This window comes from Temnothorax nylanderi, unplaced genomic scaffold (genome assembly GCF_030848795.1).
Source record: "Temnothorax nylanderi isolate EJ_2023f unplaced genomic scaffold, tnyl_v1.0 TNYL_tig0659_pilon, whole genome shotgun sequence".
NCBI classification, from domain to species: domain Eukaryota; kingdom Metazoa; phylum Arthropoda; class Insecta; order Hymenoptera; family Formicidae; genus Temnothorax; species Temnothorax nylanderi.
Genome location: NW_027249721.1, coordinates 1 through 72089, shown reverse-complemented (window position 1 = coordinate 72089; position 72089 = coordinate 1). Strand labels below are relative to the sequence as shown.

General features: G+C 36.2%; 2 protein-coding genes, 3 long non-coding RNA genes and 1 other non-coding gene across 8 annotated transcripts in view; 2 read left to right on the top strand and 4 right to left on the bottom strand.

The window, feature by feature from the left end:
• The window catches only part of Ss (aryl hydrocarbon receptor spineless), a 31507-nt gene extending 10444 nt beyond the window's left edge, over nucleotides 1–21063 (top strand). The window contains exons 2-8 of one of the 2 annotated variants that reach the window (XR_011721634.1): nucleotides 12699–12908; nucleotides 15083–15377; nucleotides 15686–15827; nucleotides 15899–16366; nucleotides 16523–17578; nucleotides 18938–19233; nucleotides 19771–21063. Coding sequence is in view for 1 of the 2 variants with exons in the window: in XM_071723868.1 (XP_071579969.1) it covers nucleotides 12771–12908; nucleotides 15083–15377; nucleotides 15686–15827; nucleotides 15899–16366; nucleotides 16523–17495; nucleotides 18938–19192 (2271 nt within the window). In the remaining variant the exon portion in view is untranslated. The remainder of the gene's footprint in view (nucleotides 1–12698; nucleotides 12909–15082; nucleotides 15378–15685; nucleotides 15828–15898; nucleotides 16367–16522; nucleotides 17579–18937; nucleotides 19234–19770) is intronic. The other variant, XM_071723868.1, reaches the window with a different exon arrangement.
• On the bottom strand, nucleotides 10974–11045 carry Trnam-cau (transfer RNA methionine (anticodon CAU)). The gene has a single exon. It is a non-coding gene; the product is annotated as a tRNA-Met (tRNA).
• Nucleotides 21064–27865: 6802 nt separating the features above from the next.
• Nucleotides 27866–31113, bottom strand: LOC139784675 (uncharacterized). Its single transcript, XR_011721630.1, has 3 exons — nucleotides 30764–31113; nucleotides 30493–30666; nucleotides 27866–30411 (listed from the first exon to the last, which is right to left on the bottom strand). It is a non-coding gene; the product is annotated as an uncharacterized lncRNA (long non-coding RNA).
• A 3552-nt stretch (nucleotides 31114–34665) lies between these two features.
• On the bottom strand, nucleotides 34666–37551 carry LOC139784677 (uncharacterized). The gene is made up of 3 exons (XR_011721633.1): nucleotides 37219–37551; nucleotides 36793–37020; nucleotides 34666–36327 (listed from the first exon to the last, which is right to left on the bottom strand). It is a non-coding gene; the product is annotated as an uncharacterized lncRNA (long non-coding RNA).
• A 3689-nt stretch (nucleotides 37552–41240) lies between these two features.
• LOC139784676 (uncharacterized) lies at nucleotides 41241–43335 on the top strand. 2 transcript variants are annotated; one of them, XR_011721632.1, is made up of 7 exons: nucleotides 41241–41418; nucleotides 41565–41764; nucleotides 41848–42213; nucleotides 42281–42427; nucleotides 42733–42941; nucleotides 43012–43171; nucleotides 43248–43335. It is a non-coding gene; the product is annotated as an uncharacterized lncRNA (long non-coding RNA). The 2 variants fall into 2 exon arrangements; XR_011721631.1 differs by having other exon boundaries at nucleotides 41242–41764.
• A 25949-nt stretch (nucleotides 43336–69284) lies between these two features.
• Nucleotides 69285–71958, bottom strand: LOC139784673 (fatty acid synthase-like). Its single transcript, XM_071723867.1, has 4 exons — nucleotides 71498–71958; nucleotides 71112–71365; nucleotides 70247–70498; nucleotides 69285–70151 (listed from the first exon to the last, which is right to left on the bottom strand). Exons 2-4 carry the CDS (start codon nucleotides 71349–71351, stop codon nucleotides 70056–70058), a joined length of 588 nt encoding a protein of 195 aa, XP_071579968.1. The 5' UTR covers nucleotides 71352–71365; nucleotides 71498–71958; the 3' UTR covers nucleotides 69285–70055.
• Between the last annotated feature and the right edge of the window lie 131 nt (nucleotides 71959–72089).

Here is a 72089-nt window from a genome sequence, read left to right as displayed (position 1 = left end):
AATTATGTGGCACATTTTGACAATTAATAGTCGCTAATGAAGACACAATCGGGCTGCCCCGGAGCACTTTCGCCTTTCACCCCGTTTCTTGGCCCGAGAGGAATAACGTAAGGAAGGATCACAAAGAATCGCAAGAGGGTTCCGAGAGTGGGAGGGGCGGGGAGGGGCCTGAATCGGTCAAACACCGCAGCTTCATAATTCTCTGGTGTAATTGAGAGCTCAACTTCGAGGCCGCGATATTCCATCGCGTACCTATGTTACAGTGTGTCTGTCTGGGTAAGTGTGCGAGTGTTTGAAATTTATTGTTTATGCGCGCATCTCTCTCTCTCTTTCTCCCTCTTCTCTCCCTCTTCTTCTCTTCTTTTCAAATATTTTGTACTGCAATAGCTTTTTTATTTAATATTTATTACAAAGATGTCTAAATTTACTATCTCTTTGTGTAACTATTAGAAAAAGAAGTGGATCTTGGACTCTGAAACGTTTTATCATCTTTTTTCATAGAAGCATCTGACAAAAGTAAATAAAAGTACTTATTTTCTCATATAGCTCACAATACGATATGGAGTCTATGGAGATCCTTTTCCATGTGTGAAGTTTCTTATCTTCACTTGGACAATAGTTGATCTTTAACCCATGTTGAGACGTTAAACGTTATATATTTTTATCTATATAGGTACATATATTTTTTCATAGATTATTACAACCACTTAAGTAGGTCGAAATATTGTCTTTTAATTGATAATTTCCAATTCGATTGATAATTCATATTACCAAGGTGTCTACACATTCCGTTACAATACAGATCAACAGCAAGGAAGAGACGGCAGCAATTATGCGAATTATAATCCAATAGATCCGTGTCGAAACACGCAAATTGCGTCAGTTTTCGCGCTGACGAGATGTCGACGTCGGGATGCCGCAAAATACGATCGTATCGCAACGGAGGAGTATAGTCGAGACCAGTCGCGGGGTCGGACGAGAATTATTAACGCGCGATCACGGATTAATTATTATTACCCGGCTGATTTGTTTCAATTTGTAGCAGGACCCTTTGATCGCGACCGAATCGTGTTTCCGTCGCGGCTCCGCCCGGTGTCCGCACCGGACCGGATTTATTTCGTTGGGGAACGGCCCGGCCGTGGCCCTGCGTCACGGTACCGGTGCTCGGACGTACCACCGGTGGGGCACCCGCGACGGTACCCTCGGTACCTGCCTCCGCTGTGACACTGAAATATCGCGAGAACGATTTTCAAGTTCGACGGGCGAGCGAGCGAGCGCGGCCCTCCTCGTGACGCGGCGCGCCGCTCGTTTGTCACGGCGCGCAAGGATACGGCACGTACGATCGATAACACGAGGCCTCCGTGTGACATCATCTTCCTCCTTCTTCTCCTTTCTCTCTCTTCCTCTCACCTCGCAAAACCAAAATCTCGCCATGCCCGCGAACCCGGGCCTTACGAGAGACGAGCTTTTTATCACTTTTTTAAATGCCTAATGTCTGACTATTTAATTCTTCTCTTGATTTACGCGTTGAATCTAATTTGTTTAACTCTATCTTTTAGCTCATTGTTTGGTATTAATTCTTTCTTATTGTTAAGATATTGATACCATACGATGTAATATTATCATGCTTACTCCAAGATAAAAACGTGAATTGTTTTACATTTTTATATTTTGTTGGATATTTCTCTGTAGAAATATGATTTTGCCCTCATATGTAATTTTCAAAACAACTTTACATTTGGTTATATTTCTCTGCGAGAGAAAAAAATTATCAGAGAGCTGGTTTCCTTGGGTAAATAAAAAAATATCACACACACGCACACACAAAAGCTGCATTCCCATATGCAGTCATTAAATGTATCGTTACAGATATTCAAGATTTAATTCTTGATATTTTTAAAAGCCCAACTATATCAAAGCGGATATTATAACTATACAACAAGATTAATTAATCAAATATAATTTCGATATACGTGAGTGCTATCATAATTCTTCATAGTCCTCTCTTGCGTCACAGATACGCAAGAGTATGCACTTCAGATTGCGTCGTCGGAAAAAGACGGTTGCAGAATCTCGCGAGAACCAAACGAGAAATAGCTGAAGACAACTCTCTATCCGCTGCTGTTGCTACACGTTAACCGTTTTCCATATCTGTGTAGATATACGGAGAGCACGTAGAAGAGTATCCGCTAACTTATTACGTCATTAGCTTTGAATTTTATCCCCGGAGCAATTTGAAGGTAGAAATGTGAAAATATAAACGCTCCTTCGACTCTCGTCCATTACTGCTTTACGGAAATGCGAAACAAACGACAGCGAAGGGGTTTCCGCTCTGCGAAACACAAAAACCTGCCCATCTGCATGGTATTTGCTGAAAAATGCAAATGGCACGTTGATAATTAAGGATGCGGAATATGTCGTAGTGTGACACTGTTTTTAAGCCTGCAATATCACGCCGTGCTCTACTAACGTTCGAGCACCCAGAGAGTATTCATCGACCGCAATTAAATTTCACAGAAGTAACTGTGTTTTATTACTCGTTTCACTATAATCTATAATCGTCATACGTTTTACAAATATCGGATTATATAATTTTCCACATTATGGAAATAATTTCCGTTTTTCTATATCGCGCATTGTTGCGACATTTTTGCCTCATGATCGTGTTTGAATTCCGTTCCGTAGAGTGAAACACGCTCGATTTATAATAAACACGATGCTCTTGATCGATATTCCTCACGATAAAAAAATATATATAATAAAAAATATAATATGGAAACCTCGAACGCGACAGGAATTCATAAATCGATTGATACACGCATCTCGTGCCGCTCGTACATCATCTGTCATGTGTTAACCGTTAACGCATTGGTGTATCCCGGTGTCCTTACTTTCCACGTATCTACACTGACGTTTACATGCTTTTCTAGATTTTAATTAAGTTATACAATATTTCTTGTGCTAATCTTATGAAACACAGTGATCGTGATACATATTCTTATTCGAAAAATCTCCATCTCTGCTAAAAATGACAGAATACACTTTAGTGGTGGAAAACAAATAGCAATAAGAATTAAATCGGCATCAAAACTTTTCGCATTTAATCCTTGCTTGGTTTACATTAGGAGAACTTTAGGCTTTTAAACATTTTGAAGATTAGAAATGTTCGATTTGTGCAAAAGAAAGTGTATTCAAGAAAACATTCGTTCGTGAATTAATTCTCTCTTTTACGAGCGACATAAGTTTTTCTAGAAATATTATAGAAAAATCTTTTTTCAAAAAATTAGGTGTTTTAGGAATCATCTTTATTCATTCTTCATATTATTTACATCTCATTCTTTATATAATTTTATATCTTATTCAATATAAAATACTTTTCACGGTAGCGTTTCGCTTCGGAAGTCCATCTCGGTCTCAAAATCGTGTCACCGAGGCAACGCGATGCGACGGTCACAGGTTTGCGAAATAGGAGCCGACGAGAGGGTTCAAGGGACGGTAAGAAAAACGAAAATGATCTGAGCGGCCCGTGATGGAAAGAGCGACGGAGAGGCCCTGCGATGAGCGAGTTCTGCGGCGAACGTAGCTGGCGTGCGAGAGGGAGAGGGAGAGGGAGCGCGGGGGTGTTGTGAGAGTAGAAAAAGAAAATAGAGCGAAGGAAGGCGAGGCCGGCGCATTCTTCGCAGGAATGTAAATCAAGTCTCTCTCTTTGGCCGACGGAGAGAGCCCAGGCCGCGCCGATGCCGGCGGGGGTGCGCTAGCGTCCACCACTAAATAATTACAAGCTCTTAATTAACGACGAGGGCCGATCGTAAAGCCATCCGTGACCGCGCACGAGCGCGCGGAGCCCCTCTCTCCGCTCTGCCCCCCCCTCTCTCTCTCTCTCTCTCTCGTCCGCGGACGCATGTTTCGAGATTATTTAAACGAGCAATGGTAACAAACGTTATACGGACGGACCTTACCGGATCGTGGCCGCCGTCGCGCCGCCGCCGCGCCGTCCGTCGGTGACTGGCCTCTCTCGGGTGTGCCCGGTAAGCACGGAAAAAAAGCTGGAAAAAGAGATAAACGATGCCCGGGCGCGCAGTGAAAGAAAAGAAGAGACAAAGAAAGAGAGAGAGAGAGAGAGAGAGACAACGGATCAGCGGAGAAGCTGTCTCGCGCGCGGATGACATCGAGTTGGTACTGTAATTAATTAATTCGCCCAGGAACATGTGAAAATGCGAAATGAGTTTGCATAAATGCACAGACGATGCAAACGATCGTACGAATGCACATTAGTTCACGTTAGGGACGCGGCAAGAAATTTTTGCTGAATATATATATCTATATAAAAAATATGTAAAATAAAACATTCGAAATAATTGAATAAATGAAATAAAATATAAAAAATATATAAAACAATCGAATAAATCTATGAAGTGTATAAACTCAAAAGCGGAATTTATAGAAATAAATATTAGAATTACGTCATTTACGTAAGTATATATTATTACTGAACTAATGAAAAATATATTTTAAAATTTGCATATTTATTTCAAATCGTATTAAACTGATATTGTAAATTGTCTAGATCTGGTACGAATAAATAGCTCAAATATTTGCATAACGATGTTATTGTGTGGATACTGTTGAAGGCCATTTCCTGTCGGAATGTCTATGGATTCATAAAATGGAATGTATTTTTATTAGAATGGATATTCGATTGGCTATTAACCAATATTACCGATGCAAATTTATACGCCTTCGGAATCCAAGGTCGGGCATTTGCGCCGAACATCGCGAATGCTCTAAAGGCAGGAAAGAACGATTACTCTAAGCATCCCAAATATCGCAGTTATTTAAGGAACAACAAGCGATTAAGAAAAAAATGCAATTACAAAGCTACGCGTTTTGTATGTTATTAGCGCTATTAAGGTAGATGAATAATTCCTAATGTAGGAAGGCAATTCATCTCGCTTCAAACCAGCGGTAGATTTCCATAGACTTTAATTGCCGTAGGCCGGAGCTTTAATTAGCGCAATCTCGAGCTAATTACGCAATAAAATTGCATACGAGATGCAGCAATATTGCTGCATCAGATCGTCTGTCACCGAATTGAAAAACATGCGCTTGTCATTGTCACGTTTATAGCAAATTCCAAACTCACTTGTCCACTCATCTCGTTCATATTAATATTGCGATATGTGTAACTTTTAATACATAATGTTGACTGTTATATTTAAATGTCCACTTTGAAAATCTGTCGCATCTCTTAATGATAATATATAAGCTCGCCATTATCTGTGTAAACTCAGAGATAATGACACGCGTATATACCTTAATTTAGGTTGTGTAATTAAAATGCTTCGTAATTATTTCGCATTACATATCGCACGCGAATATTATACGATGAAAAATTCAATATTAACAGCACGTTACGCAATGCGTTAGCTACGATCATATCAGGCCTTATTATATTGTCACAGGTAATTAAATCCTGGATGAGAAGCGCCAGACGCTTTCGTCTTTTTTTTTTTCTAAAGCTTCCGCGATAAAGGTATTAAATTTGCCCGTTGTATCGCGATCAAGTACGTTCATTTAAAACGTAGACAATGGCGGCGCGTATAGTCGGCGCAACGATGCTATATAATTTACACGCTCGATACCTGCAACTCAGAGTAATACTGATTCGGTTGCACACGATTAACTCAACTAACAATAAGTCGATCGGAAGGATATCTGTAATTATTTCGCTAATATCGCGAAGCTAATGTTGTATCCGTCGCAGAATTGAATAACTTTTTGCGTGCTCTATGTGCTGCGTTCCCTGATAAATTCGAATAGGTAAGATAAAGGAGAAAAGAGTTGCCGCGATCAAGCTGGGTGTTGAAACACATTTGGAGGATACGCATATTGCGATATTGACGTGCTGAAATTCTTCATGGTAGATACTCAGTGTACCCATTCTTTGAACAAGTAAAATATTTCGAAAAAAGAAATGATTGTTAAAATTTATTAAATGGCGAAGAAGAAACTGTTATTTTTTTATTAGCACTAATCATCATAATGACATCAGTCAAAAAATATGTATAATATATTAGCAAGAGGCGTACATCCTATCCATAGTAATTAAATATAGTAATTACGTGCCTAAAAAACGAGAAGCGCCCTACACGCTGAAACGCCCTTGAATGTACGAGCAATCGCATTAACGTATCACACGTGTAAATTACGTCCGTCTCCGTCGCGCGGAGAGGAAGTTACGGCGAAGGACTAGCAGCTGATATTGTTCGGGAATGTTTAATATGTATCGATAACGGGTGGGCTTTTGCAATTCGCTGAAACGCGCTTCCAAGAAAACGTAATGGCATTAACGGCCGAGAGGGCGAGGAGGGGGGGGGGATGGAATTACATTGATTATTCGTGTGATACGAATCAGAGAGTTTCTTGGGGCCGTCCTCCGACGTTTGTCAGCGACGGTTGACACACAGTCCGGTTATAATTTGCGTAAGAAGCACGGGCACGTGAGCGTGCAATTATATCCTCGTCAAGTCGACCCTGGAGGTTGGCGGGGGGAGGCGGGAGGGGGGGAGGTGGCGGGCGCGGCGGCGGAGGGCGCTCCGTATCGACCGGCGATTAAAATATAATTTGTGATTAGGCCACTTAACGAGAGCGATCGCCCAGATTGGAGGCCTATTATGCGTTGGTACGTGACGACAAACTATTACGACGTAAGATGTAATTGCGGGCCGTTTATAAAGCGGCCGCGGTGGCGTTAAGGGCAATTTACACTTCGGCTTGCCCTCTATCGATCGACGATTTTAAGAGCTGGACTCGTATATTACCGCGGAATCGCTTCGAGATATTACAGTAGGCGTTACGTTGCGCGGCGTTATTTGCCAACGTTCTCGTTTATGCGCGGCGTCGCATCGGGAGATGCAATTGTTGAATTGTCGAAGTATTTGGCGAAACGTGCTATTAGAATCAAATGTAACAGCGCTCGGCCGACGATGCATACTGTGTGGTTAAAGGGTTAAAAATACACCGCCTGACCTCGACCACGTTATGCAAAACAACGTATCCCAGAAAACTCTACGCTCCGCGCGCTATCCTTCTCTCTGTACTAAATGGGCGGTGTATAATAACAGCAATCAATGGACAATGGCACAATAAATAACGAATTGGTTATTCATTCCAATTATAATAAGTAGCACACGGATAAACGTAAAGAATTTATTCAGTCGCAATGAGATTTGATTCGATTACGTTTGCGTGTGACGGGAAATGCATTTCTGTATATATATTCTTCAGCAACATTGAAGTATAAATTATTTGTAGAACAAAGCTTTCGTCAATCTGTCTCCCCTTTCTCACAAATTTCTTAAATATTATTAAATATATCTTGATATCTGAATATTAATCAAAAAATTTACTCATTGAAGTTGAACGATTGAAATAGTAAAATCTCTTTGTCTGCTTGCGTTCTTGAAGTTTAATTCATCAATCAGAAACTTTTGGCTTTTTATCTTAAAATAATATATAAATATTTTTATCTTAAAAAAAATTTCAAGATAAAAATATTCTACAAGCAACAACAACTTGCTTTATTTTAATTTCTATTCTATAAAACAATTTATCTATGTATCAAGCTTCTGTCTAATGATTATAATTATTTATTCTGTTTATTTTAATAAGGCTAGAGAACTGTTCACAGCAATCTTAATTAATATTATGTGCCCATTAAAAATTGCCCATAAAAATTTCTAAAAATATTTGAATATCTGTAATTACATGTCATAAAAAAGGTAGATCATTTCTTTAATAATTAGCGAGTATTATTCGTTCGAAAAGATTATAAGTTCTGTCTATTGATAAAATTCTGCCGTGCGCAATCGCGAGATAAACAAGCGCGTTCTAACGGCCGCGGCGCGCAGAAAATAATCGACCGCGTCGTACGCATCAATGAGAATTACAAGTGGGGTTTATTCTCGTCGTTCCCGCGATATACATATGCGTGCGGGAATGAAGGGGCACCAGGACGAAGGTGGAATACACGGCTGGTGCAATTACACGTCCACTGTGTGTTCGGGGTACGAGGTACGAACGGCGATTACCACGGAAATCGTGTGTAATCTTTAATTAAAATTAGAGCGGCTCTCGCAATCGCAGCGGGGTTGCGACTAGAGAGGGAGGTGGAGGAAGAAGAAAAGGAGGAAAAAGAAGGAGAAGAAGAAGAAGGAAAACGGTCCGCGCTCGAATTCATTGGCTCCCACGGCGAGCCAGGACTCGTCTCATCTCCTCGCAGGGGACTCCTATCTCTCCCCAGCTTACCTGCGGGTTTCGTCGGGAATTTCTTCTCCCCCTCTCCCCCTCATCATATTTATTGGGATTCGGAGTTTTACGATCGGCGTGAATGCACCGGGAAACGTCTCGCGATGAAATTGCGCTCTCGCTGTCGATATCGAACGTTCTTAGGCGCCCGTATCTTGACGATTATGATCCACCGTGTATACGAGACATTACGAGATATGTAACTTGCGCTTGCGACGCGAATGTTGTCGTACTTACTCGGGACTCAAGTCAGAGCGCGCGAGTTGTTAATGAATTTAATAAACTTGCGGATAGGGTGATGATATTAATATTATATTATCTCGTAATTAAATCGCGATGAAAGGCATGCCAAATGGTCGACTGTGTCATAATTTTCGATATAAAACAGCCGAGCTTCTCAACGGTAGGAATAAATGTTGGGAATATAAATATGTATTCTGTAAGTCTTTTCTATTCGTGTTGCTTTGAAGCACCGTCCATGTCGTAATTTTCTGAATACCTTTGCGAATTAAAATCATGACAGCGCATTCATTGTAACAATTAAATTACAATTATTACATTATTGCGGTAATTTTAATGACATTGCATAAACCCATCAAGTTGATACATCGCCCATTACAGTGATATATTACGGACACAGCAGATCCCAGATCCATAGTAATTTTCTGCATATCGACCCAAGAGGTATAAACTGAACTGCAACCGAGCGTCGGGGATGACACGTGGGGGCAAAAACAGGAAGAGGCCTCATCCTCGGACGTGGGATGTAAGTACTCGGCAAAACCGAGCGGCATTATTTCAGAAAATATCTGATCGGCCGTGACGTCGCGTACCGCGACACTGGCTCGCATACGGCACATGTAGCTACACGTGTCCGACGCACTTTATCGCGCATAATTAATCCGGGACTAGTCTCCGGCGAGAGCAATGAGTCCGCGCACGGAAGAAGTACAATTTTCTACGCCACGTAGCTCCACGCGGCTCACGAAGAACTGTAATAGAAATTGATAGGACGCTCGTTCGATGTGTTGTGCTGCTGTCCCGTCGCTCGTCAGAGTACCGCCCTTACTAATTTTAAGACGAAAAGTATAACATAATATTCGGACAGTAATGTAAATATTAGTACATTATAGTTATTAGGAAGATAGTGCTTATGTTTGTATTAAATTTTATATATAAAATTTAATACAAAAATTTAATACAAATTTTATATATAAAATTTAATACAAACATAATTTAATACAAATTTAATGCACATATATTTTATACATTAAATTTATTATAAATATTAAATTATAAAAATGTCATTTATTACACATATTAAATTAGAAAAATTTCATTTACTGCGAGCAATAAATTATAAAAATTATGAATGTATTATAAACTAGGCACCCTCTATTTGTCTTTCTCCAAAGAATATGAATACAAAATGTATACAAGACGCATCGCGTTCGCTGCGAAGAGCATCTTACATGACGTATAGATATAGGTGTTCAAGGATATACTTACTTCGCGTCACTGGACCTCGTAACAGGACTGACAATGAAGCGATCCTGGCCAGGTCGAGGTGGTGTAATGCGCATGACTTTTAATCCGATAATCGACGCTGTGCACACGCATCCAAACCTCTGGCCGAGTTCTGCTCTAGGCCGTGAGTTCTCCAACAGATCGAATTGACTCTCTCTCCATCGGCCATTACCTGGTCACGGCTGTCAGCTTGGGTGCTCGCACTCGCCGGCGAATAATATAATAAATCACGCGGGTAGAGAGTACGATACGAGAGAGGCGACTTCCCTCGGCTACCAGAGCTACGTTTCTAACGCCGGACCCGCGTTGTATCTCTCCCGTGTACATGACCAGCGGGTGTATTATACCTCTACCTACGTACGTTCGTGCCTAGGTATATCAGCGGCGCCACGATCTCACGACTTCCATGTTTAGCCACGCTCCCCGTCGCGTTTGTTGCTGTTGCTGCTGCTGGTCATAAGCGAGAAGTTGCGAGACAGTAACAACGACGACAACGATGCGAAAGAGAGAGAAAGAGAGCATTGATCGTGCCTGCCACTTCTCATGTTTTTCCACTTGAAATTGTTATGTAATTCTGTGTGACGGCATTGATCGCCAATGTCGCGCGAAGCGCCCGGTCGCGACCCGAGGATCCTAGAGATACTATTACTACGGTTTGGTGCTTTATAGAGCTTTTACGATGTTTTAACAATCTTCTCTCCATGCTCTCTTTGAAACATCTAGGTTTTATTTATTGAAAATTTTATTAAAGATAATTATTACCAAAATATGTTGTTGAGTGAAAAAAGAGTGATCAAATTATTTTGTTGAATTAGATACAAAAGATTTTCAGTTCGTAATTAACAATCTAATGAATTTCTAAATTAAAAAATTTTCAGCAAGTTGACGTTTTTGATGATATTTAGCCGATACACTATCAGTTTATTCTCTCAACACAACAGGCGGAAATTCTGTAGAAATCGCAGAATTAAAATTTACATCACGATATATGATAACAAGTAATGCTCTTCTTACGCCTGCAAAAATCGTTAAATTACATTCTACAATAATATTTTTATGAATATATTTATCTACAAACTATATATATTTTTGGCTTAAATTTATTAAAAAAAAAAAAAAAAAAAAAAAAAAAAAAATTCTAGCAGAGCGTGGTTTCGATCCACGGACCTCTGGGTTATGGGCCCAGCACGCTTCCACTGCGCCACTCTGCTAATACGGTTGAACACCCTTAAAACTTATAGTTCCACGTTTATTGTAGTTAAATTCTATTAGAAATGCAATTTATAGTTGTGCCACTGCTATTATTGCAGAACCACCTTAACATATATATTATCTTGCTTTAAAAAAATTAAAATGTACCATATAAAAAATACAGAAATTACATTTATATGTGATACAATTAATACATACAAAATATTAATTAAATTTGCACGTTTTTAAGTAACATTTTTTACATTACCTGTAATATTTTTATATACATGTTTTTTAAATACTTTTATATATTTATATGCATAAATTCTCTTTTTTAAATTTATAAAATTTTAAAAAATTAATATTTAAGACAGCATGTCTCTGAAGACATACAAATCTTTTTGCAACACTTTGGTCTTACAATTTCTTGAATTGCAATAAATTTCAAGCTAATTAAATTCCAGCCGTTTTTTTGCCTTGAAAATGATTATTTTAAATAAAAATTTTTAATACAATTTTCTATTATCTATTTATTTTTATCATTACTTATATAAGTTTTTTTTAAATTCATAAAATTTCTAAATTCAATGTTTAAAAGAATATATAATCTCCGAAGATGTCGCAAATTTTCTAAACCTTGTGACTCTTTGGTCTTTCAATTTTCTGGACTGCAATTATTCCAAGCTGATTAAAATCGTTTCCTCTGTCTCGAAAGTGATCATTTTGATACGGAAACGGGTCGATATATTTCGCAAATATAAACAACGCGGAAACCGGTCTTGGCTTACTTGGAGTTTAGACAAGTCTGATCGTCATGTAGCAATCTTTCTACGCACCGTGGTCCTCCGTGGTACAAAGGCAACGTAAACGAGATTGCGACGAGGATTGACGCGAGGAAAACGGTAGTCGAAGAGTTAATCGTAAATAATGGCCCGGAGTTCGCGCACGTTCGTGACACACGATAGAATGTATGCACGAATTCTTAGATTGGATAAACGCGAATGTCAGGTGCCCGCGAGGCAAGGAACGCGAGCACTATTATTAACTCGTTTTATAGCCAGTATCTAAACTGCGAATAAACGAGCATTAATTATGTATGGACGCACTAAAATCTGTATTGCGCATGTCGCGGATAAGCGAATCTCACGTTTTGTTTTTATTATTTTCGACGTCGGCCACAAATCTTCGTGATATATGTATCACCCATTCGGTTTCGCAGACGTGTTTCGTTGATAAAAAAAATTACGTAATATTTGATAATTTAGTAAACCACATGTGCGTAATCACATGATGTGAATCTATTTTTACGTTTCGTACAATTGGATTTCCTTCAGAAACGTAAAAGTACAAATTACAGTGGGTAAAATCACACAAAGTGAATATAATAAAAGTTACAAAAATATTCTAAAGATAAAATAAATTAAGATGAATAAAAAAAATTAATTATGGTATTCAGAATTTATTCATTTTTATTATATTTTCAGTGTACGAAAAATATTAAGAGATAAAAGAGAAATTTATTGAAAAGAGGAAAAAATGTTAATTAAATTGAAAAGAGATATGACTTAGAAAGCAAAGCACTGCAAACATAAAGCGTGCACTGACTAAATATTGAAGAACAGACAATGATAAGTAAATCCGCTAACAAAATCTGTCTCCTTCCTTTTTTCTAGTCTGACATCGTCCACCAGAGTGTATACGAACTGGTGCACAGTGAAGACCGGGAGGAATTGCAACGGCAATTAATGTGGAATTCTTTCCTGCCTGCCGAAAGTGCAAGCCTGCCGTTGCACGACGCACTCTCGTCCCAGCATTGTCATCTGCTCGAACGTAGCTTCACGGTTCGCTTCCGTTGTCTTCTCGACAATACATCCGGTTTTCTGGTACGTATATGCTGCTTTATGCCGCATCGCTTGTACTTTTGCGTATCTTACATTTTTAACCGCACCAACGCACACAATTCAGAGCGATGAAAACGGATTTTCGAGATATGCTCAACATATAATATTTATTAGAAATCATCCTGATATTTTTTCATTAAAATTGATTTATTATAAATTTAATGGGCTGTCAGTTTTTTAATTTTGATTTTTAAATTAAGTAGCTTCATGTTTAAAATTGAAGTCGAATATTTAATTAAACTGACTTTTAAATAACTTTAAAAACTTGAAATTAGAAACGAATATCTTAATTTTTTTCAAGAGTAAAAAATTATTTAAAATTTATTAATGACCATGAATACCATATCAATATGTAATTTAAACAATTTATTCGACATGAATTTATTTCTTAAGGTATATTTGCGTTTGTTTGGGAACCGAGAGGTTCTAATCCTATTATATCTCGGGCACTCTTTCGTGAAAGCACGTAAACGATCTCGAAATCTTTGCGGCAAATGCGCCACGTAATTACAACAAATGGCATGCGCGCTGGCTGCCACAGGCAAGGACCAAGCCAGGTAGGAGCCATCAGGACGACGTTCCTTCACGGTTCACAAAAGCGACGTGCCGGCATACAAAACAGTAATTAATAATTTCACTGTCGTAAAGGGAAGAGGAGCGAACTCTCCTCTCCGTTCCATAACACCGCCACTGCTCTCCCGATCTCTCGCGTAATTGCTTTTTTTCCCCGTCCATCTCCTCTTCCAGATCCTCTCTCCCGGGTTGTTTCCTACTTACCCTCTCGACCTGCCATCGAGCTGAAACCGCGTAGGCATGTGTTAAATTGTTGTGCACGAAGTATCGGTTTCAACAACCTCTTCGTAATTTTCGCGGGACATCGGACGCACGTCAATACAATCGAATTACATTATAATTTTTATATATAATAACACTATAGGTGTGTGTCGCCAGCTTAAACGTGTGTTTTATCGAGTATCAACAACTTTCACTAAAGCGACACAAATGCCGCTCGGTTTGTATGAAATGTGGCGCGCCGGATTGGCTCTCGTTCTCTCGCAACGATCATTCCCGGCGAAGCACCCGGTGCTCGACAGATTTCCTGAATATTCCCGGATGAATTTCGAACAGCGCTTACGTCAACGGCCTTAAATCTAGGCCGTGGGGCCGATATTCCCCGCGTAAAAGCTGGACGTGTATAATCATAGGCCCAGCCAATGAACCGTGACAGCGCGCGGCGAAGATTGAAACGATAATTCGTCCGGACGGCCGAGCTGTCCATCGTTGGTACCGTTGTCCCGACGGCGTTCAAGAAAAGGTATAAATCAAGGGCCAAACAAAACCAGGTTCTCCCCGGACGAGACGGGAGGGAGGGAAGAAGGAGAGGACGGAGACGAGGGAAAAGGAAGGGAAGGTCGGGCAGCCGGAGTACGAAGACGCGGCAAAACACTAATTATCTTACGGCAAACACACCGCGGACGCGCGCAGGTATACCTCGGTGTCGAACGCGGCCGGACGGCGGTATTATCCTGGGTAAAGGACGCGGGGCGCGCGCGCGAGAGAGAGCGAAAGGAGCGAGTTCCGCGCCGCGCCGAGTTCTCGCGAAAGTTCGACAAAAACGGCGCCGCTTTGACGTTTATGAAAATGAAACTGTAATCGTAAAAGAGTTTACGGCGCGTGGAGGCGCACCGCCACCACCACCTCCTCCACGGGACCTGCCCTTGGCGGCATCCTTCGCGACGGGACGGGACGTACCGTCGATCTAGCTACCGTGTGCTTCTGCCGTTTTTTGCGACCGCTCCATCTACGTGAGATCCTCTCCTGTTAGAAGAGCGCCACGGGCGCCTTCGATCTGTCACTTGCGGATGTTGCGTTCTATAATGAAGCTACGAGCACTCCAAGAATATACATATAATAAAATATTATACGTAATACTCTCTAAAAGTTGAAGAATGAAATATCGCTTAAAACGAGTGAAATGCAATGGATATCTATAACGAGCATTGTTATACGAATTAAAAATTGAAGAAACTAAAATGACTCATGATTCACCTCGATTAATATTTCTGCACCAAACAATCACGGTTTTTTGTGCAACAAATTTTAGTTGTACGATACTTTTTGTTATCACTTTAGACACTACGGATTATTTATTGCAGCGTCTCGACATCAGGGGCCGAGTTAAAGTACTTCACGGCCAGAACCGGAAGACGGAAGAGCCACCGCTGGCCCTATTCGCCCTGTGCACACCATTCGGGCCGCCATCGCTCCTGGAGGTGCCGCAGAAGGAAGTGATGTTTAAGAGCAAACACAAGCTGGATCTCGCGCTCGTGACGATGGATCAAAAAGGAAAGATGCTTCTAGGGTATTCCGATGCGGAAATAACGAATCTTGGTGGCTACGATCTAGTCCATTATGACGACCTGGCCTACGTTGCCAGCGCACATCAAGAATGTAAGTCCATTTTTATATTTACCGCGGCCAAAATAACTTTATCCAGAGAACAGCAGAAAATAAAAATCTGCTCTTGAATAAATATTTCCTTTTGTTCTTAATTAATAATAATTATAAATTATGCGAAATGTAACTAAAAGCGAATTAATATTAGATATTACCTGCAATTATTTTATACAATATTTTGATGATGTTAAAATTTCATTGATAGCAAAGCTGATTTTGCCGAAGCGACATCGAATTATCCTACGAAATTAGATATTAGCAAATATTGGTACAATTTTAATCTCTTTTTTTTCTTCTTTTAGTATTAAAAACCGGTGCATCAGGCATGATAGCCTATAGATTTCAAACGAAGGACGGCGGATGGCAGTGGTTGCAGACTAGCTCCAGGCTGGTCTACAAAAACTCGAAACCAGATTTCGTGCTGAGTACTCATCGACCTCTCATGTAAGTTTCAGCGTTATGTTCGGTTACGCCGAGACGAGCGAGGGCAGCGATACAATTAATTCACATTTCAGGGAAGAGGAAGGTAGAGACCTGCTCGGTAAACGTACGATGGACTTTAAAGTGAGCTATCTGGACGCCGGATTGACCAACAGCTACTTCTCGGACAGCGATACCCTGACGGGGTCGGTCATGACGCCGACGTTACCGGCGCAACCGGCGCCCCAGAGAGTGAACAGGCGATATAAGACGCAGTTGCGGGACTTCCTCACAACGTGCACACGCAAGCGCACCAAACTCTCCGCTCAGTCGTCAGTCTCGCCACCGGTGACTCCCACAGTCGCGTCCGTGGATTATCTCGCGGCGGATACCAGCACGGCGGCCGCGGTCGCTGCGGCGTACAGTAATTTGAACACCATGTACCCGACACCGTATCCGCCCACAGCGGTGGCGGCGAGCACCGATCCATCCCTGACGACTTACATCGGTCACACGGGCAACTATCATCAAACCCTCTATTCAGCGAGCGCGTTAGATAACAGGTGAGGTGACTGAGAATATATAATCCTAAACATTTCGAGATTTAAACTAAACCACTTCAAACAATCGCTATATGAAAACGCAAATGTATAATGAAAAAGATGATACACATCGACAAAGAACTTTACATTGCAGCTAAATCTTTTTTTTTTACATAGGTATCTCACAGCTGCGACGGAGAACCTGTTCCAATACAGGCCGTTGGGCTCATATTATCCGGAGTATCACACCGGCACCGCGTATAATGGCTTCATCGACGTGTCGTTGCCTACGTACGAGACCCATCAGCTGACCAGTAAGACGGAGGAGAAGCTCTACTGCCAGCAACTCGGTAGCGGCGAGTCGCCCAAATACAGCTACGTGGAGACGAGACACCCCGGAAGCGTCAGCGGTTCACCCTACGCCGCCAGTCCTGTGGCGAGCGTGTCCACGATGCATCCAACGACAACCGATATGAATGCGGTGCGCGCCGGGAGCAGACACTCTCTGGAGGGTGGCGCGTCGTCCAGCAATTCCGCCGGGAGCTCGCCGGTGACCGGCGCGGCCAACGGTATGCTGACGCCGAAGATCGAGGACGTGAAACCCGAGGTGTACAGCAACGCCGAGGCGCCGCGACAAACCGTGTTGATGTGGGGCGCGCCGCCGTCACGCACACCGCCCAGAAACAACGGCAGCTACAGTCCCCCGACGCCGCATTCGACCCACTCGTCCACGCACTCGACCAACACCACCGGCGATCCGCTCAAGTCGCTCGCGGAGATGAACTCCATGAACGGGGACTGCAAATGGCGACAAACCTCCCCGACGGATCAACAAGTGACTGCGCCGAGTCCGCCAAGAAACAACAAAACGCAACAATCTCAACAACAGCAGCAACAACAGCAGCAGCAGCAGCAGCAGCAGCAGCAACAGCAACAGCAACATCATCATCAGCAACAGCAGCAGCAGCAGCAGCAGCAGCAGCAACAGCAACAACAGCAGCAACAGCAGCATCAGCAACAATACCCTGTCACGACGTCGCAATATCAAGCAGCCGCAGTTGCCGCTGCGGCAGCTGCCGCCGCCGCCAGCACGATTGGTTACACACACTCTCATCCGGGCCATGGCGGACACGGGGAAGCGGGCTCCGAGGTATGGCAAGGAGTGCAACACCATCACTACCAGTACTATCCCTACCACCATCACCACCCCGCACCACCAAGGCACACGCCCCAGTGAGTGTCACTGCTGCCTCACAGATTTTATTATAATTTTTCGTCGTTATTTACAGTAAGGTGATCAAACTCCCGAAGAAATAAATATATCATTGCTTGCGCTCTTTAAACTTGCAACTGTACAATACCGATCTTGGCTCTTTGAGAACACTATTGATTTTTATTATTTTATCTTTGCTTATTGAATCGGATCGATGTAATCTTTAAATCACAGTTTTTGCTATATTTATATTTTAAATACAAAAATGGATTAAAATAGTAAACTTTTTAAGAAAATGAAACAAATATTGAGCACTCTTTTAAGGCGAATTTAGCAAATCGGAGGATTGATCATCTTAAACTTAAAGATTGAATGTGAGATGCTGTTGCTATATACGAGTGGTTTCAATGCTAAAATAATTTATATTTATGGAAAAATTAAATTCCATACAAAACTTTTCACTTTTATACCATGTATAAACAGAACGTTATATAAATTGGATTTAATATTATTTTTTGAGATACTTTTTTAAATATTATATTTGAATCTTGAAACGATTAATAATTAGTATTGTTTATTGCATACAAAATCTGTTATTTGCAGATTGATCGTAATACAAAAGCATTATCGCATTGAAAAATAAAATCACAATTGCAAAATAAACAGATTGACATACTTCGGCTCGAAGAGGTTTGAATACTTGATAATTTTAAGTACTCGCACATCTCTATCAATTAAACAGTTTATAATATAAAAATATATTTGAATTTTTATGCGAATATTTACACTTATGGATATAAATTTTCTATGATTTATGCTTGTTTATTTAGTACATTGTGATAAAGCAAATGCATGCATAATTAAAAATTTATTTTTGCATCATTTTAATTTTAATAATTATAATAAAGTTTACTACCACTATTGTAAGAATCATAAGAGTTTAATAACGTTGAGCTCCGGCAATATGATGGTTACTCTAAAACTCTAAACGATTGTTCGACAACGTCATCAATCAAAGAATAAGCCAAACACGCAAGTGTTACGTAAAAAAAAAAAAACAACAATAGTCTTTACATGATTAGGAAATCGCATCCGATTCAATCTTGTTTTCCAAGAAAAGTACGTTTAAGAAATAAATAAGACGTAATTGGACGGTCGATCGTTTTATAAGTAAACTACTTGATGTTGGATCGCAAATCAAACTTTTGCAATTGTCCAATATTTTTAATTCGAGTCGAGTTATTAAGAAAGTTTTTGCAATAACATTAAAAAGCAGATTTCTGGCCAATTTCTTGCTCAATGCGTTGTACCAGATCTGTAGCGGGAGAAGCCCAATTTAGTACACGTAAGATAACGGGGAGACGTCCATTTGGTTGCAGCACGCCACCGTCAGCTGCGGGAACGGGGACGGGGGTGGCGGCAGGCATGGGCATGGGCACCGGGGTGGACAACAGCACCAGCAACAACAACAGCAACGTCTTGTACCACCCTCCGCACCACCACCACCACCACCACCACGTGGGATCATCGGCGGCAGTGGGAATGGGGCCAACTGTCCCACAGATTCCAAACCGGACGCCGGGAGTCCTCTGCTGTCCATCTCTGAGGTGACTAACACCCTGCTCAACCAATAGTCCCTTGGTCACTTCGGCGTCGCTTTACGTCAGCGATGAAGGTAGGCTTGACCGACGCTAAATGAATGCTACATAGCATTACCGAGGTAAATTGAGTAATTTGCGAGAGAACGAACTGTCCAACAAATAAGTTTAAGTTTATGTACGATTTATATAAACATAATTTTTTTAGGCTTCGTTGTCGGACAGCTCATCATCTTGACAAAGTACTCAATTATAATAGAGTACGGAATTATTTTATTATCTTAATAAATTTAAAGTAGTTTAATTATTAGAAGTTATGTTTTGCCAAAATATTAAACTGATTATTTTATCAATAAATTTAATAAATTTGTGTAAAATTAATAATACACTATTGATATATATTTTCTTCTAAAATCTTAATTCTTCTCTTCCTCAAACGAATATAAAATTATTTTTGCATATATACATTTTATAATTTATTAAACTAATTGTAATAGTAATTAATGTAATTAATTGTAGCAAAATAACATTTTATGTAACATTATATAGAATAAAAATCAATAATTATGGTGCGAGCTCTTAAACCACGTTCTGTATTTTTTTTACTTTTGCAGGTATCTCTGAAGAGATGTCTTCATTGAAGCGGATCCCAAAATGTGTCACTGTACCATACAGATAATGTCGATTAAAAGGAAATAAGAATTTACGTGTAGTACTGTAACATACTCATTGCAAAGCTAATAACCAATTTAGTATTACATAACTTTTATTAATTTATCCATACCGAGATATATGTTAAGTGGATGTTCTTCAGGATTCACAGTTTGAGTCTGCATGTGACACTGATCGCAAGCTTGTATGCGTGAGGGGCAGCGATTACGAGACGTTTTGCGATTTTATTTATGCGCCGCTACTGGACGCAACGATTGCATGACGAGTAGCAATACCACCGTATTGTAGAACGGATACAAATAGAGAAATCTAACAAATCTCGAAACTATACTATTTTTTTTATATTTTCAAAGATTGGTTATCGAGAACAGATGTCCAACTATTTATTTCAATTTAACTAGTCCTTTTGGAAGAATATAAGAAAAAATCTAATTTATTATAATGTAAGAAATAATTCTCGTCACATTATATGAAATAAAATTCAGCAATATAAAAGCAAAATTACACCCTATGAAAAGATAAAGATTGAGAACGAATTATATATATATATATATATATGTAGGGTGTTCTAGGTCAGGTCAGTGAAACTTCAGGGTCTTACAGAAAATTGAATTGGGAATAAAAAAGTTCCTATAAACATAAGTTTGGAAACGCTTCCTTAAAAAATTTACTTAAAAAAAGGGATAATACAAAGGTTACATTAATGCGAAGGACAACAATTTTATTAAAAATAGTAGAAAAATAACACAGGCCGACAAAATTTTGCGAAACTCCAAAACCTGAGACCAGACTATACTTTCCCAAAGGTTTTCGGTCTGCTGAATCCGAATCCGCCAGCGGAATTGCTCCATCACATCAGGTTTTCGAGATATCCTAACCTGAAAGTGCAAAAAACACAGTTTTTCGCTATATTCGGGGTTATATTAAACCGCGAATTAATTTTTCTCCAAAAAACTCGTTACGGCATCTGAAAGTACTACTCTTCGCCTTCAAAATGCTTTTTGAATTTTTCAGATATCTTATTTCTTCTCGGAGATATCGTCCGTTGAAATTTTTTAGTTTGGCGTTTTCGTTACAACCTCCCTAACCTCGAAAAAAGTCTAAGATTTTCGAATTCGCCTTTTTTTTGGTCAATTAGGCAGACCACAGTTATGTATTCTTATGTTTTTGGAGTAGCTGAATTTGAAATTGCAGTCTGCTTACCCCATCGAGTTCCCCCCCTGCAATTTCAAATTCAGCTACTCCAAAAACATAAGAATACATAACTGTGGTCTGCCTAATTGACCAAAAAAAAGGCGAATTCGAAAATCTTAAACTTTTTTCAAAGTTAGGGAGGTTGTAACGAAAACGCCAAACTAAAAAATTTCAACAGACGATATCTCCGAGAAGAAATAAGATATCTGAAAAATTCAAAAAGCATTTTGAAGGCGAAGAGTAGTACTTTCAGATGCCGTAACGAGTTTTGTGGAGAAAAATTAATTCGCGGTTTAATATAACCCCGAATATATCGAAAAACTGTGTTTTTTGCACTTTCAGGTTAGGATATCTCGAAAACCTGATGTGATGGAGCAATTCCGCTGGCGGATTCGGATTCAGCGGGCCGAAAACCTTTGGGAAAGTATAGTCTGGTCTCAGGTTTTTAAAAATGTCGGCCTGTGTAATTTTCAACCAAATTATCAAATATGTTCAAAATGATGTTCCTGTTTATTAATGCATTCATGGCATCTACGCAATATTGACTGACTGCATTGTGCAATAACTTTTTAACGGAGTGTTTCCGGACCTATGTTTATAGAAATTTTTTGTTTTAAATTCAATTTTCTATAAGATTCTTTCATTGACTTGACTTGAAACAGTATATATACCGTGTAACACAATGAACATTTCCGTGATCTATATATAATTTTTTGTTCTTTAATTAATAAGAAAATGTATTGGTTTTACTATTGCAATAAGCAAATGTGCATTCTGTTCTTGTTTTGCGATAAACAAAAAATATATAATGTAAAATAGTGATCACTGCCCGAACACTGAGCAAAATGGAGTAATGAACGACATTCCTTTGAACCAAAAAGCGTCAAACGCTATTCGTATCTAAGAATGAGAGCACAAAATTTGTCATTTTGATCTTCGACAAGCGCAACAAATGCGACTTTAGTTTGTATTTACTATATAATATATCCGAATAATTCTACCCGTACTCTAATGCTTTTGTATGCCGTGCTATTGCGTTTGTACAATTCTTTTTCTTTTCTAAAGGAGAATATGGATTCTGTGATATGTGTTAGGTAATTTAAATAATGTTCTTCAGAACGAAGGCGTAACTCGAGTGTAATTATTTATTGACATAGAAATGGCGATAAGGAAACTCGTCCATAAATTTGAAAGATTCGCATATAATGTATCGTGATACGAATTATGGAAACACAAGACGGTGAATTCTTTTCTAAGTGAAAATCGGAAGTGTTGACGAGAGATCGATTCTTGTAAGGACACGCATTTTAAGGATGCAGAGTAAGAAACGATGATTTTAAAAGTGCAGGTTGTTATATAACGATAGGCAAAAAGATAGTCTTGTTTAAATAAGAAAAAAAGGACACTATCAATACACATTCCACATCACACACATATGTATAAGCGATCTCTCTAAGTTACATGCAGTAAAATCGAATTCCTACTGTCGGGATAAGGCATAAATATAAAGTAAGTTCAATAAGTTTTCTTCCTTTTACAATAAAACCTATACTCTCCACTTTACATTACAGTTTTCTTTATAAAAATCGAGACTTTGGTGTCACCGGATATTTCAAATTTAATATTCCTGCGCAACTCTCTTGGCTTCCTGCATATTTATTTTTAATTTGCAATAATTAATGGATTATTGATAAAAGTTGGAAATAAATATAAATTCCCGTTTGCATTAGTCGATTAATCTTGCTACAACTATAAAAGTAAGAACTCGTCTGTAGTAATTTTGTGCAATACGACATTGAGAGATTATAAAAATCACTAAAAATTATTTTTAAGATTCTAAAAATATTTTAATAGCATTTATTATTAAGAGAGTATATAATGGCGTTTTGTTTAGTAATGAACATCTTGTATTAAAAATATAAATATAAATTATAGCTTTTTATAAAATTTCCTGAACATAATTATATACTTTGATTAATAGGCTACTGCAACGGGAATCGATACAAAGCTTTGTGTTCCTTAAGTTATTCGAGTTCTCTTTCGAGTGTTGAGAATCTCGTTAGACAATCGGATAAGGGGACGGAAGGTGATGCGATATTTGTAGTCCGTTAATTCGGCTAAACTTGTCTTGCCAATATTTTGTTAATATGTTTGTAATTTTTGTACTTAATTAATTTATACACATTATTTATGTATATGTGTAATTCGTGTTTAGCGACGCTAGGCGGGCCTTCCAATAATTTTAAGCGCATTCTCTCTCTCTCTTTCTCTCTTCCCTCCCTCTCCCTTTCTCCACCCTCTCTTTCTCTCTCTCTCTATTTCTCACTTGCAAAGTCAAGAAAATCTCCCGTTAAAGAATAAACTCTCAAAGAAGATCCGCGCGAGAAAAAATATAATATATAAGCACAAATGAAGAAAGCTATTTTAAGATAACATTAAAAGAGCTGTTGTTTCCACGCGCTTCTAAAACAGCATAACTTTGCATATCCGCAACCGCATATCAAAGTGGTAAAAAGTATACAGTTAAAGAGAGCGGTATATATTTAGATATTCTCTTCCATACTTTTCGAATCATCGCATTATTTATTAACTGTAACATGTAAGACGTGTCAGGCGCGTTATACAAAAATAACGCTCCCGTTAAGGATAATAAGGCGAATTCCGTTTCCTACGCGTTTCATTCTTAACGCGTCGTACATTTTATATGTTCATACATACGAGATATTTGTGTCTACATTCTTAGCGCAATCGAAGCATCGGATGCAAATATTAGGAAAGTACTTTATTCAACGAACAAATTGTACGAATTTCTATTTATCGATGATTTCAAGATATCGATGACACTAATCAGAATAATAATAACTAATGAATTAAATGTATTGAAAAGAAACACGTAGAAGAGTGCAAAAAACTACATTATTTATTTTCATAATTGAAAAGATAACGAAATCCCAAAATGTCTCGGATACTTCGTTGCATTCCTGTAGTATCCACCCAAGTTAAATTTGTCTTATATTCGATATTTGCATCTTGATCTTTGATTATAAACATCCCACTCTACTTTGATTGACTTTGTAACTAAACGCAGCTCAAGATGACATCGAAATTTATTACTATCCGACGTATCTTCATTGCCTTACAAATTATAAAACGTGCATTGTCACATTATGTGTGAAATACTTATAAAATAACAGTCTCGGAAACTATATTATACTTTTAACGATTTGCTTGCAGTAAAGTAACAGCTTATCGATCACCAACATTGATTTAATTTTAACATGCTAAAGTCTTCCCGATGTCTTCTTCGTGTAATTGTATATTCCTTCAAGGTATACTATAATTTTCAAGACATTATTCTTCGAGTGTTTTTAGAAGAGATGCCCATAACCGATTATAAATACGTTTAATGTTAGACAAATGTTGCTAACAACGAAGAATATAAGAATAAAAATTATCAAAGAATTGAGAATACGCCGATAGTAATTTGTTTCGATATAAAAATCTTGCGTATATCTATATATTTCTGACTTATACTGTTATAGCTTGCGGAAAAAAATATCTCGTTTCTCTGCAACATTCTTAAACGTTAAAGGCTACTATTATTATTATTATAAGTAATCGAGTCTAGTCCATTCATTAAAAAAGCAAATTAGTAACGATATATATAATAATATGTATGCTTAAATTGTGATAATATTCTCGTCGTGAAGCTAATTTAACTGACAATCTTATCAATTATAAGTTCTTCTTGGTGCGTCAACATGTAAATGTATATTATAGGAAAGGAGATAAAATATGATATATTCCCGCAAGATATGCATTGACAGTCGCCTCTAGCGTACATTGAGTTACAATCGCGAGGATATTTTGACGATCTAAGCATTAATGTATATTCATTGTATATTTGAGAAGTAAGGTATCTTATATTATATAATATAACGAACGTAAATTAAGACCATAGTCAGTACAGATTCTCAAGCAGCTATCTATATAGACCGAGAACACGTACCTTATTTTCCAACAATTCACTCACGAGGAGTAAAATGCAATTAAAGCGCGATTTTACACAGCATAGCAACGACTACGCTGCTTTGGAATCGAGTACTCTCGCCGAGGAAATTCGGAGAAGCTTGCGTCTTCGAAAATTTTGAGCGGATTCTGCGTGAGAGAACTAAGTAGAAAAGTTAAGATTGATCCCTTTAAATATCAAGCGTTAGACGAATAAAAAAAAATTATAAATTTAATTCTTCGTTCGGAGAGTAATTTCCTTTTTCTGTCTCATAGTGAAGCTTATTCTAAAATAAGGAACGAGACAGTGGTTTATTTAATAACGAGCTATAATTTCACAACAGTTGAAAACGTAAAGCGTATTTTAATAGAAATAACTTCATTTTGATGTGATTAACTTATTGTATCAACCTAAAAGAATATCAAAAAGTATTATTATTTCCTTTTAGTTAAACGCTTTGTTATGAAATTTAATAGAAATATAATTCTCCTTGTTACTTATATCTAACAAAGAAAGGCTCCCAGGTGTCCCTCTCCGATTTTAATGAAACTTGGGGAGTTTGTAGAAAGGGTAAAAATATTCGATACGTATTTTTTTTTATCATTAGGCAAATATATTTAAGGAGTAAAATAAACTTCTAAAAATCGGCCAAATTTTCGTTTTTAGAAGCTGAACGAAGCATAATAGCATAATTTCATAAATATACAAAATGTACAGAATTTTGAAAACTATCCACTGGTATAATAATTATCTTCTTGCATAAAAAAATACGAGTTATGAAACTCAACTTTTTTATTTTTTCATTAGTGGACATGAAAGCTTTTCTAGTGCAAATATTTTATTTATAGAAAAATATGTGATAATGCAGTTTTGTTGCTATATGTTAGGAAGGACTAGGAAAGACATCTTAGGAAAGACATTTATTTTATTTAATTGCACGCGACCTGCGAAACTGCGAGCCGCCAGCCGCGCTGCGCGTACATTATACAACTCTAGCGAACGCATATTCGACGTGTGATGTAAACTGTGAAATAATCGAAATATCTGTACATTTTGTACATGTATGAAATTAAGCTATCATGCTTTGTTCAGAAATTATAGTTAAAATTTGGTCGATTTTCGAAGGCTGATTTTACATGTTTGTTTACCGATAAAAAAATACAAATTGAATATTATATCCCATTTACAAGTCCACCAAGTTTCATTTAAATCGGAAAGGAATACCTGGGGGAAAGGGAGCCTTTCCTTGTAAGTGAATATACAAAAATCTAATATATGCTTGCATAAAATAGTATAATTCCTCGAACGGAGAAATATAAATATCAAATAAATTGTTTTAGACTTATCAGCATAATATTTACTACTTACTTGATTATTTTTGAAAATGGATTTATTTCATATGTCTGAATGTATCGAAGTCGAGTAACAGTACCATGCCAAACCGAATTTTGAATCTTGATCACTCCATCCATTTTTCTCTGATATATTATATCTTATAGGATCTAGCTATTATTAACACCATTGCTAATGATAAGTTCTAAAAATAAAATTTAAAAACTGTATCAAATGTTTATATATATATGAAATAAATTATGATAATGCAATAAATTTAGTGATTTATCAATTTCTGTGTCTCTAATGCCTTACATTCTTTATATCCAAACTGATCGAGTTTAGTTTTCAAAATGAACAGGTGCATATTTTGTAATTATACCTTCACAAAGAAACTTTCTTGGGGAAGGGCTCTTTTCCTAAGTCCTTCCCTTAAAAAAAAAATTTGGTTGAGGAAGTAAAAGAGGTCTCAAGAGCCTGCAAAATCGCTGTAAAACTTCAGTCTGCTTCAGTCTGTTATTAAATGTTAAAGTCGAATCGATAGAGGATATAAAATATCAAAAAATATAAAAAAACATGTTTACAACACTTTTTTCTATATTTAAATCTGTAATATTTTATAACAAAGAATTTTTGAATTTTTATTGATGTATGAATTTTTTATATTTTTTTTAATTAGTCTAATATTGTAAAAAAAATGATCTAGATGTTAGTGTCTACAAAACTCTGTGTTGATTGGTTGGTTCTTAAAGTAAGAGCCAATCACGTTCGACTATTACTGAGCAGTTTGATTCGCTGAACGCGCCCAATGTCGCCACCTACCCTATCCACGCAGCGCAAATTTCGCTCCCTTTTGGAACGCAAACGCAGCTCTCCCCCCTTTTCGCTCCCTAACCCCTCGCTCTCCCCTTTGCTTTTAACGCTCTTTTACTACAATATTAATGAAATTCCAACTTCCTTTATTATCCTATCCTGATTTTATATTATTCTTTCTTCCTATTTAACTCTTTAACGCCCGCTACGCTTCTTATTACTGTCTAAACTCTCACTCGCTCTCGTCGCTCCTCACCCACACGTACACACCACACTCGCTCCTCTAACCAAGACCGATGTGGATTTACAGGCGTTCTAAAGATCCATCTACAGATGTACAATCCCTGCTAAAAATGACCGATTGAATCCGATTAAAAATTTTGAATCCGTATGAATCTGGATTCTTGATCTGGAAATCACGGATTCATAACGATACACCGATTGAAAACGATTGAAACGGATTGGTATTCAAGGATGTAATTTCAATCGGTTCCTATCGGTTTGAATCGCCATGATTTCGTAACGATTACACCGATTGAAACCGATTGAAACGGATTCGTACTCAAGGATGAAATTTCATTCGTTTTCTATCGGTTTGAATCGGTCTTATAGTCAATCCGTTTAAATCGTTATGATTTCATGAACACCGAAATCACGAAATCATAATGATTTAAACGGATTGACTGACCGATTCAAACTGATAGAATCCGTGAATTCCGGAAATATAAACAGGATTGAGTGTGAAGGAGCATCTTCGTGATATTAAAAAAGATGAGAGTAAGCGCTCCGTAGTTAGCAAACACAGATTGACGCACGGGCATGATTTTAAATGGTCCACTGCGGAGGTTTTGCATATGGAGAGAAATGTGAGGAAAAGAGAGATAGCGGAAATGTTTTATATTAAAAAACACAATAATAAGATCAATCTCAAAAAAGATACGGAAAATCTTAATCCGTTATATGACCGAATTATAAGATCTACGTAATAGGTTTCTCTTAGTGTTTATGTTTTCCTTCCGTTGACCCACTCATGTACTCGGCGTGTTCAAATTAGTTTGACTCCGTCCTTCAACTCGGAACGACGCTTCTTACATGTCTCCGTTCCGGTTATATTAATTTGGTGCTACATCGCACGATAAGGATGGACGGCGGCTCCTTCATATTGAAATTTTGACAAAGTGTTAAACTGCAAGGAAAATTTGTTGTGCGGCTAATTTCTAGTATGAGATAGATAGGTATTTAATTTCCCTTTCTACGCTTTCGTTCCTTGTGCGATAGATTATGTAACATGACTTCGTTGTTTTTAGTTAACTCTTGATAAGGACACAAAACGAGTGTCGAAACGTCGAGAATAATTTAATATTACGATATGGATTAATGTAATATTACGATTAAACGTCAGTTTGGTCAAAGAATTCCCTCTTATAAACAGGATTATTTACTACTTTATTATAATTACTACTTTATTATAATTCCATTCTTTGTATTACAAATTTATTACAATGTTCAATATTTATTTAAATGAAAACATTTTACAATTTTGCAAATATAGAACTCATGACTTTATACCAAATCCAAGGAAATCCTGTAGTAAGAACTCTATTACGTAAAAATTATGTGCTATATACAATTTTAATGATTAAAGCGGATTTAATCCGATTCACATAGCTACTTTCATTACCCGATTGAAATGGATTAAGCGCAGATACGTTGAAACCGATTGAGTCGGATTCAGATAAATCCGGAAATATCGCATTAAATCCGATTCCGGTGTTGTATTAAAATTTTACGATTGATGCGGATTCAATACGATTCATGTGGTCACTTTATTCACCCGAATAAAATGGATTGGTCTTAATATGATTGAAACCGATAACGGCGGATTCAGATCAATCCGGAAATGCCGAATTAAAAACAATTCCGATTAATTTGTTATTAAAACCGATTCACTTCCAATCGGGCATCCGATTAACCAGATTGTAAACGCATTCATTCCGATTCAATTTCACCAAATTTAATGCGGAACCAATCCAATTCAATCGGTCATTTTCAGCAGGGATGCTACTGAAAAAAACCTGTATTAGCAAATGTTGGAACAGCGAGACAATTTATCGAAGCCAAAGATTTGGGGGAAACATCTACTCCAAGATAGCACTGGACATCCCGAGGACGTCCGTTTTAAGTCCAATTTATGTCCGCACGTCCATGGACATAAAATGGACATTCAAGGGATGTCCGTTGTTGGTAATGAAACGGATGTCCTATTTGAAACATCCTGTGGATGTCTAATTTATGTTCACACTTAGATCTTATTTTTATGACTTTTAATTATTTATTGTTTTTAATATACATATACAGGGTGTCCCATTTTAAAAAACGCACCTTGATAATTCTTCAACGAAGCATTTTCAGCAAAAATGTTTCAGACAAAAGCAGTTTCGAGGGGCACATAAGATGGTGTCGTTGGTTTGATTTTGGATAGACGTTTGAAGATCACATAAAGATTACCTTCAATTTCTTAAATAGAACCCCCTATATTGTAATATATCGTTTGAAAGGACATAAAATAAAAAAAATTTTGGCGCAAGTTAGAGGTCGATACGTTGACCCATTCAAAAGTTATTTAGGGTAAAAAATTGGCTTTTTCGAACTTTGACCCTAAATAACTCTTGAACGGGTTAACGTATCGACCTCTGGTTTGCCCCAGAAATTTTCTTTTTTTATGCCCTTTCAAACAATATGCTAGCATATGGGGGTTCCATTTGAAATTTTTGAGTTGGTGCTCCCTAAGGCACTAAAAAATTTTAATTAATATTTGTGAGTAGTTTCTATACGCTTGAAAAGGACCGAAATCTGCGGTCGAAACGTAGCGTTTTTTGACCAATAAAATTTGCCAGTTGGGTCGATCATAATATTTTTGCTAACTTTTAATTAAAATTTACAATTAAAAAAAATGTCCAAAATAGGTCCAAAAGCAATCCACTATAGGTCCAAAATTGGGTACGTTTTGGATATTCTGCGGACGTAAAAAGTTGTGACAAATGGATGTCCATGGGACGTACATAGAACGTCCGACGGACCTTATTTGGACTTTGTATGGACGTCCGAATGTCCAAAAGCGGATGTCCACTGAACATAAATGGACGTCCTTGTGCTATCTGGGCTACTTCGTCCGAGTCCCAAAACGTACCATCTAATGAGTATCCTTCTTTTCTGATGAATATCCTTGACATCGCTAAAAAGAAAAACTTAGATAGTCAGTTATCAAGGCACCATTATGTTATATCCGAAAGACGTGTAACCTTAATATCATTACATTCTATAATGGTTGATTTTGTAAAAGAAGGAAAATCTTTGGCTTCGATAAATTGTCTCGCTGTTCTAATATTTGCTAATACAGGTTTTTTCCAGTAGCATTGTACATCTGTAGATGGATCTTTAGAACGCCTGTAAATCCACATCACAAAAGCTAATGCGTGCTTGCAACTGCCTATAGTAAAATAAATTATATAAGTTAATTAATATTTGTTATAATACACATTAAGTAAACTTATATACAAAATCATAGATTTATAGATCAAACCTACCACTTGAAGCAGCACAATCTTGACATTCCACATTAATAATTGATTCATTTTCTTCATTAACTGTTACAATAACAGAATATGCTTTATTTCCAACTCGGTGTTCAGGACAAACTTTGGCTTTAACTGTACATATTTATTAAATTTTCTTTTTTTACACAAACATAACCTATTGCGGAATCTCCATAGTTTTGTCGAGAAGAACTAAAATAACAACAAATAAATGTGTAAGGCATATTAACAATATTGTAAAAGATAAATATGATCAAATTTTAATATATTTTCTTATGTTAAAAACTATAACTTACACGTTCATTTTTGCATTGCGGACTTCAGCAGCATTAAAGTTGTCATTATTTGTGTTCACTGGGTACATACCATAAACACGTCTACTTTTGGTAAATTATTAGAATTACCTTTTACAAAGCCCGAATTAACCATTTTTTACTTTATATTGATATGATATATCGTCTTAAAACAATATTATTTAACACTGACACTGTTTCTGGAGATGTCATCGAGTTTTGTCGTGGTGACGTCACAAGTCCCGCGAGCCAATGAGATAGCGTTTCGTTTATGTTCAAATGTGACGCTTTTTAAAACATTATTTATAAAAATTTGGACTAACAAAAATATATTTATAGCAATTTTATATTTTTTACATTATATACAATATTATATATTTTTTTCAAAGCATTTTAATTTTTTGTATATATGTCGTTGGGTTTACCAGATAAATACAGACCCACGATAATAGGCCCAGACAGCACCATGTCTAAAATTGGGATATAAAACGTCTTTTAGCCATCTTTTAGACGTCTTATGTTCCGTTTTTGGACAAGTGTGCTGTATGGGGGCTTAGAGAGTTCTGGGCAATCAATCATCGCAGACTATTTCAAAATTAAGTTACTACAGGAAGTGAAGGACACGGGGAACATAAGTAAGGAAAGCGCATTTTTCTCTAAAGGAAAGAAGAAGATTCAAAAATGCTTTAAACACCATCAAAAAGGGCATTATGCTAACAAATGTCTGGAAAATAAAACGGAGAACGTCGATTCTACGAAGAAGCAATCGGAAGGAAGATCCAAGAGCAAGGAGAAAACATTCGCAGTCTATCTCACATCTCAAGAAATCTCAAAAAGCGCCTGGTACGTAGACTCGTGTGCTTCAACGCGAAATCACATCAGAACGCAACAATCTCGAAACATTCTCCCATCACTGGTTGCTGCACCGACATACAGATCAGCATGACGGGTTGCCCATTCGTGCAGGCGCGCATGGTCGTTCACAACTGCGTAGGCTTCGGCACATTATAATTATAATTACTCACATAATACGCTAAAGCCTACGCAACTGTGAACGACCATGCGCGCCTGCAAGAATACATTTTATGGTGTAGCATATATTATCCGAATTTCTGCAAATACACCACGGTTATGCTCAATTTTCAAGGTGTTCTCCAAGCACTACAAACTTTTTAGTAGCTTACAGGAGATAAAAATTTACAAAAAACACTATTCCTTTTACTTATACCTTTTTGGGCCAAAATCGGACCTTTTTTAAAATCCTCCTCTGACTTTTATTTACTCTAATAGCCAAATGCTAGCAGAATACCGGCAATATGCCAGCAGATCCAAACATGAATACGCAGTAGATTCCTGTCCACTGCGTCCTCATAATTAAGCTTAATTATTTTCTAGCAGCACGATCTGCTGCCACAATATGTAAGTAATCACAAAAACGCATGCAGCAGAAATCGCGCACAACGTGCCTTCGCGATCTGGTATCATGATATCACATTCTGCTAGATTTCTATTTCATTTCTACGCATACATCTGACACAGCAGATCATGCTTTGCTACTGCAAAAATTATGTCAGTATAGCATGCTGCACACAGTTTGTAAAGCCTGCTCTTAGCAGACGTGGCTATATGGGTATATTTTAATAAGAAAAATGTATATCGTGATAACTATAATGGTTTAGCTCAAGGTGGTTTATTATCTCAACTCGAACTATCTCTGTCCAAGCACCACGTACTCAGGATGTCGTCGCGTAAGGCTCACAAGAATCAGAACTCGGAAAAGGGGTGTGTTAGGAATAGAATAAAGGCTTTAATATAACTCTAATAACTGATACAAGGGAGTACTCGCTGTTATTCGTACGCACTCGGTTTTAACGGGCATTGGCCCTTCGTTCGGATTTCACGCACACCTCTCTCTATCTCGAGTTCCCTCGATCGACTTCCTCCTCTCGACTCCCTCTCCCGCGCTCACACACACTCTCTTCACCATCACGCTCGCTCGCTCATTGGCTCTCGCCGTTTCGCTCGGTTATTAGCCACTGCCATTGCACGCTCATCTCTATCTCTCTCACTCACAAGGGAACGGTCGGGGGTGTCCGAGACCGATTTGGATGCGCTTTGGATATGTTGTTGAGCATCAAAAAATATTAGACTCGTATTTTTTTTTTGCGGCTTATCTCGACGTTTATTGGTCGAAAAAACCCGATTTAGAACCTACCCGATTTGGATGCGCTTTGAATATGTTGTTGAGCATCAAAAAACATTAGACACGTGTTTTTTTTTTGCGGCGTATCTCGACGTTTAGGGGTTGAAACAACCCCTCGAAAATAACGGATTTTATAGTTTTTAGCGAATATCTTCGAAAATATAAGGCGTATGAAAAAAAGTTTGGTACAAAAGGTTTATGGCTTTTTGTGCTCTTTACAATGGCGTAATCAGATTTTTCAAATTTGTCACATTTTTTAATTTAACCCCACTCCCACCTATTATTTTTGCCAAATATAACAATTTTTCCAACGCAAATTTAAGAGCGTCAAATGCCAAATACATCCATGTGTATTTTTATTATGATACCATTATTAGATTTTTGGCAAGACGAGATGATATGTGGTATAGGCGTCGCCCTGTAGGTAGGAGTTGCGTTATTTCTGTTCAGTTGCGCCGTACGCTTAAAAATTTCCATTTCAACTCCGGGATGACCGAAAGCGCTGATGCAAAGGCCAGCGCAAGGCACTGACAGCGAGAGGTTAACGCTATTTCGAGAGTCCTAGACTAGCAACGGAATGTGAACAGATGTGCTGTGTCAGATGTGCTGTGTTCAGCACATGCTGTGTCAGAACAGTTGTCATGAACATGTAAGTGCATTTTTATTGTTAACTTTTATTGGTTTCTTACGCTTGTTACTTTTTTCTTTGATATTGAATATAACTTTTTATTCAGCTCTTACTCAATCTTTGCCAGTCTTGCCAGTGACTATATAATCTTTTTTGTTCATAAAATGTCACATTGTAAGCACCTACTATAGTATATTATGCACCAAGGAGAGAAAGCAGCGTTTTTCAGACGAGTGTGATTTGCCGCTCTCGCCTTTGGATCGGGTGGCAAACTTCACACTCGTCTGAAAAACGCTGCTTTCTCTCCTTGGTGCATAATATACTATAGTAGGTGCTTACAACGTGACATTTTATGAACGAAAAAGATTATATAGTCACTGGCAAGACTGGCAAAGATTGAGTAAGAGCTGAATAAAAAGTTATATTCAATATCAAAGAAAAAAGTAACAGGCGTAAGAAACCAATAAAAGTTAACAATAAAAATGCACTTACATGTTCATGACAGCTGTTCTGACACAGCATGTGCTGAACACAGCACATCTGACACAGCACATCTGTTCACATTCCGTTGCTAGTCTAGGACTCTCGAAATAGCGTTAACCTCTCGCTGTCAGTGCCTTGCGCTGGCCTTTGCATCAGCGCTTTCGGTCATCCCGGAGTTGAAATGGAAATTTTTAAGCGTACGGCGCAACTGAACAGAAATAACGCAACTCCTACCTACAGGGCGACGCCTATACCACATATCATCTCGTCTTGCCAAAAATCTAATAATGGTATCATAATAAAAAATACACATGGATGTATTTGGCATTTGACGCTCTTAAATTTGCGTTGGAAAAATTGTTATATTTGGCAAAAATAATAGGTGGGAGAGGGGTTAAATTAAAAAATGTGACAAATTTGAAAAATCTGATTACGCCATTGTAAAGAGCACAAAAAGCCATAAACCTTTTGTACCAAACTTTTTTTCATACGCCTTATATTTTCGAAGATATTCGCTAAAAACTATAAAATCCGTTATTTTCGAGGGGTTGTTTCAACCCCTAAACGTCGAGATACGCCGCAAAAAAAAACACGTGTCTAATGTTTTTTGATGCTCAACAACATATTCAAAGCGCATCCAAATCGGGTAGGTTCTAAATCGGGTTTTTTCGACCAATAAACGTCGAGATAAGCCGCAAAAAAAAATACGAGTCTAATATTTTTTGATGCTCAACAACATATCCAAAGCGCATCCAAATCGGTCTCGGACACCCCCGACCGTTCCCTTGTCAGTACTCGCTCGTTATCACTCGGCCATTCTGCTAATTACTCGTCCTCGGGTAATGATGTAGCAAAATCTCGCAGATGCGCAGGTTGGCGTCTCTCCCTTGTTAAACGCCGCGGCTGCAGGTTCTCAGCGCTCTCCACCGTGTCCTGCTGTTCCTCATTTTGGGCTTTCATGGTCTCTTCGTCCTCTCGATCAGGAATTCTACCTTCACTCGTAGATGCTTTCAACAGGGACTCTACGTCATCTGCATCATCGTCAGACGCTTCGTCATCCTGCGGTCGCCAGATCTTCAATTGGCTCGCGTGTGTGGGAGTCCGCCGTGAGCCGCCGTGAGCCGCCGCACAGTGGTCCCAAATCCCAAAAAGCCGGCCAAAAGTCAAAAACGTATTTAATTCGGGTGAAAGTCTGTACTCGGGGATTTTTGGGGTCGCTGACCACGAGTTCGAAGTCAAATTTCAAAAAAAAAAAAAAAAAATCGCGACTCCAGTATAGCTCAAAAATGGCGCCATGGCGAATAATCATTAAATTTCTTTCAAATTTCCTGCATAGAAATTTTCGAGGTCGCTGATTACGAATAAGTAAAAATATTCCTAAAAAACAAAATGGTGGACTCGATGTGGACGGCTACTTTGTGGAAAGTCAATTCGATTTGCACGGAATTTATTTTTTAGGAGTCTTCAACGTTGCTGATAGTGAATATAAAGTCAAATTTTGGAAATTATGATTGTGAATAAATTAAATGGAAAATGTAATGACAGTTGACATTTGAAGATTTGGGAAGAAGAGGATTGGAATAAAGTAATTAATCATTATTACAATGACAATGAACATTTATAATATATTTCTTTCATTCTTTCATTTCTAATCGATATAATTTTAGCATCTCTTACAATTAATCGCTGTCCTGTGAATTGTCATCATCGTCAGATGCATCGCTAGTATTATTTGAAGAAATCTCACTTGATTCTGTAACTGAAGGTGGAATCAATAGTTCAACCGCGTATGGGGATTTCGGCAAAATGTATGGATGCTTCAATTTTTTTGACACCTCCATTTCAACAATGTCAGTGACCACGTTGATATTTCCGTTCAATACCGATTTCACAAATATGAAAATTTCCTTTCTCGTGAAAGAAATTTGTTCGGTATTATCCAGAGGTTCTGTAGAAAATGGAAAAATAACATTAATAGAAGAATTAATTTTTGGATATGTTTTGAAGAAATGTCTAAGCAACAATTTCTATCCCTGGCGAAAATGAGAAGTGAGCGTTTGCGGAAGTTCATTGAGAGTTTAGAAACGGTCAGTAGAGAGTTCGTAGAGCGGAAATTGCAACGCTACAGCGTTTGAAAAACCCAACGGCGTTGTTTAAGCGTTCTTATAAAGTTTGAAAGCGTATAAACTCTCAAAAAACCCTCATTGAACGGTTGTCAACGCTTTATAAAGCTTCTTATTTTCGCCAGGGATTTGGTTTAAGAGCCGGGGTCGACAAGGGTTTTGACTTATTGCTTTTTCTAACACGACTTTTCAGAACGTGACCAAGAAATATACCACTACTTTTATTAATGACTTACTATTTCATACATTGTTAATAATAATTTCGAGCAACACATTCAAATTGTACTTACTTTCTGGAGAAGAATCCATTTTGCAGAATCCAAATCCGTTAACTTTTCGCGATTCTACACGCGTCTGAACTCTGTGTTATTTTCGACGCGCGACGAGTAAACAATGCGGCAGGCCCGACGCTCACGAACGGAATGCGTTCCTAAGCCAGGTAGGGACGCTTCCCCTTTCTTAACGGTCATAATACATACTAGGTGTACCACTACTACTATTCCAACCATTAAAAGTCCCTAGAAAAAATACTTTTTTTCGACTTTTGGCCGGCTTTTTGGGATTTGGGACCACTGTGCGCCGTAGGGATCGGACGTGCGGTGAGGAGTGTTCATTGCGTACGGAACTTGGCGGAAGGGGAAACGTGATGGAACGTAGAGGAATGAGTCTAGTCTGAAATACGTGACTGAATCTTACAAAGTCTCAAAGATACTCACTCTGACTTGGAGAGGTGGAGATTAGCCATTAAAGTTAAGTCATTGCGTCTCAAAGGATGGTGAGTCTCCTCACGGGGCTTGATACCCAGCGAACACAGTTTCTAACAGTTTTATAACTGAGAAGTTACAAGTAATATTACGTCTGTTATACTCTGTACAACGTAACTATAATATAAGAGGTTATTTATAAGTAATATTACCAGATTTACATTTAGAATACATATTGGATATATAAAAACTTATATTTAGGTAATATTGCATAAGAAGATTTGTAATATTACGAAAATGTAATTTGTAAGACATAGATGATATTACAAACGTTATTTGCAAAACACGTTAATGTTATATTAATTTTGCACACTGCGTATACTTATTGTCCATCAGGGGTCAGAAAATGGATCATAATAATCAAATCGAGTCATACTATTTTTATCGCTGATTAGACGTAATAAGAATACAATTATATATCCTTTAAGGTTGATAGCTCGCTTCCCGAACGCAGCCATAGTGAAAGTTCCCGTTTAGGCTAAAACTATACTGATTATTAAGGCTTATACTTATACATCATATATATATATATATATATATATATATATATATATATAGAATCGACATATGCGACATATCGACATATGCGACATATCGACATATGCGTCGATGGTCTTAAACCGCCGTGGAGAAAGCACGTGTTGCTCTTAACCTTTAATTGGACCAAAGTGATTAAAACTGTCGGAAAAGAGATTTGTTGCGGGGGCTAGAGGAACATTAGAGAAATGTGCCAAATAACCACAAATATCCTTGAGAAGGACAAAAGGCACGTGTTGATCGACGGTAGTGACCAAACGAGAACAAACATATATAGCTATAAATATAATACCAGGTATGTGCAATGAGAAGTTATTACAAAAAATCATAAATATACGCATTATGTTTATATATTAATTAATTCTTACTATATTTTTGGGTTATTTCATTAAATATAAAAATTTAATTTAATTTTAGTGGTAATTATTATTAAAAAATGCCAAAAGACCTACAATATTTGTCGAAGAGACGAAGAAATCAGCTAATTCGTCAAAAAATTGAATCCTACAGAAATACGGATATCTCTACAAATAGTGGTCCTTCTTCAGATCTTGCATTAGACGATGTAGTCTGTGTGGAAATAAACACTCCAACTCATTCGACATCTATTAATGTTACTAACAACGAATCAACCGTTGGTGACAATTTTGGACGTCTCTGCTCTTCGAATTCAGAGTTTTCATCTGTCACTTCACGTACTTCACCTGTAGTTGAGAATTATGAAGAAGATGCGTTGCAGATTGAAATGGAGCAACATACTGCCTCTTCAGGTTCAAATTTCTCAGAGATTGATGATATAGAAATCCAAAATTTGGATTTTGATGAAAACAAAGGTGAAAACAATTTACAAAATGAATTACGATCTTGGGTAAATACAGAGAGGATTTCCCACAGATCTGTTAAAAAATTATTAACAATATTGCGTAATAATGGACATAAAACTTTGCCTCAAGACGTCCGAACTTTAATGCACACACCCCGAATTAGTGAAATTACGACAACGGTGGGAAACGGTTCTTATGTACATTTTGGACTTGTCGTCGGTCTTCAGCGGTCAATAGAAAAATATTTCGTACAAGTTCCAGATTCTGTGAAATTGTTAATTAACTGTGACGGAATGTCTTTGTCGAAAAGTTCCGGGAGCCAATTTTGGCCTATTTTGGTGTCCATCCAAGCGGATGTTTATATAAGACCTTTCGCTGTAGGAATTTATCACGGGTACTCGAAACCAACAAATGCAAATGAATTTTTACGACCTTTTGTTAATGAAGTGACAGAAATTCAACAAAATGGTTTTTTTTACAACGGAAAGAAATGTTTAGTTGAAATTGCAGGCATTGTCTGTGATGCTCCAGCAATGGCTTTTGTGATGTCTACAAAAAGCCATTCTGGCTATTTTTGCTGTCATAAATGTACTCAGGAAGGAGAATACATTAACTCCGTAGTTTTCCCAGAAACAAATTTTACAATGAGAACCGACGAATCATTTCGTAATAAACAACAAGAAGAACACCATACAGGTGATACAATTTTACAGGAACTAAATATTGATATGGTTATTCAAATTGCAATTGATTACATGCACTTAATATGTTTAGGAGTTATGAAACGTCTTCTCCTTTTCTGGGTGAAAGGTCCGAACAATAGTCGTTTAAGTAAAAATAATCAAAAATATTTGTCTGATGCAACTGTAGCAACTAAATCGTCAATTTCATCTGAATTTTCAAGATTACCTCGCACTTTAACAGAGGTCGATAAGTGGAAGGCTACAGAATTCCGATTATTTTTGCTTTATGTAGGCCCAGTAATTTTGAAGTCAATACTGTCTGCTGCATATTATATTCATTTTCTTACATTGAGTATTGCAATAAGAATATTATGTGATCCGAATACATGTATAGCATTAAACGATTATGCTCGTCAGTTATTAGAATATTTTGTTAAGAATTATGAAGTTTTGTACGGACGACAATTCATGTCATATAATATCCACAATTTATTACATTTGCCTAACGAAGTTAAAACTTTTGGCCCATTAGACAAATTTAGCTGTTTCAAGTTTGAAAACTATTTAAAAAGTTTACGAGACAAAGTTCAAAATTCTCCAAAGCCATTGGAACAAATATATAATAGATTGCACGAAGAAAATGAAATTCCCGTTGTAAAAAAATCAAAATCATATCCAATTATACATTATGCACAGACAGGAACGCATATTAAGTGCATTGAACTTAAAGATTTCACAATTACAAGTAAACACCCGAATAACTGCTGTTTGTTAAAAACTAATGCGATACTAGTTGTAAGCCAAATTATCATAAATGAGAATGAACTATATCTTATTGGTGATTTATTTTCAGCAATTAAGCCGTTGTTTACAGAACCTTGTAACTCCTTCAGACTTAATATTTGTGAAATTAATAATTCTTCAAATGATGAAAATGTTACTATTTTGCTCTCTGAAGTTAAAAACAAGTGTCTAAAAATTAATTCAGGACGAGATACGTCAGCAATTGTCCCATTGCTTCATCATGACAATTAACAATTATGTATGGCAAATAAATATTTTAATATAATAAGAGTTTTTTGTTTATTGCATGTGAATAATTTTTTTCTAATATACCTAATATTTCTATTTAAATGTACGTATTAACGATAATTTTAATAATGCAGTATACTTGAACATACAATTGTACAATGAAAAGAGAAAAATTTACTTATTAAATTTACTTATTTTCAGTTTCACGAAACAGAAACGTGATTTCCACAAAATGTCTATGTTGTTAAGAAGCGTTTTTTCGATGAAGTACATTATTTTCTCTTGTACTCGCCGTCTAAAGGTAATATTTATTTTTTTATTTTTTATGATTTTTGCACATATTATTTCACTATTTTCAAAATGGTGCTAAAAAGACTGACATTGAATAAAATCAAGTACGTTGTAAAAGTAGGGAAAATGCAAGAAAAAAATATTAATTTTGTTTCGCTGTTTTAACCTCAATATTATTGTATTTAGAATAGAATAAAAATAGAACAGTTATAAAATTTACAAGAAACTAAACTTTATTTTTATTTATAATAAATAAAGGTTTATTATTTGTAAAAAAAATATATATATCAAAAACAGCAATCAAATTTGGCGCCTTAAATCAGGAGCCAATAACGCTACTCCGCAACTAAGCGCGTACAAGGGTCCGTTCCGAGCCACGCATGAAGCGCTGCAAACATCACTCCATTTTCGTTGCACATCGTATATCAAACGAAGATGGAGCGATGCCCACATGCGCAACTCGGAATGCAGCCCAAGAAAAGCGTCGCTAAATGAAGCGAAGAAGGTGTAAACGTAGACGTGAGTCTCAGGCCGTATTTAAATCTCCCGCGTTTGCCTACGTCAGCGTGCGCATTTCGCGCCTTAGTGACCCCGCGAGCGCTCATTGGTCAATTACCCCACATGACTCGCTCGTGGCGGGTTCGTGCCGGCAGCAGCGGATCCCTCACCGGTCTTTGTCATCCGAAGTATCTAGAATCTGGAAGTATCCAAACGTGTACGTGATTTTCGCGGTAACACCGTCGCATGCCTATACCTGAGTGCAATAATTGCAGTCTAGTATAAAGGTATGTACAGGTTAATACGAATTTTCCTATACATAGACTATATATCATTGAAGAATATAAGAAATTCAGTAAAAGAAACTCTACAATTTTGCCATGGGGCCCATAAGCAATGTCTGATACACACAAAATTCTTATTTGTTTAGTAGAATGGCTTATGCAGTTGTGTGTTTTATCGACAATACCGTGTCGGAAGTGCCGACAAACTGGATACATGAAGATGACAATGAAGTTATGTGCTGGTGGCCACCAACCTCTGTAAAAAACGTATCAACGTTAATATCGAAACGGGCGGACCCTGACAAAAAGTCGTGGAGCTTAATCTCTGTGAAAATACAAAAATACTTTGGTAAGAATTATAACCTTTATTTATGAAACTGTTTGTAGTATATATATATTTGTGCACTATTTCATTTCTTGTCTTTTTCTTAGCGTCAGTAGAGAAAGCGAGAAAAGCTGCAGAAGATGATAATTATACATCAACGGATGATCAACGCATGGGTAAAGGGCAACGTAAAAAGAAACCTATTCACGTCAATCATTCAGATACAGATGAAAATGAAGAAAGGAACAATGATAAGAAAAATCGTAGATCCAGTTCTAAGAATATGAAAGTTTATGGTAGAAAAAAAGTAAATGTACCTATTAACAAAGAACAATCTGAAGATGATCTTACGGGGAACGAACAGAACATTGATAAAGCTCTTCCTGCATGGCCTACAGATCTAGAAATACAGAGTTCCCAAAATAATGCTAATATTGGCGTTAAATCTGTAACAAATAATAATTAAAACGATGGTAAGTTTGCATTTTTTTATATTTTAACCCTAAAACATACACGGATCTTTTTAAATTTGGATTTCAGTGATGCAGACAACTGGGCGTGAATTAGTTAGAGAACATTCTGAAATGTCAGCATCTAAAAGTGAAAGTAGTGGTTCTGAAAGGACGTGGAATACGAACAAGAGCACAGAAAATAATACTGTATTAAATTTCCTGGAGAGAATTGACGGTAAAGTTCTTTTCTTTTTACTGTAAACATTTATATAAATTAATAAATGTACCAATTCCACGTACAAATACGTTTTTAAAAATACAATATTTGTCATATTTTAAAATTAAACGAATATGTTATTTGGAAGTATAGTATAATATTGCCATTAAAGCCAAAAAACATCTACTTCTGTCTCATATTTATCATTATATAAAATTGATTGCGTTGTATAGAACTACAAAGTAAGAAATAAATAAAAATTTTACTTTATCCAGATTTATCCTTTTTTTATTTATAAATATTATAATATTATTTTATTCCAGGAAATGTCGAAAATTTAATGCGGGCTGTAGCAGATATGCACCTGGAATTAGATGATGTTTCAGCACAACTGACTAACAAATATATTCGCAACGGTCAAAATAAATCTAATACAGAAAGAATTAAGACGTTTTTACCATTAAAATGTGTTGATGATATTAAAAAAATCGAAGCTGAGTTGAAAAATGACAAAACTTTATATAATGAATATGTAAGTACAACAAAACAAAATTTGATTCTATTTGCATACTTAATAAAATCGTTTTATTTCACACACACAGGAAGCTTTTTTACAAAAAATCGGAGGCCATTCACCGAGAGAACATGTTAGAAATATTTTGGCAAAAGTCTTTTCTAATGAATGTGCAATGAAATGTTCCTGGAAAGGACGCAGACAAAATTTTGCTGTATCAAAATTATTGGTGATTACAGTAATGAAAGGTATATTCACCTATATATTTTTTGTAATATATTTGCATAATGAACACAATTCAAAGGATTTTGCCTTTCTTTATAGACGTCATTTTGGGACATCACGTTGTAACAGAAAAAGACCTGGATACAATATCTGCGGAGTGGTTCCGATTTGCAAAGCAACGGAAAAATCGAGAGGAAAAGGAGAATTAAAATTAAAAGCAGAACAAACAGCCTGCTATATGGTATTCTTATTCTTGTCCATTACTTTTAAGTTTACTACACATTTTTAAATGCATTACATATTTTATTTGTGTTGAATTCCAAAGATTAAAAAAATTTTTATTAGCAAGTATTAAATGCATTACATATTTTATTTGTATTGAATGCCAAAGGTTAAAAAAATGTTCGTAAGTATTTAATGTTTTTAAGTACTGTAAAATAGGTTAACTGGCCCATTAGGGTAACTTTGTCCGAAAAATATTTATTTTTCCATGTAACAGTTGTGTTTACTGCTTGATTCAATCGATTTTGATGTAAAAAAGTAGGTTTATCTGAATCAAGCAAAATATACTCACAATCAGTTGCTACATGGGAAATATTTTCTATAAGCCAAAGTTTATTATATATTAACTTTAGTATTGAATACCAAAGACTGTACAAAACTTTTTATTGTTTATAAAAAATAATATTAGCGTATTGTGCACAGGTTATCTTGTAATGTTGTATTAATAAAAATGAGCAAATAAGTACATTTATTTTGTATTTTTATTATAAAAATTTCTGCTACCTCTCCTTTCTGCTATCATATGTGTATATATATATATATATAATATATGTAAGGTTCGCAAAAATATAACATAAATATAACAAATAACAGAATATTTATATTCCATTCAATTTAATTAATAATAACAAACAATATTTCTCATATGTAACCGTAATGAAACAAGCAATATAACATGTTATGTACATGAGTAGGAAATAATAACTAACCAGTAACTTACAAGAAATGCTTTTGTAATATTACTTGTTACATTTTATTTTGTTACAGCAACATAATGTCAATATAACTGTGTTCACTGGGTAGAGCTTAAAATGATCGATTATGTATATCTTCATTCCTTTATATACTCAAGTTTTTTCTTTTTTATGAGTCATATTTATTATTTTTGGACGAGAGTCTGTTGATTTATTTTGATCCTTATGTTTGATTTCGGCAGATATAGCGTTGTGTATTCGGCGACTTTGTACAGCTCAGTCATTTATATATTATCTTAGTTGATTGTTTATTTTGCATATTGTATTCTATTAATTTAGTACATTAGACCGTATTTTGTACATTCAGTAATTGGTTCCATTTCTTATTTTGTATTAATAATTTTATAAATTTAGTATTAGATATCTTATTTAGGAATGCTATTTTGGTGAGAACTTGGTGATAATGCCGAAGAATATTAAGAAGAAGAATCTTTCCTTTGAGGATAAATCTCCTAATTCTAAGAAAGAGGAAAAAAGACAAAGATGTGATAAGGGCCCGGAGGAATCTCTTTTGGATCCCTCTTCTTCTATCCTAAATAGAACTTTGTCTCGTATTTCGCCAAATCGTAACAAAGATATTAACAAGAATAACTCGGATATGGATACCTCTCTCTCTCCTCTGAATAAAACTGTAAGACCCTCTGAAGGGGGTTCTATAGAGATTCCGAAAAGAACACAATTCATTGCGGCACAGAAGGCTAATAGATATAACAATTACAGTATGGCCCCATTCATAGTACATATTGAATCATTATCTCCGAATGATTCTGAGGTATCTAACATAGGTAATTTACACCCAATGAGCATAGGGAAATCATTGTGCAAAAACTTCAATAATATCAAAGTTATTAGAAAATTGGGCAAAAATACAGTGTGTATTGAATTTAATAGTTGTACTGAAGCAAATAGATTAGTTGAATCAAGTGGAATATTACCCCCCCTTTGGGTGGCGTATATCCCCAACTATAAGATATTTAGATCTGGAACTATTAGAGGCATTGATCCTTCATTCTCTGAGGGTGAACTTTTGGAAAACTTGACGCTCTTGGAAGAAGATATTAGTATACATTCAATCGAGAGGCTGAAATTCCGCGATAAGAGAGACAGTAACGAGCTCAAGGATTCTTTGTCAATTAAAATTACATTTATGTCTAATTTGTTGCCGGAATCAGTCCTTTTTTATAAGGTGAAGTGTAAAGTACATCCCTTTATAAACAGAGTTCGAAGATGTATTAAGTGCTCCAAATGGGCCCATTCATCTGCATTTTGCAGAGGTGAACTGACCTGTGGGTACTGTAGAGGCAGCCACACATCAGAGTCATGTGATAAATCGAACGCGGAAGTAACTTGTATTAATTGTAAGAGCGGCCATTATTCCTCGGATGTGTCCTGTCCTATATTTCTGAAACATAAAATTATTAATACCGTTATGGCATTTGCCAACGTTTCACAATTTAGAGCCAAGAATTTGATCCTCTCGAAGAGGATTACTTCCTGTAATCAGGCGGAGAGACTGTTGAGATCTGCTGCTTTTCGCGGTTGGAATTTCGGGTCTTTTGTGGATGGGGCGGAGTCTGGGCGTCGTCCGTCGACTCCCGTCTCGACTTTCTCGAGCGGATGTTCCCCCTTTGAGGAGGGCTAGGAAATCTACACATAGCAGTCTTTCTGACACGGATTCATCCCGTAATGAGACATTAAAGGCTCCCAATGAGAATTATCAATTGGAAACTCCCCTAAATGGGGTAGCAGAGACTCGGAGTCCGTTCGGTATAGATGTTGCTGTTGCTTTTCCTCGCCCTGATATTATAATAGAAGATTTAAAGAAGATATATATTTCTAATTCGAATGAGAGGGATAGAAACTTAGCCCTTGTGGAATATATGAGAGTTCTTTTTAGCGATGAATCCGCGGTTGTCAATAATAATAATAACTGATGGCTCGTTGGTTAATTGTACTTGCTGATTAATTTAGTTCTTTTGAATATATTACTTGTATCATGTTCTCTAACTCTCTTAAAGTTTTGCAATGGAATATCAGAAGTGCTTCTAACAAACAACCGGAACTTTCGAGTCTTATTAAAGATTACGACATTGTTTGTTTACAAGAAACTTGGCTACAAAGTCAGAGTTATTTTCAGTTTAAAGGTTTTTGTACATTTAGAAACGACAGAGACCATATGGGGGGAGGTACAGCGATTGTATGTAGAAAGGAGCTGGATCCAGTTCTTATCGATGTGAAATTCCCGGATTTTTTAGGTTTGGAATATTCAGTTATTTCTATTAAATGCGCCAGATTATGCCAGAACCGAGTCATTATTATTACTTTATATAAACCACCCAATATTCATATAAATGAAGCTGGATGGACGAATTTCTTTCGCTCGATAGATTCTTCCTGGAGTTCTAAGGGGATAGTTATTTGTGGTGATTTTAATACACAGCATTTATCTTGGGGTTCTTCACATCCGAACCGGGACGGAAGAGCCTTGGCGGAGGTATTGGTCCATTCGCGGTTTTCTTATTTAAATGATGGTAACCCTACTAAAGTCTCTGATAACATGAACCATATTAGCGTTCCTGACCTTACTTTAGTCTCGAATGATATTAGTTCGAAGTATTCTTGGAATACTTTGGACGATCCAATGGGTAGTGATCACTTTCCTATTGTTACTCAATTCCATTTTGGTCACTGTGTGGATGAATCTCGTAATGACCCAGGTAAAAAAAAGACTTAATATCGCTTCCCTTGATAAAACGCTTTTTTGTGAACTAGTGGATTCTAATATGAACGGGGTTTTTGCGACCATGGACTCTACTACAAGAAAGTATGAGCGGTGGTATAAGAGTTTAATTGATAGTGCACTACGAGCAGGGGCTAAAATCATGGACTCAAAGGAAGTTACAGTTTTTGACCCTTCGTTGGGTACTTGTAAGAGCTTTCCGATCGGCTATTCCAAAAAGAAGATGAGACCGCCTTGGTGGGATGAGGAGTGTACGGAGGCTGTATATAATAGAAGCAAAGCTTTCAAGGAGTTCAAGTCTTCTCCTACTGAGGAAAATCTCTTGGAGTATAGAAGGTTTTCTAGAGAATGCAGAAGTATGATTCGGCGTAGAAAGAAAATTAATTTCCAGAATTTCATTAATGACATTGATTTTAATTGGAATATTAAATCTTTTTGAGATACAGTCGGTGCTTTCAAAAAGAGTATTTTCTTTAATAGACCTAATCCTCCTACTGAGAGTAGATTACTGGCCATTGATAGGGCAATTGATGACCTTGCCCCTCCTTGGGTTTCTGATTCCTTTGAGAGAGAGGTAACCGCTGATTCATTACCGTCCTCTATATTTGAAGATAAATTTTCGCTTCAAGAGTTAAAAACTATTATTCTGTCTCTAAAAGTTAAAAGTTCTCCCGGGCCAGATCTTATTAGTAACCAACTCCTACGGATTTTACCTGATTCGGCTATAATTAATCTGCTTGATATTTTTAATCAGGTCATGGAGGATGGTTCCTTTCCGGAGCATTGGAAATTTTTTGAGGTCTCTTTGATTCCGAAGTCCAATAAAAACGAGTTCAGACCAATCTCGTTGGCTTCATGCGTTCTCAAGGTTCTGGAAAGGCTTGTTAAGAAAAGGTTGGAAAAGTTTCTCGAGCTGGATTATGTATTCTCTAACTGTCAATTTGGCTTTCGAAGGGGCAAATCCTGTGAAGATTGCCTGGCATTCATTAACGTAGAGATATATAAATCCTTCGCCTTACGTTAAATGACTGGTGCCATATTTTTTTTTGGATATAAAAGGTGCGTACGATAATGTCAACCCCCAAATCTTATTCAAAATGATTAATGAGCTGAAAATTCCTGTAGGATATAAGAAATTTCTGAAAAACCTGATTGGTCCGAGAAATGTCAACTTCTATGAATCTGGTAGATTTTTTGGTAACCGTCTTATCCAGAGTGGCCTTCCTCAGGGTTTGGTACTTAGTCCCGATCTCTTTAAACTATACTTAAAGGATATTCTCAAATTTATTCCACATAATGTTAAGGTTATCCAGTTTGCTGATGATATAGCTTTTTTATGTTCAGATTCTAACTTGGATACAATATTATCGACTCTGAGTAATACTTTTGATGGGATTAGGGAATGGTTATCGGACTTGGGTCTTGGTATCTCCTTTCCTAAAACCCAATTTACCATTTTTCACAGAAGGAGAACTATTGTTATCCCAGATAGGCTGGAAGTGACTAATGGTTTTTTACCATTCATGAATACTGTTACGCCCGTGCTCCACGCCCGTACCGTGCGCTCATGCGGGTCGCCCCGTAGCAGAAGTTGCGAATCGTCCTTAGCGACGGCTGTTTTGTTTACAATTAAGATATTCAGATTTACGCTCTGGATCTCCAACTGGACAGACGTGTCCTGTTGTATTAGAGCAATAAATCCGTTCTTTTATATAACAGAGAGTATCTTTATTCCCGGTAACGGGGAAGCGCGGCGCGTTCGCGAGTGCGGTGACTGAGCGAGTGCGGTGAACGCGTGTCGAGCGTAACATTTTGGGGGCTCGTCCGGGATCGGACGGGCGAAGAGATCGGACGTGTGACGATGAGCGTACCCATGGCTACAAGGAAAAGGCTTCGGGTGGAGACGCCTCAGCGGGACGCTACGGAAGCGACGGCGATGTCGTCGGTTACAGAAACCCTCCGGACGGTCATCCAGGAGGTCCGTCTCTTACGAGAGGAACAGGCGCGAAGGGAGCGCGAATACGCGGAGACGTTCCGCCGCCAGGAGGAGGAGCTACGTCGTCTCCGTGGGACGAACTCCAGCGACATCCCGCAGCTAAGTCCTCTCAATATTAGAGCGTCTGGGGACGCGGAAACGCGGGCCGTGAGCGATGCGAGGGCGCGGGACGCTCGCGAGGGAGGAGCAGTCGCGGACGGTGCGGAAACGCGAGTCACGGGCGGCCCCGGCGCGGGGATGCGAATCGCGAACGGCGCGAGGGCGCGGGACGTTTGCGAGGGGGGCGCGGTCGCGGATGGCGCGGTAGCGCGAGTCACGGGCGGCCGCGACGCGGTGACCCAAGTCGCGAGCGGCGCGGGGGTGCGTGCCGAGCGCGCGGGGGAAAGTGTCGTGCACGCGAGTGAAAGTGCCGCGGACGCGAGTGACAGGCTTGGTTACAAGCTCAAGCCTGATATGTACGATGGGACGACTCCGTTACAAGAATATTTTTCCCAACTTAGGCTGCGTTCGGAAACTTCACCCGGGTGCACCCGTCGAGGCTTACGCTGTTCGGAAACGTTCGGGTTGTACCTGTGTGACAGAGATGAAGTCGTTCGGAAACTTCACCCGGGTGCACCTCAGGAGGAAAATTTTCCACCCTGAAATTTCAGGGTGAATGCGGGTAACTTATTACATTTAGCGGCATTTTTTAAACTGTAGCAATGGAGTTTGTTCTTCTATGGAACTGTTCCGAATGGATTCCGATTGAAATTATTCCGTTTTCTCTAAAAAAAACAATGGAAATCTAAGGAATAATTGAATTTTGATCGGAATCCATTTCAAACATTTCCGGTCAGTTCTAGTACATCTCTGTGTCCAATACTTCGTATACAATACACCATCAGGTATTACGCATCTTTTCTCTTCGAAGCGAGGCTGGCGAATATCGCGTGCTGTGCGTTAAATACTTGAATTCGTAGCTCCATTATCTATTCCCGGTAAAAATTTTTTTATATAAACATATTTATATATATATAATTATATGATATTATATAAAATATTATATAAAATATGTCCATGGCCATGTATGTTTCTTTATCTTGTATAATCTCTGCTCGTATGTACAAGAAAAATAAAAAGAAAGAGAATTAGAAAATAATTAAAAGAATAATTTTTGCATTGTTTTTTATTGTTTTTGCATTATTTATTTGCTTATATATAATCATATATCTATATATATAAAGGAAGATGTCCTGACTGACTCACTGACTCACTCACTCATCAACGCCCAGCCCAAACTCCTGAATTGAATTTTCACCGAAAGTATATGAAATAGGGGTAGAATTTTCCGGGGAGTGCCACTATGTGTATAGTTTTTCGTTACCGATTTTCTGAAAACCGGTTTTTTTAATTTTTCTAATTTTTCGAGAAATAATTGACCGAATCTCAAACCCCTGAACCGAATTTTTACCAAAAGTATATAAAGAGTTTGTGAGGGAGTGTTGGGGTTAGGATTGTTTAATTATATATAACCCTTATAGAAATTTAATACTGTAAGTGATTATTTGGCTAGTAATTTTACTTATTTTGAGTATTAAAATCATTAAAAACAGTACTTTTAATACTCAAAATAAGTAATTAATCACTAACCAAATATAATCACTTACAGTATTAAATTTCTGTAAGGGAATTGTAATAATTGTATATAAAATATGATTATATATGAGCAAATTTTTCACAATTTCTCAGACTTTATTTTTTGTTATAAAAAAACAATGCAAAAATTATTTTTTTTTATTTTCTAATTTTTTTTCTGATTATTTTTCTTGTACAGGGTGTATCAAGACGATACAGAGCGGTACGGCGGGTTGCCCATTCGAGCAGGCGCGCATGGTCGTTCACAATTGCGTTGACTTCGGTGCATCACCTATAATCACTCGCATATCTTTTTTACAATAAAATGAACTTTTTAGCGCCCGAAGTTGCAATACAATTGTGACGGATTTCCGTAGCAGTAACGTTAAAACAGAAGTCGAGATGACAATACAGGTTATGAAATAAATTTTATTAAGAAAACGAAAGACATCTTCTCTCTTACGAAAAAAGCTCGTACCATAGACCATCATAATCATTATATATTATAATTTTATTACTTAAATTATTTTTTGCACACAATGTTTATGCACAGGACAAAAGTCAGCAATTAGCATATGTGTGCAAATTTAAATTATAAGTCGGCTAATAAATTTCATTCAATGTAAGTTTAAATAATGGCAGAAATTACCATTAACAAATCTTACAATATTCATTTTGTTTAATTAATAAATAATTTATCATTAAATTGATAATCAATTTAATATATCAATACTAATGAGCATTATATAATTCTTTATATAAATGATGCTGCTGCATCTTAAAAATCTTAATCTTAATCTCATAAACAAGAGGTTTATTAGTATAAAATATACATTTTAAATATGATGCTAATGAATAGTTTATATAAGGCAAATTATCATAATATTTAATGAATACTTTTCAGTAATAAATTTCTTGTAGATTTATATGAGATTCAGTAGCATTATTTACATAAAGATGCTTATTAGCATCAGTATATTGAATTAATTATTAATGTTAATGATGAAATATTAATATTCTGAAATAAATGTTGTTAGACATAAGATCCGCTGATAATCGTTTTTATCGTTATAAATAACGATGGAAACGGTTATCAGCGGATCTTGTGCCTAATAACATTTATTTCAGATTATTTATATATATATATATATATATATATATCGTATATATATAATTTATATTAATTTTTGTATGAAATATTTCGTTCCGTGCAAAATAAAATAATTGAAATAATAAAATAATAATGTATAATAACTATGATCGACTATGATCCAGCTTTCTTGGTAAGAGAAAAATAAGGCATCCCTCGTTTGTCACGTTTACTTTATAAAATGTATTTTCATACCTTGTCACTTTGGCTTCTGTTTTAACCGATCAATGTTGAAGTCTATTAAAATTGAATGTTTCGCATAATTTAAGTGAATGTCTCGTATGTCTGATGGAAATTTGTCGAAAGCGCAGAGATTAAACAAAAATCATTAGTAATCAGTAATATAAATATTAAGATATAAACTCGTTTCTACAAGGTGGCAGTGTCTCATAAACCTGATCTCGTATGTAACCCCATACAAAAAAATCCATAGGTGTTAGAGGTCAGGAGAGCGTGGGGGCCATTCATGCAGAGTGCTATGGATGCCTATCCATCTGTTAGGAAATCTTTGATTTAGTATATTACGAGCGAGAAGGGATGTATGAGCAGGATGGCCATCTTGTTGAAAGATAATATTTGGTAATACAGCCAATGGAACATCTTCTAATAAATTAGGTAATGTTTCCTCCAGGAAAGCGGAATAAACTTCTGCTGTGACGTTAATATTTTCCGGAAAGAAATACGGCCCGATAACTTGATTATCTAAAATTCCCATCCAGACATTAATATGGAATTGGCCCTGGATGTGTGTTTCCTTTCGGCAATGAGGATTTTCCTCCGCATAATGATGTTCATTATGTCTGTTTATGTCTGATAATGGAGCGTATTAATTGTTATTAATTTTTTATTAACCATTTATTCTCTAGCGGTCGACAGCAAAGAGCGATTTTCTCCAAATTTTTAGGGAATCACGTTCTTGCGATAACAAAACGATTCAGCAAGTATTTGCGACAAGACGAGAGAATCGTTCTTTGCTATTGGTCGCTGCAGAATAAATTATTAATAAAAATATAATAACAATTAAAGGAAACCGCGTCTTGTCGTAGATACTTGCTGAATTGTTTTGTTATCACAAGAACGTAATTCCCTAAAAATTTGGAGAGAATCCTTCTTTGCTATCGACCGCGAGAGAATAAATGGTTAATAAAAAATTAATAACAATTAATACGCTCCATTATCAGACATAAACAGACATAATGAACATCATTATGCGGAGGAAAATCCTCATTGCCGAAAGGAAACACACATCCAGGGCCAATTCCATATTAATGTCTGGATGAGAATTTTAGATAATCAAGTTATCGGGCCGTATTTTTTTCCGGAAAATATTAACGTCACAGCAGAAGTTTATTCCGCTTTCCTGGAGGAAACATTACCTAATTTATTAGAAGATGTTCCATTGGCTGTATTACCAAATATTATCTTTTAACAAGATGGCTATCCTGCTCATACATCCCTTCTCGCTCGTAATATACTAAATCAAAGATTTCCTAACAGATGGATAGGCATCCATAGCACTCTGCATGAATGGCCCCCACGCTCTCCTGACCTCTAACACCTATGGATTTTTTTGTATGGGGTTACATACGAGATCAGGTTTATGAGACACTGCCACCTTGTAGAAACGAGTTTATATCTTAATATTTATATTACTGATTACTAATGATTTTTGTTTAATCTCTGCGCTTTCGACAAATTTCCATCAGACATACGAGACATTCACTTAAATTATGCGAAACATTCAATTTTAATAGACTTCAACATTGATCGGTTAAAACAGAAGCCAAAGTGACAAGGTATGAAAATACATTTTATAAAGTAAACGTGACAAACGAGGGATGCCTTATTTTTCTCTTACCAAGAAAGCTGGATCATAGTCGATCATAGTTATTATACATTATTATTTTATTATTTCAATTATTTTATTTTGCACGGAACGAAATATTTCATACAAAAATTAATATAAATTATATATATACGATATATATATATATATATATATATATATATATAAATAATCTGAAATAAATGTTATTAGGCACAAGATCCGCTGATAACCGTTTCCATCGTTATTTATAACGATAAAAACGATTATCAGCGGATCTTATGTCTAACAACATTTATTTCAGAATATTAATATTTCATCATTAACATTAATAATTAATTCAATATACTGATGCTAATAAGCATCTTTATGTAAATAATGCTACTGAATCTCATATAAATCTACAAGAAATTTATTACTGAAAAGTATTCATTAAATATTATGATAATTTGCCTTATATAAACTATTCATTAGCATCATATTTAAAATGTATATTTTATACTAATAAACCTCTTGTTTATGAGATTAAGATTAAGATTTTTAAGATGCAGCAGCATCATTTATATAAAGAATTATATAATGCTCATTAGTATTGATATATTAAATTGATTATCAATTTAATGATAAATTATTTATTAATTAAACAAAATGAATATTGTAAGATTTGTTAATGGTAATTTCTGCCATTATTTAAACTTACATTGAATGAAATTTATTAGCCGACTTATAATTTAAATTTGCACACATATGCTAATTGCTGACTTTTGTCCTGTGCATAAACATTGTGTGCAAAAAATAATTTAAGTAATAAAATTATAATATATAATGATTATGATGGTCTATGGTACGAGCTTTTTTCGTAAGAGAGAAGATGTCTTTCGTTTTCTTAATAAAATTTATTTCATAACCTGTATTGTCATCTCGACTTCTGTTTTAACGTTACTGCTACGGAAATCCGTCACAATTGTATTGCAACTTCGGGCGCTAAAAAGTTCATTTTATTGTAAAAAAGATATGCGAGTGATTATAGGTGATGCACCGAAGTCAACGCAATTGTGAACGACCATGCGCGCCTGCTCGAATGGGCAACCCGCCGTACCGCTCTGTATCGTCTTGATACACCCTGTACATGCGATCTGTCCTTCCTCTAGTGAAGGCTCATCGCCAGGACGCATACGAAAGAGGCAAGGCTAGTTAATACTCACCATTCTCTTTGTCTTCCACACGATTCTGCGTCGTAGCATCGATAGCGGCGACTGGCGGTTCCTTAACCTCTCCAGTCGTCCGCTTGAGCTTCCTCAATTTTTTACGCAGACTCTTTATCTGCTCTTTCACCTCATCCATTAATTCTCCGTCGCTCAACTTCCTTTTAGACATTATGCCGCAATAAAAAAACCACCGATTGCGGCTTCTCCTACACTCTGAGTTGTGACTCCTACGAGCACAAAAAACGTTATGAAGCATGGCATCGGGCATGGGTAGGGACAACCTAAGAAAATAAAAATCACTCTGAAGATTGTGGCGCCACTGAGCGTGGAAGGCGGTATTACATGGTTAATCGCGAGAACGAGACTTGAATATAATAAGCGATAGTTTGCCTTGACGGCGCCGCGCCATGCGCCACAACGGTGCAAAAGAAGAATCTGAAGAGTTGCCATTTACAATGTTTTTTATGCAATACGTAAGGCATTTCTATAAAAACAATGGAATGCATAATGGTTATTCGTATTTAAGTGTTATTAGATCTTATTAAATATCTGTACGTTTTATCTATAATAAAACCATTGCCTTTTTAATGTTACCATCCGCACTATTTATACACTGCCTATACGTTAGTCGAGAGATACGTTGCAAATATTGCCATTTCGACGAGATTACGTGAGGGTTTAATAATGAGGAGTGAGATTGCCGGCGGCGTGACTACCGGCTCACGAAAGTTGCAAATAAAACGTGCGTAGTTACGCAACAGTGTGACATATACGCGCGTCCCGAGCGTAGGAAGAGCGCTGGGGACGCGCAAAATAGACGCCCGCCGGTTGTCTTATAAATTGATGTAATCTTTGATACCTATATGTATATAAGCATTTCACCCTTAGGGAAATTTACTTAAAGTTTTTTAAAGTTACTTAAAGTATTTTAAAGTATTATAAAGTATACTAGCCGTAATAATAGTATACTAATAGTATAATATAGTAGACTAATAGTATACTGACAGCCGAGCGTAAAGTTTTCTTTAAGTTATTAACCTCAATAAAAACTTTATAAGCAAGTCGCAAATATACTTTAAATTTACTTTTAACAAACGTAATACTTATAAATATACTTTAACTTTACTTTTTATAAAGGTAATACTTAAAGCTGATTTTAACTTATACGTGTTGTTTCAACAGTATACTTAAAAAGACAAGTTCCCTTTTTCACCACACTTGCACCACACGAGACATTAAGAAATATTATATCATACATCCAATTCAAAATTGTATTACTATTTTTTAGTGCTTCCGCAAGACAAGACAATTCAATATTTTTTGTAATCTCGTTTTGTTCTTGAAAAATCTCGAATTTTAACTTCTTGTCTTGTCTTGCCCCGATTCTTGATACGAACAATATTGTCTTGAGTCCGCTTTTTCTTGATTTTATCTTGAAAAATCTTGTTCTTGATGACAATTTTCCTAAATACCTATATTTTTCGAGAGTATACATAGGGTAAGTTATTGTAGGTATATGCACTGAGAAAAAAATGCTTGGCATTTGTTTTTAAATTGTTTAATAAGAATTTTATTAAAAACATTCTACATATATAATATTATAATTATATTGACACTTGGCATATGCCATTTTTTAAAGAACTTATCATCCACGAATGGATGCAAAGCAGAGCTCTTAAAGATTCATATTTCATGGAGCATCTTTTGAGCGTCAAAATACCTGATGCTTCTGAAAATAATCGTTCCACAGGTACGGAACTGGGCATAATACATAAATAGTCTCTCGTCATTTTGGATAGGGTAGGAAATATATGCATGTTGCTTTTCCACCATTCAAGAATTACCGAATTTCGATGCATATATCGACTAATAAAAAAAATCATTCAAAAAAGTTGAATAATATATAAAAAGTATATGTTTACCCTTCAATGTTATTAATTTTATATATAAAATATATAATTTGTTTTATTTTAGAATTTTTATCTAATTCATATTTAAGATAATTTTGTTATTAATATACTTATTTTAGATTGCTCTAACAAGCAATATGATATATTTTAATCAAATTAAAAACTTTATTATAAAATATTCAAGTTATTTACAAAAAACTAATTCATTTTCATTGTAATGCAATGTCAAAATAGTTGCGATTGAATAAAAAAGTAAAGAATCTTATTATTCAAATAAATCGGTAGGTACTTATATAAAAATATATAAATAAATGATTTAATTTAAAAAAGCTTAAGTATATTATGTACTTACTGCTAAGCATTGCTGAATGGTTTTTTGGTTCGCTTGTAGCTTAATGTCATCTGTAAACATTCTTTGAAAAAGATCCCTGTGGTTTGTTTGTAAATAATTTTTCATTCCATTGGTACTTCCATTCATTCTCAGTATTTCTACACATGAACCATTCTTTTCGCAGAGAAGGCAGACACCGATTTTTTTGCTATTTTTATTTGCAGTATAACGAAAAACATCTTTGTACATCACTGTACTTACATAAAATCAGTTTCTGTTAGGTGAAGATTGTAATAGTTACGGTTCGAAAAAGAAAAACACGGTGAAACAGAATAGTTTACTCAAATAAATATAGGAAATCTTATACTATGTCGAATGGTTATCTATAATCGAACAGAGATGAATATTTCAGATGAACGCTCGCAATAAGAGTCAGTAAACACATAAATGAATATAGAACGAATATAGTAGAATGAATATAGTATGACGAACTTGTAATTATATCAAGAGTCGGATTTGAACCTGCTATCTATGGATTAATTATATTGATAAATATGACTAAATACTACATCTTAATATTGCTGAAGTCATTAAAGAAAGAAAATTCCTTAAATAAGTAATAATTAAGGGTAAACTTATAGTTTCTCAGATTGAAGCAAAACAAAGATTTTAGTACTATAATCTGGTTCCAAACAAATAAGTGGTCAAGATTTCAAAGATATAAAAGTATCTCAAATCGTAAATGAAAGAATAAAACTCACACAAATGAGTGTATCTCAGATCGCATAAAGAACATGTGATTGCAAACTTATTATAATAAATCAAGACATAAGTAAGTAATAGATAATCAAAACATATGATAAACATATTAATTTACATAAATGCAGAATTGTCGCACCAGATATAGAGAATCAAATCATATATCAATATATATAGAAGTAATCGCATATGAAATCACACATAAATTAGAATAATACAACATATAATATAACATAAGATCACATGCAAATAAATCATACATTAGATAATATCAATCACACATAAATACAAGAAATTAGTCAGATAATCTAATCTCGGTTCACACGTAACGTGAAGGCAACCGGAAGTATCAGCAATTCCCGATCGTAAATAAACAAAGAAAGTATAGTATATTACACTACAAGGGCCGAAAGTTGAATTTTCGGCCCTGCGCGTCATGATGCCCCGAGGCGAAGCCGAGGGCATCATGACGAGCAGGACCGAGATTTCAACTTTTGGCCCGCGTAGTGTATACGATTTTTCTTCATAGCCGGTCGAAAGTACGTTATTAATTTTACTTTTTTTAACTTTAAATGTTAATAAGCATGTTTTTGATGCCTGCCCCCGACATTTGCGGCACGAGCGAAGCGAGTGCTGCTGGTCGTGGGGGCAGGCATCAAATACATTCGAAGAGTCAAGTCTTGTCATATTTTGTTGAAAATTATCTATGTTAACATTGTCTCTTGAATTTAATGTGCTTTTCAAAATTGACCAAACACTCCATAAAGTTGACGGCTTTAATTTTTTAGATAGGTCCTTAAAATACACAATCAAATTATTTTCTTCACAGTTTGACAGTGAAGTTTTGTGTTCTATCTGCCACTTTTTATACGTGTTGTAAACAAGATTGTATCGATCAACAGACTTATTTGGCAACGTATCTGTATTTATTATCAATCGCGCTTCTGCATCGAAATTTCGTATAACTTCTTCCTCGTCTACGGATTCATCAGATGACATATTGTTCATTTTTGCTAGATTATTGAATTGACTTTAATAATATTTTAATATTAAATTAACTGACGACAGAACAATATTGATGACTATTTTTAAGGTTAAAGGGCGTTAAGGTTTAAGGTTATAGAGGGCGCGCGTGTACTTCTCACAGGGAGTAAATGTTAAACTTTCGTCCCTGCTATTAGGGACGAAAGTACGTACTTTCGACCGAGGTATGAAGAAAAATATTTAATTGTATCGCAATACGCTAGTAAAAGAAAGAGATGTGAATATAAATGCATCTCAGTACGCAAGTAAGAGAGAAAGAATGCGAGCATTAATGTATCTCAGTACGCAAGTATTTTATAAAGAAAAGGATTCTGACGTATTTTCGAGTTTCAGATTACAATAGCTCGAATGAACGGAAATTAGAGAGAGAAGGGGGAATGATTCCCCTGCGCTCGACGTGCCGTGACTCCGTGACGCAATTCTATACGCAATATATTATGACTTTATTAATCCAAGAATAGAAAACCGCGTCGATCTGACTGATAATGATGATAAGATATCAATGTTGATTTTTTACTTATCGACCTTATCGTGAACGTTGATGGGCCACTGGAACCGAGAGATTCGTCTCTGCAGGTTAAATTCTTTCTACAACCGTGCAGAACTGAGAGCTTTCCAGAATCTCCGGCAAAATCGTTCTCCCAGTAGCCTGCTTACTTGTATTTCAATCTCAATTGTACTGAGTGTACCACCGCTGCAATGAATCTCAGCAAGGATATACGTTCTCGATTTTGAATACGTTCTCGATTTTTCGTCTGAGGAACACTACAAAGCCTTCTTTTTGAATCTTTCGTATCGAGTAGTGATGCAATACTGAGCTAGCATGCGCGCACCGTTAAGTTAGCACGCGGCCGGGCCTCGCTGCAAGCGCCGGCGCCCGGACCGCCGGGACCGCGCGGCGAGAGCCCTCCCTCGGACGCCGCTTACGACATTTGACTAAACGTGCGCCTGATTTTATGGAATACTTTATACATAATCTTTTCAGTGAGTCAAGATCAAGATTTCTCGAAATCTTTAGCAAAAGATCTTGTTTGGACTGATTTCTTGGCTTGTCACTCTTGATATTGGTCTTGATTGTTTTATCATGGATCAAATCTTAATATTGTCTTGATTTTCAAGACAAGACAAGACAAGATCAAGATTTTCTTGCATTTTGCGGAAGCACTATTTTCATTATCCAGCTTGATTCTCTCTCCCACACACGCACGCACGCACGCACACACACACACACACACACACACACACACACACACACACACACACACACACACACACACACACACACACACACACACACACACACACACACACACACACACACACACACACACACACCGTGTTTTCCCTGATATATCATCTCTTCTCCTTTTTCCTTGTTTCCTCGCAAATCTGGCAGCAATAAAGTTACGTGCGTACACGCATGTTGTTAGCACATTCTTACTGTTTCGATAATAAACACTTGAACTCGCACAACGGAAAAGGCCAATTTACTGTCTCGATCTTGTAGAAAAATAATTATAACATCAGCATGTAAAGCAATTTACGATGTCTTTCGCGTCTTAACCCTTTAAGCAATATTCTTAAATGTGGCGTAGAAAGATGAACGCTTTAAATAGTGCCAAACGATTTTGATTCGATTGATTTTACGGGAATTAATTAGGCGGGGAGTACACACAACTTGTCACTTAATCCCTTGCCCTTTTAATGACATATTTTAACTCGTCGTGTATTCTGGGAGAGAGAAGCGAAAGAAGATAAAGGAATAAATACAGCTGAGGAATGGGTGGAAAAGTATAAAGAAAGGCAGCGGGAAGAAAGGAAAAATAAAATAGAAAGGTCAACCTTTGCAAAAAATTGCAAAAGATGGAAGGCAGCAGGAAGAGCGAAGTACTTAGGAAAGAGAGGAAAAGGAAAACGATTAAAACTCTGGCCAGATTTAGGTGCTGTAACGAATGGAGAGGAAACAGATACTGGTAGGAGGACAGTAAGAAAGAATGTAGATTGTGCGGAGACAAGAAGGAAAATTGAAACCACATTCTGTCTAAATGCATAGGAAGTAAGGCAACTGGCATATCGGAAGCAGTAATAATGTCAGAAGGAGGAGAGAGAATAGAATGGATGCTGGAAGTCAAAAGAGTAAGAAGCAAAAAGGAATGGCAGAGAAGACAAAAGGAAGACAAGCAAGAAGAAGAATGATGGAAACGGGAGGAAAAGTATACTGAAATGGGAAGTTTTTGTTTATTGATATTATATGAGAATACGGAGGCTTAAGCGAGCAGAACCATGTATCCCGAGAAGGGAATCATTATCATTAAATAAAAAACAAAAAAAAATATGTTTATTCAAACATAGCAAATTGTTTGAGTTCGTGATAATTCGTACGATCTCAAATCAATCGAAAATCGCTTTCGGTTGCATGCCTGTGCATCACACGCTTTCAATAAATTAGAATTTCGCCTGAAATGAGTCGTATTACTGTTAAGTTATGTTATAGCATGGATTTTTCTATTATTTGTATTCCGGAAAGTTCGCTAACATTCATTCGTCAACAACAAAGTCAAGTAACCGCTCTTACAAACAAGAAAAAATCCATGCTATAAACATTGTGATAAAAAACAAGCAACGATCGCTTCGGATCGTCAAACGAAAATTTGCCGTAAGTACGATGACGGCTGCGGTCCACTTGACGAGCTGTGTGAAGTTGGCCTCTCCACTACTGAAAATCCAATAATAACTATTACCATTCGTTTGGTGGTCGTTTGGTAATGTTTGGTAGTCCATTCCCGATGATTGGTAGTCAAAACTGTAACTAATAATGCGAAAAAAAGACATATGCGCGTGAAGTTAGCCCCCCCTCTTGTAAAACTCGGCTTTCCAGACTGCGTATATCGTTATAACTGTAAGCATTCGTTTGGTGGTCGCGTGCTGACGTTTGGTAGTCCATTCCCGATTATTGGTAGTCAAAACTGTAACTAATAATGCGAAAAAAAGACATATGCGCGTGAAGTTAGCCCCCCCTCTTGTAAAACTCGGCTTTCCGGACTGCGTATATCATTATAACTGTAAGCATTTGTTTGGTGGTCGTGTGCTGACGTTTGGTAGTCCATTCCCGTTGATTGTTAATCAAAACTCTAATCAATAATACGAAAAAAAGACATACGCGCGTGAAAATAGCCCCCTCTCTTGTAAAACTCGGCTTTCCAGACTGCGTATATCGTTATAATTGTAAGCATTCGTTTGGTGGTCGCGTGCTGACGTTTGGTAGTCTATTCCTATTTATTGTTAGCTAAAACTGTAATTAATAATACAAAAAAAGACATACGCGCGTAAAGTTAGACCCGCCTTTTTTTTATTTGGCTTTTTATGGATCAAATTGGTGTAATCCACTTCTAACATCAAAACATTTTTCAAGCTTTTTCTATAATAAATCGATACAATAAAATAATATAAAAAGTTTTTTTAATTCTTCTTGTAGTCATATTTCATAGTTATTTTTCGAAATGTTAAGTAATATATAATCTTTTAATTTTTAGAATTGTAGAGCGTAATTAAAATAACGACTAATTATGTTTTGTAATTTTTACGACTATGCACATTTAATAATTACAAAAAATATATAATCATAAAATACTCGTTAAATAAATATTAATGATTATAATTAAACATGCAATTGTACAAGAATATTTCTATAAAACGCATGGTTACACACATATATATTTTATTGTCTTCTTTAACAATTATATTTTTAATTACTAAATGCACCAAACGAATTCTTATAGTTATAATAATATATGCAGATTAATTATTTATTGGTAAAGTAAATGTTCGGTTTGATAATATATGCAGTCTGGAAAGCCAAATTTTATAAAAAGAGGGTCTAACTTCAGGCGCGTATGTCTTTTTTTGTATTATTAATTACAGTTTTAGCTAACAATAAATGGGAATAAACTATCAAACGTCAGCACGCGACCACCAAACGAATGCTTACAATTATAACGATATACGCAGTCTGGAAAGCCGAGTTTTACGAGAAGGGGGGCTAACTTCACGCGCATATGTCTTTTTTTCGCATTATTAGTTACAGTTTTGACTACCAATCATCGGGAATGGACTACCAAACACCACCAAACGACCACCAAACGAATGGTAATAGTTATTATTGGATTTTCAGTAGTGGGGGGGGGGGGCCAACTTCACACAGCTCACTTGACGCTACAAATGCTTCGAAGCATTCCTCTTCTCCTTTCTTTCAATGAAGAAAAAAGGGGAAGAAGAACGCTTCAAAGCATTTGTAGCGTCAAGTGGACCGCAGCCGACGTAGGCCGCCGATGGCCAATCACCCTTCTAGTCTAAGATCCGATATAAGAAATTTATTCCCTCATTTGTTAATTATGAATGATAAAAAATATATGCTAGATAACATATACATTGATACATCGCAAATAGGTTGCCGAGCTAAATCGCCTTGGGATAATGTTAAATAATTAAATTTTTAATTAAATTTATTCGATCAACTTCCTCGATTGGTTGTTTATAAAAATTGTGCATTAGTTGAGAGAATATACCCGAAGAAATTGGAAAAATAAAGGTTGCCTACTTTCCCCTCTGCGCAGCTGTGGAGTTGCCAGGTATAAACAGGTGAGTAAGCGTTATTAATATACTCTCATCAGTTATTTAATCAACTTATTATATGAAATGAAAGCTTATTTAATTCACAATCCAACCGTATTAGGTTGCCTTATCAAAAAGTTGATTGCATCCATGGTTGCCTAGATTTTAGATGTAAAGTCGAATATTCAAAACTTACTGCACTGAAAAACATATTCCACTGAAAAATGTATATTATACCAAATTATCACCCGTATGTTTACTTCTCACTAAATGTGCTTTGAAATTTAAATATTTCTTAAATACTAAAGAACAATTGGGATATGCACATTGGAAACTTTTAAAAGTTTGGCGGTGAATGAACTGGTGGCTAAGTTATGTGAGCTATTTTAAAACTACAAGTTATTTTTACATAAAAAGAGTAATTTTACCTATATTTTACCTATATTTTACATTAATATGTATTTTCACTTTGAAAAATGTAAAATTACATTAAGTTGTAATATTGCATGATTATGCTGGGTCGGAAAAAACCCAGCATAATCATGTAATTTCACGAAATATTTTTGACGTAGAGCTACGTCTTTGTCGACAGTAAGGAGGGGTATAAGGGGGGGTAAATCTAGGCACAGCCTGCAACGAATGCAACGAAAATATGTCACACTTTGAACGTTTGTATCTTCGAAACTAATAATCGTAGAGTAATCATTGACATCTCATTTTAAAGCTTAAGAAGTCCCATTTATGATAAATCCAGCCTGAACTCTCTATTTCTTCTCGTTTAGATATAGTAGCGTTAGAAAGTTTAGCTAAATTTCTCGTAGATGCAACGAAAACATGTCACACTTTGAACGTTTATATCTTCGAAACTAATAATCGTAGACTAATAAATGACATCTCATTTTAAAGCTTAAGAAGTCCCATTTATGATAAAACAAGACCGAACTCTCTATTTATAACCGATTTTCTTGAAATGGAATTATTATAAGAGATTTTTCTCGAAAAATATTAAAAGAAAATATACTTTATTATATAGTTTTTGAAAGCTCTCAATGTAAGCTAAATGTTTTCGCAATTTAATAAATAAATAAATGAATGAATAAATGGATGAATGGATTTAATAAATAAATAAATAAATGAATTAATAAATGGGTGAATGGATGAATGGATGAATGGGTGAATGGATTTAATAAATAAATAAATAAATGAATGAATGAATGAATAAATGAATGGATGAATGAATGAATGGATGAATGGGTGAATGGATGAATGGGTGAATGGATGAATGGATTTAATAAATAAATGAATAAATGGATGAATGGATGAATGGATAAATGGATGAATGGATGAATGAATGAATGAATAAATGAATGGATGAATGGATGAATGGATGAATGGGTAAATGGATGAATGGATTTAATAAATAAATGAATGAATGGATGAATGGATGAATGGATGAATGGATGAATGGATGAATGGATGAATGGATGAATGGATAAATGGATGAATGGATAAATGGATAAATGGATGAATGGATGAATGAATGAATGAATAAATGAATGGATGAATGGATGAATGGATGAATGGGTGAATGGATGAATGGGTGAATGGATGAATGGATTTAATAAATAAATGAATGAATGCATTGCCTATATCGCCCTTGTCACACTTTGAACGTCACACTTTGAACGTTTGTATCTTCGAAACTAATAATCGTAGAATAATAAATAATATCTCATTTTAAAGTTTAAGAAGTCCCATTTATGATAAGACAAGTCGGAACCCTTTATTTCTTACCTCTTCGATACAGCAGCGTTAGCAAGTTTAACTAAATTTTTTGTCGATGCAACGAAAATATGTTATACTTTGAACGTTTGTATCTTCGAAACTAATAATCGTAGAATAATAAATAATATCTCATTTTAAAGCTTAAGAAGTCCCATTTATGATAAGATAAGTCGGAACCCTTTATTTCTTACCTCTTCGATACAGCAGCGTTAGAAATCACCACACACACCACACACACACACACACAACACAGACATCACACACATTCACCACACACACACACACACACAACACACACATCACACACACACACCACACACACACACATACCCCACACACACACACAACACACACACACAGACCACACACATACCACACACACACACATACACCACACACACCACACACACAACGCACGTACACACCACACATACACTACACACACAGACCACACACACCACACACACACCCACCACACATACACACACTTTTCATCAAAATATTTTATTTTCCTCATGGAGGAAGCAATAATGCAATAAAAAATGAATAAATAATGAAATAAATAAATAAATAGTCCAATAAATAAATAAATAAATAAATAAATATTGCAATTAATAAATTCAAACTTTATTTAAAAGAAAAATATTTATCAATTTAATATAAGAAAATGATCACATTAATGAAACTTGTTTTAAATTTTATCTTTGATTTTTAATTTAAAAAATTAAAATTAAGTTGCTAGTTTCATGAATTATATGTCAATATGTGGAAGACTTGTGCCCTCACTCTATTGAACGAGTTTTTCTTGTTAACTTGCTGTAATCTGGAAAAATCAAAATAGAGCACATGAATATGCTTGTTGACTTGCTGGAATCTTGAGCTTGTGTATCTGAATTTAATGGAAGAGATCTAATTATATATTGTATTTTATATTAAAATTAAGACGTTATTATATATATATATATATTTTAATTGTATTAATTAGCTTCCATTAAATTCAGATACATACAATAGACATATAATATGTTTTAAAGCTTAAGAAGTCCCATTTATGATAAGATAAGTCGGAACCCTTTATTTCTTACCTCTTCGATACAGCAGCGTTAGAAACCACCATACACACCACACACACACACACCACACACAACACACATATACACACCACACACACACACACACACAACACAGACATCACACACAATCACCAAACACACACACATACCCCACACACACACAACACACACACACAGACCACACACATACCACACACACACACACACCAACGTAGAACTACGTCAACTATCAATAATGATGAATTCAGCGCTACAGCCCTGTGTGGAACTTGGCCTCTCTTGATCACGAATACTTTAACATGAAATAATGACAGTTGACGTAGTTCTACGTGTTGCTTGCGGCACAGTTGTTACTGTGCCCATTTCTTTTTTCAGTGTGTCTATAACATTTCTACATATATATAATTGTTTTCTTTTTAAATAAAATAAAGCAACAAATCGTTCGGCGTAAGAAACGCGAAAGAATCACAGTAATAATTAGATAATTTTCCGGTTTCAAACAAATAATTTAACATGTAAAATTACATACATTTTTTTCAGTGTGTGATGTAATATTTCCAGGTACCGACACTCTCAGTCAATCCGGAGCAACAAATGTCATCTAGCTCGTCTCCACACTCTGTACGTATTGAGGAATGTTAATTCATCGAAATACTCCGTATTTTTTTTTTTTTTTTTTTCAATACTCCGTATTTTTTTTTTCTTTAATCGAAAGTATCTCTTTTTAAGGGGGAGCCAAGTATGTCTACAATTGACGCTCATCTCACCGGAATGAACATTCCAAATCGTACTGTGGATTTACCAAAGGTATTAAAACCATTTTAATAAATTGTTATCCATTTTCCGTGGTGAAAATTAAAGTAATTGTTTAAATTTGTGCAACAAAATATTTGTTTTAGGTACCGTGTGATGTATCGTCAAGCGGGGTAGATTTTTATTCCCCATCAATGACACCTGACCAAACAGCACTGAGTGATTCAGTAATATTAGGTGGGGCCTCATCACGCTTGGAGCCCGGTGTTGATGCCGCATCTGCTGAAGCTTCCTCATCGCGGCCATCGTGTACCACAACGAATAAAGAAGTGGCTTGCTTATTTTGCAATTGTACACAAAAGAAAACTGGTCAGCGAAGGGTTAACGTAATATTTCCGAAGTCCGAAGCAACTGTTACCCAGCTTAAAAAAATTGCGTCAACATTGGATGATTCTGAGGTACTTAATAAACTTGAGAATCAAATTGTCGCGTATCATCCAACTTGTTTCTCAGCATATCAAGTACGAATGAAACGCCAAACTGAAGAACACGCTTATTCCAATTGGCATGAAGACTGAGAGATACACAAGTTAGCGTTTAACTCTCTTGCAACATTTATAGAGCAAGAGATCATCAACAACCATAAAGTAATGTACGTCACGCAACTATTATCCCGGTATAAAGCTTTGTTGTTGGAGTTTGCAGCGGGCAAGGATCGCACTGAAGATTTTTCGCTTTATCGGAGTGAATATCTTGAAAAAAAAATATCAAAATTTTTTGGTGACCGTCTCACAATTGAGACATCTACTGGACCTCATAACAAAAAGATTATTTATCTTAATGATATGGACATATCAACACTGGCAAGTGAAGCTGCAAAACTAGAAGAAAAAGAGGACACTAGGTTTCAAGAAGTGGCGTATGATTTGAGACACTGTGTTAAAAGTATGCCCAGCCGAAAGCTGCCAAGTCGTTTAACAGTAGATGATGTGATGAACGGAGAATGCGAGATTCCAGAGCAACTATATGAGTTTATGCGCCATTTAATCGGAGGACCAGATATTTCTTCTGATGATTCAAACCAGACCACTGTTAAAATTAAGTCACTATGTAGTGACATAATTTATGTGATAACAAAAAAATGTTGATATCATTATGTGGTATTCTATCTGACTTTTACTAGTATTTAATCCGCACTTACACGATTGGAAAAATATCCTTTTGAAAGATGTACATTTTAAACATAAAAACTTATTATTTCATAATAATGTATAATCGCTGATAAATAAATGTGAGTGAAAAAAATTTTATATCGTTGTTAATATTTAATCTGACTTGAATCCAGTATTTGATCAATGGAACGCGCTTACGCTATCGGAAAAATCTTCTTTAAAAAGAACTCGCTTCATCTTTTTCTGTCGCATAGAGTTGCGCGCGCAACGCTACTCTGTCATCTCAACGCTCGCGCTGAAAACTTTACATCTAAAATCTAGGCAACCATGATGCAATCAACTTTTTGATAAAGCAACCTAATACGGTTGGATTGTGAATTAAATAAGCTTTCATTTGATATAATAATTTGATTAAATAACTGATGAGGGTATATTAATAACGCTTACTCACCTGTTTATACCTGGCAACTCCACAGCTGCGCAGAGGGGAAAGTAGGCAACCTTTATTTTTCCAATTCCTTCGGGTATATTCTCTCAACTAATGCACAATTTTTATAAACAACCAATCGAGGAAGTTGATCGAATAAATTTAATTAAAAATTTAATTATTTAACATTATCCCAAGGCGATTTAGCTCGGCAACCTATTTGCGATGTATCAATGTATATGTTATCTAGCATATATTTTTTATTATTCATAAATAACAAATGAGGGAATAAATTTCTTATACCAGATCTCGGACTATTCCGAAATCCGAGCTCCGCGCATGTCAGGCGCGAACGTTTCCGCGGGTGGCCCTTGGCCACCAATCGCACACTGAGTCCTCGAATATCCTTCAACGTTTTTAAAACGCGATAAATTTATTGGTGATTAGCCCGGAGAGAGCCTCGTCTCGGAGATAATAAAGGTTTGCCGCTGTGTCGAGGAGGCTCTTTCTTTTCGAAGTTCTTCCGCTCAGTACACTTTGTATCACCGCTCGCGCAACCGCTTGAAAATAACTCGCAATCCGCTTTCAATCTCAAATCAGCTTGTGCTGTTAACTTCGCTGCTTTTCGCTGTGATAGCTTCTGCAATGTGCGCGCTACCACTCACGGCACTTAACTATTCTATAAATAATTGTACATTACGTTCAGACTTTAAATATATTGTGCTTTATTGTATTTCTGTACTTGCTGTTTTTTTGTGGTCGTTCGGTTACCTCGCGCTATCTTGCGCTACCGCGTGCTCTCGAACACAAATTAAAAAATTTGTATTTTACTAATTTACTACATGTATATATGTATGTATGTATGGTTTATTTCTTATCCCCGCAGGGTTTGAAAGGCGTTTTTCAAGGAACGGTCCCAAACCTTTACAACCAACACCTCGCTTATCCGCATACATAAATTTTATACATATCTCTTATCCTAACGTAAGTTACCACTAGGTTAAGTAGATGTGGTGTGGTTGTGAGCTTCTTCCTCTGCATCCGCCTACACCCACACCCGCCGCGCACACACACACACCCTCTCCGCAGAGGGACTTCCGTTTCCTCTTGCCTTCAAATTTCCGATTGCACTACTTCTACCCCCCCCCCCTCTCTTCGGCATACCACTCATTCTCTCTTATTTTCTCCTCAATCATACCTCCCTCCTCCCCTCCTCCCAGCCCTTCCACGTACCCCTTCTTGTTACTACATATATATTATATAGGTATATCATGTGTATAATATTTTAACAAAGATAATATTTTAACGAAGATAATTTAAAACAATAAATGTATACTTTATTTGGACACGTAGTAACATAATATATATTTAACAAAATATATATTATGTTACTAATATATATTTAACAAAATATATATTATGTTACTACGTCCTAATAAAGTATACATTTATTGTTTTAAATTATCTTCTATTCATTCTTCGTTAATAGCTGATATGATTTTGTCGTTGTCCATCATTGTGATATGATTACCTTCCACATAATGAATTTGCACTTTACCTTCGGTAACCTAAAAATAAATTATATTCTTGTTACAAAACTTTTTGTTATTTTTAAAAAATTGTAGTTTTATTTCAAAAATATCTATAACCAAATTAGATTTACCTTATGTAGACCATAATCCTCTTCAGTATAAAGGGCACTCGAAAAAGTGGGTTTTAGCAACGTTATGGGTGATTTAAGACGAGGTAATGAAGAAATATCATAATCCTGTATAGCGACTATATGATTGTAAATGGTGAAGTATATCAGTTTTTGATTTTCGATGGTCAATACATTTACATCGTTTGGGAAGTAAGCATGAAATATTTTTAATTTTTCCTCTACCGTGTTACATTTATTCAACTCTAATCCAAGCTGTAAATAAGAAAATTTTGAATTGTGTATGTTTAATAATAATAAATATGTACTAAAATAACATCTGCGTTTCATCAGTAATACAAAAGATTTATTGAATTCTCGAACAAGGGTAAATCTGTTAATTGTTATCCTTGTTTATTTTATTAAAATTCCTAAATCTCCACATAAAAAAACGTCATAAAAGAACCACAACAGAGTATTGCAATTTTTGATTACAATAATACTTTAACATACGTTTTAGTCTGTCATCAAACTATCTTTAGTGTAATAAATTAAGATAGCATATAAAGAGCGATAAACAAAAAGATAAAAGTAAAAACGCAAATACATGTATTAATCACATTAGTTCTTATCGCAATTTGAATCAAACGCATATCCTATTTCTCCGCGTAATAAAAGTCGAAGAGCAAAATAAGAATTATGATGCGAAGACTTATGGTGTTCTATGTAGAGAGTCATATTGTAAAACTGTCACTTAATTGTGATAATGTTATACCTTCAAACAACGACAAACGAACAACCTCATTTTATTTAAATTTGTATAAGATTAAAATTACATAAGTAATTTTTACAATAAAAAATCAAAATATATTTTTTAAAATTTACTAACCGTTTCCTTGTTAATTGTAGCGTACATTCCTAATAAACCAAGTAAAACTGTATTTTGTAACTCTTCTAGTGAAGCACAGTAAAAATATTGATTAACCATAGTTTTCATTTGGTCAGGAGCTCCGTCTATTAGTATTAACCGTCCTGAGAAATCATTAGCTTCTAATAATCTTGCTAATTCGATGGCAATTAAGGATCCAAACGAATAACCCACTATAAGAAATTTCCTTTGATCTTTCATTTCTTCAATATATGCTAAGAAAATAAATATGAATGTTTATGTAAGCTGTAGTAATATAAAAGACTTATAATTAGATATTGCTTATATATATAAATTATTTTAAAAAATAATCAAAAAAATATTTTAATTAACTTTAATCTTTTTACAGGCAGCAAATAAGCGGCTGATTTCATCACTGAATGATTTTCGTCGGGAATATTAAGTACACCATGTTGCAAACACGTTGCCGAAGATTTAATACCTGATGCTATAAACTTATATACACTTGAACATCCTTCGATTCCTGGCAAGAGAAATATATTGCCTCGATCAACCTCCTTCTTTGTAACAAGTTCTACAAGAATATCTGGAACAAAGTCTGAATCTTTTATTTTTCGAACCAACACGTCAAAATCTTCACTAATTTTGTTTTTATTGTGTGTCTTTCCTTGTTCAGTTGTATTTGTCATTTGTTTAAGTTTAGCAAAATTTAGAGTTCTAATATCTTGCGCTGTCAAGGAAATATCAAACTCTCTTTCCAACGTTTGCTTAATTTCAACTGCCATCATCGAATCCATACCCATTTCGACCAGTGGTACGTTTGGTGGTACCGTGTTTATGTTCTTCAATCCTATTTGTAAAATAGAAATAAAGTAAGAATTATACATTTAAATAAATTCTAGGTAAATATACCGAATAGGGGACTACCTTCTATGACCTTGATCTTGACATATATTATAGAAGTCACTCTCCTGAGTA

Coding starts and splice junctions, on each gene's coding strand:
- LOC139784673 (XM_071723867.1), bottom strand. CDS start 71,351: ATGAAAGATCAAAGGAAATTTCTTATAGTGGGTTATTCGTTTGGATCC. Junction 70,499..71,111: donor CTACAATTAACAAGGAAACG/GTTAGTAAATTT, acceptor TCTTATTTACAG/CTTGGATTAGAGTTGAATAA. Junction 70,152..70,246: donor AGGATTATGGTCTACATAAG/GTAAATCTAATT, acceptor ATTTATTTTTAG/GTTACCGAAGGTAAAGTGCA.